General features: G+C 43.6%; 2 protein-coding genes across 2 annotated transcripts; both read right to left on the reverse strand.

Annotated features, from left to right (window-relative positions):
- Positions 1–13,419: 13,419 nt before the first annotated feature.
- Positions 13,420–19,417, reverse strand: rps24 (ribosomal protein S24). The gene is made up of 5 exons (XM_055928360.1): positions 19,333–19,417; positions 17,328–17,393; positions 16,896–17,105; positions 16,544–16,657; positions 13,420–13,509 (listed from the first exon to the last, which is right to left on the reverse strand). Exons 1-5 carry the CDS (start codon positions 19,333–19,335, stop codon positions 13,507–13,509), a joined length of 396 nt encoding a protein of 131 aa, XP_055784335.1. The 5' UTR covers positions 19,336–19,417; the 3' UTR covers positions 13,420–13,506.
- A 28,691-nt stretch (positions 19,418–48,108) lies between these two features.
- eif4ebp2 (eukaryotic translation initiation factor 4E binding protein 2) lies at positions 48,109–54,154 on the reverse strand. The gene is made up of 3 exons (XM_055928391.1): positions 53,825–54,154; positions 49,658–49,843; positions 48,109–49,476 (listed from the first exon to the last, which is right to left on the reverse strand). The coding sequence occupies exons 1-3, from the start codon at positions 53,961–53,963 to the stop codon at positions 49,445–49,447; spliced, it is 357 nt and encodes a 118-aa protein (XP_055784366.1). The 5' UTR covers positions 53,964–54,154; the 3' UTR covers positions 48,109–49,444.
- Between the last annotated feature and the right edge of the window lie 6,794 nt (positions 54,155–60,948).

Consider the following 60,948-nt stretch of genomic DNA (forward strand, 5'->3'; position numbering starts at 1 on the left):
GTGTTGTAGTATGTGGGTAGAGTCCAGTGAGTGTGCATAGAGCTGATGCAAGAGAGTCAGTGCAATTGAAAAGAGGGTCAGGGTGGCCATTTTATTAACTATTCCGCAGTCTTATGGCTTGGGGGTCGAAGCTGTTCAGGACCCTGGTTCAGGACTTGGCACTCTGGTACCACTTGCCATGAGGTAGCAGAGAGAACAGACTAGGACTTGGGTGGCTGGAGTTCAGGTGGGCCTTCATGCTTCCGAGAATGGCTTACCAAGAAAAACTTCCAAAAGGACTAATTTGAGGTAATCCATTGTATAGGATTCGAACAGGTGAGTGACCTGACCATTGCACTTAGCTCCTATTTCTAGCCTAGTGGCTCATTGAGACACAACAACATAACAAAATTATAACGATAATATGTTTCAAGGTAAATGGCAAATTATTGGACAAAATATAAAGATAAATAGTGTGTCTCGTTAATCAAAAAGGTCATGTCAAAATATACAAAGGTGATATTTTGGTGTCTGTGAATCCGGAGACACAGAGACCCCAAAAATCAAAGCAACAACATTATAGAAACAAGGACAGTGAAAATCATTGTTTAGCCCCTTTGGATCCACAGGGTCTGAGGAGAGGAGTCAACATTACACAGGTGAGGAGTCAACATTACACAGGTGAGGAGTCAACATTACACAGGTGAGGCGCCAACATTAAACAGGTGAGGAGTCAACATTACACAGGTGAGGCGTCAACATTACACAGGTGAGGCGTCAACATTACACAGGTGAGGCGCCAACATTACACAGGTGAGGCGCCAACATTACACAGGTGAGGCGCCAGCATTACACAGGTGAGGCGCCAGCATTACACAGGTGAGGCGCCAACATTACACAGGTGAGGCGCCAACATTACACAGGTGAGGCGCCAACATTACACAGGTGAGGCGCCAACATTACACAGGTGAGGCGCCAACATTACACAGGTGAGGCGCCAACATTACACAGGTGAGGCGCCAACATTACACAGGTGAGGCGCCAACATTACACAGGTGAGGCGCCAACATTACACAGGTGAGGCGTCAGCATTACACAGGTGAGGCGTCAGCATTACACAGGTGAGGCGTCAGCATTACACAGGTGAGGCGTCAGCATTACACAGGTGAGGCGTCAGCATTACACAGGTGAGGCGTCAGCATTACACAGGTGAGGCGTCAGCATTACACAGGTGAGGCGTCAACATTACACAGGTGAGGCGTCAACATTACACAGGTGAGGCGTCAACATTACACAGGTGAGGCGTCAACATTACACAGGTGAGGCGTCAGCATTACACAGGTGAGGCGCCAACATTACACAGGTGAGGCGTCAACCCAAACCTACTCTGTTAGCTCTGTGTGGGACTCATGGTTGGTTGCTCTGGCACCCCAATGGTGGAACAAACTCCCTCACGACGCCAGGACAGCGGAGTCAATCACCACCTTCCGGAGACACCTGAAACCCCACCTCTTCAAGGAATACCTAGGATAGGATAAAGCAATCCTTCTGTTCCACTGGATGTCATAAGGTGAATGCACCAATTTGTAAGTCGCTCTGGATAAGAGCGTCTGCTAAATGACTTAAATGTAAATTTAAATGTAAATGTCTGAGGAGTACTGCCAGAATGCCTCTTTGTTTTAGTTTATGTACGATATGACTTCCTCTTGGTGAAATGTGGATGTGTTCTATGGCTACAAAGTGCATGGAGGAATGTGAACCATGGATTGCTTTGATGCAGTGGTGCGTAATAGCATAGTCCGTGTTTTTATTTAAAATAGAAGTCTTGGCCTCCCGAGTGGCGGTGCGGTCTAAGGCACTGCATCACAGGGCTTGAGGCCTCACTACAGACCTGGGTTCAATCCCAGGCTGTGTCACAACCGGCTGTGACCGGGAGTCCCATAGGGCGGCGCACAATTGGCTCAGGGTCGTCTGGGTTAAGGGAGGGTTTGGCCGGGGTTGCTTTAGTTGGCTCATTGCTCCCTAGCGTCTCCTTGTGGCGGGCCGGGCACTTGCAGGCTGACGGCGGTCGTCAGTTGAACTGCGTTTCCTTTGACACATTGGTGCAGCTGGCAGACGGGTGTTAAGAGCGCGGTTTGGCGGGTCATGTTTTGGAGAATGCATGACTCAACCTTCCCCTCTCCCAAGCCTGTTTGGGAGTTGCAGCAATGAGACAAGATCGTAATTGGATATCATGAAATTGGGGAGAAAAAGGCAGTAAAATATATAAATCGCAGCCATAACGTTCTGCAATGCGAAATTTAAATGCTTGTTTAGTTTGACCAATATAAGCAGCCCTGCAGATGCAAGGGATTAAAGTGAGCAATAACAAATTAGTCTCTGCCTTTTTTTGTTGAGTGCTCCAACTCCTTTTTACCTCGAATTAGTCCTTTTGGAAGTTTTTCTTGGTAAGCCATTCTCTTGGGTGGCTGGAGTCTTTGACAATTTTACGGCCTTCCTCGAGTGGTATAAAGGTCCTGGATGGCAGGGAGCTCAGCCCCAGTGATGTACTGGGCTGTACGCATTACCCTCTGTAGAGCGTTATGGTCGGATGCCAAGCAGGTGCATAACCAAGTGGTGATGCAGCCAATCAAGAAGCTCTCAATGGTGCAGCTGTATAGCATTTTGAGGATCTGAGGGCCCATGCCAAATCTTTTCAGCCCCCTGAGGGTGAAGAGGTGTTGTCGTGCCTTCTTCACGACTGTGTTGGTGTGTCTGCACCATGATAGGTCCTTAGCATACCACCCTGCAACCCACTGCTGGCTTGCTTCTGAAGCCAAGTAGGGTTGGTTCTCTCGGTCCCTGGATGGGAGACAAGATGCTGCTGGAAGTGGTGTTGGAGGGCCAGTAGGAGGTCTAAAAAAATATCCCAACGCCCCAGGGCAGTGATTGGGAACATTGCCCTGTGTAGGGTGCTCTCTTTCAGATGGGATGTTAAATGGGTGTCCTGACTCTCTGTGGTCACTGAAGATCCCATGGCACTTATTGTAAGAGTAGGGGTGTTAACCCCAGTGTCCAGCCTAAATTCTCAATCTGTCCCTCATACTGTCACCTAATCATCCCCAGCTTACAATTGTCTTATTCATCCCCCTCCTCTCCCCTGTAACTATTCCCCAGGTTGTTATCGTAAATTAGAAGGTGCTCTTAGACAACTTACCTGGTAAATTAAGGGTAAAATAAAAGTGATGTGGACACTGAGGAAATTGAAGCTCTGGACCTGCTCCACTACAGCCCTGTGGAAGGGGGTGTGATCGGCCTTCTGTTTCCTGTAGTCCACAATTAGCTCCTTTGTCTTGAGAGGATGTTGGCCTGGCACCACACTGCCAGGTCTCTGACCTCCTCCCTATAGGCTGTCTGTGATCAGGCCTACCACCGACGTATCATCTGCAAACATAATGATGGTGTTGAAGTCGCGCGTGGGTGAACTGTTAGTACTGGTGTGGACTAAGCACGCATCTCTGAGGAGCCCCGTGTTGAGCGTCAGCACAGTGGATGTGTTGTTGCCTAACCTTACCACCTGGGGGCGGCCTTTCAGGAAGTCCAGGATCCAGTTGCAGAGGGAGATGTTTTGTCCCAGGGTCCTTAGCTTAGTGATGAGCTTGGAGGGCACTGTGGTGTTGAACACTGAGTTGTAGTCAATGAAGAGCATTCTCATGTAAGTTTTCCTTTTGTCCAAGTGGGAAAGGGCAGTGTGGAGTGCAATAGAGATTACGTCATCTGAGGATCAGTTGGGTCGGTATGCAAATTGGAGTGGGTCCAGGGAGTCTGGGATGATGGTGTTGATGTGAGCCATGACCAGCATTTCAAAGCATTTCATGGCTACAGATGTGAGTGCTACGGGGCGATAGTAATTTAGACAGGTTACCTTGGCGTTATTGGGCACAGGGACAATGGTGGTCTGCTTGAAACATGCAGGTATTACAGACTGGGTCTGGGAGAGGTTGAAAATATCAGTGAAGACCCTTGCCAGCTGGTTAGCACATGTTCTGAGTACACGTCCAGTTAATCAGTCTGGTCCTGCAGCCTTGTCAATGTTAACCTTTTTAAAAGGTCTTAGGGCATAGCAGGATTTTTTATTAGCGTCCAGATTAGTATTGCGCACCTTGAAACAAAAGCTCTACTCTTTTGCTCACTGCGGATGTTGCCTGTAATCCATGGCTTCTAGTTGGGATATGTCCATACGGTCATTGTGGGGATGACATCATCGATGCACTTATTAATTAAGCCGGGGGACTGATGTGTTAAACTCCTCAATACCATTGGATGAATCCCAGAACATTTTCCAGTCTGTGCTAGAAACAGTCCTGTAGCTTAGCATCCGCTTCATCGGACCACTTCTGTATTGAGCGCATCACTGGTACTTCCTGTTTGAGGTTTTGCTTGTAAGCAGGAATCAGGAGGATACAGTTATGCTCAGATTTACCAAACGGAGGGCGAGGGAGAGCTTTTTATGCGTCTCTGCGTATGGAGTAAATGCAGAAATTAGGTAAAACAGATTTCAGTTTTCCTACATTAAAATCACCAGCCACAAGGAGCGCTGCCTCTGGGTGAGCATTTTCTTGTTTGTTTATGGCCCTACACAGCTTGTTGAGTGAGGTTTTAGTGCCAGCATCGGTTTGTGGTCCCTACAGGTCGTTTTCCTCTCTCCCATTTTCAGAGAGGATAAACTGCAGCCCGATGGCACACGCACACGCACGGACACACATAAAACAGAGAGAGTGAGAAATAGAGAAAGAGAGAGAGAGAGAGAGAGAGAGAGAGAGAGAGAGAGAGAGAGAGAGAGAGAGAGAAAAGAGACACACACCACTCACATACATCCAGAACCACACACACACCGGCCCTGATGGAGGTTGTGAATGATATCTGGCCTGAGGTGTTGTGGGGATGATTAGGATTCACACCAAACTCAGCTTGCCCTCAATAGCAAATCACATCCCTAGTGCTCTGGGGCCACAGAAGAGGGGATCAGCTTACATATCAGCTCCTAGCAACTGCCAGCTGTACTGTACTGAAGAGTATGGCTGCATCTCAAATGGCACCTTTTTACCTATAAGTGCACAACTTTTGACCAAAAGCCTATAGCGCTCTGGTCAAAAGTAGTGTACTATGTAGAGAATAGTGTACATTTGCGATGCAGAGTATCTGTCTGCTTCTGGGACTGATACTACTGCTGGTGGGACTGATAGGCTGATGCAGGACTGCAGGATGAGCAGAGATAATCCGTTGACTGAGGGGAACTCAACAGCGGTAGGTTACCTTACTATAAAATACACCACTACTACACCATTAGAAATTACTGTTGTCATTTAGCTACAGCCCAAAATATGTGCACTGTTCTGACAAGAGTGACTTTACAATTAATTGTACAATCATTCATGAAATCATTTGTTGGGATCAAGCTTGGCCTGATAAATCCAAGTACATCCTGTGTCTAATAATCACACAATGGAAGGATAACAGCTCTATTTAGACACACACCAGCACCTAAGCCACATCCAAAAGAAGTACATTTGACAGATGCCTTTCTCCAACATTGTATAATGTCTCATGTAGTGAGAGAATGAAGACCTCTGGAAAACATTTTAATGAAACTCTCTCTCTTTATATTGCTTGTGTTCTGTTGGCCCCTGGAGGCCTTTGGCGCAGCTCCGCCATCTGGTGCTGGGGGCCCAGTGAGGCAGAAAAGAGGCCCAGATGACAGAGACCATATCCCAGCCCAGACTCCTGCATCAGCCCCCTCTCTACGTCCCTGCACCCCTCTTTCTCTACGTCCCTGCACCCCTCTTTCTCTCTACCTCCCTGTATGCCCCCCTCTCAACCTCCCTGTATGCCCCCCTCTCAACCGCCTCTCTCTCTCCTGCATCCCTCTCTACCTCCGTACATCCCTCTCTCTCTATCTTTTTACCAGGGGAGAAGTTAAAGAGCAGTCAGATAGAGGGAGAGAGGGAGGGAGGGACAGACAGCGTGAGACAGAGGGCTGTTTAATATGCAGCACCAGAGAGAGGGATGCAAGGAGAGAGATAGGGAGGGGGAGAGAGAGAGGGGTGCAGGGAGGCAGAGGGAGAGAGATGGAGGTAGAGATGAAGAGTGTGAGGTAGTGAGGAAGAGAATGTGCAGGGACGAAAAGAGACATGCAGGGAGGTAGAGAATGTGAGAAGCAAGGAGAGAAAGAGAGAGAGAGGGGCAGAGAGAGAGAACGAGAGAGAGAGAAAGGGAGGGGGGCAGAGAGAGAGATATGCTCCTGGGAAAGAGTGACAGAGAAAGGGCTGCTGCCTGACTGGATGGCTGCATAGATGAGCCTCATTTCCCAACGCCATCTGTTACCAGTCCCTGCGCGGCCACGCAGTCGTGGGTGAACAGGGAGTACAGGAGGGGACTAAGCACGCACCCCTGAGGGGCCCCTTCACTGGAACTTTCTGTTTGAGCTTTTGCTTGTAAGCAAGAATCAGGAGGATAGAGTTATGGTCAGATTTGCCAAATGGTGGGCGAGGGAGAGCTGTGTATGCGTTTCTGTGTGTGGAGTAAAGGTGATCTAGAGGGGTTTTTGCCTTTAGTTGCACACGTGACATGCCGGTAGAAATGAGGTAAGACGGATTTCAGTTTTCCTGCATTAAAATCACTGGCCACTATGAGTGCCGCCTCTAGATGAGCATTTGTTGTTTGCTTGTGGCCCTATACAGCTCGTTGAATGCGGTCTTAGTACAAGTATCGGTTTGTGGTGGTAAATAGACGGCTACAAAAAATATAGATGAAAACGCTCTTTGTAAATAGTATGATCCACAGCTTATCATGAGGTATTCTAACTCAGGCGAGCAGAACCTCAAGATTTCCTTAATATTAGCGATTGCGTACCAGCTGTTGTTAACAAAGATACACACACACCCTCCCTTGTGCTAAAACACACAAAATAGCACATTTAGTCAGGAGCCCGTAAAACGGCTGCTGTGCAACTGAGCGCCATTCTAAAGATACTGTTTATTATCTGTAACTTTATTCCTCGTTATATGTACATACAATACATCAAATCTAATTTCATTGGTCACATACACATATTTAGCAGATCTTATTGCGGGTGTAGCGAAATGCTTGTGTTCCTAGCTCCAACAGTGTAGTAGTATCTAACAAATCACAACAATACACAAATATAAAAGTAAAAGAATGTAATTAAGAAATATATAAATATTAGATTGAGCAGTGTCGGAGTGGCATTGACTAGAATACAGTAGAATAGAATACACCCTATAAGATGAGTAAAGCAGTTTGTAAACATTATTAAAGTGACTAGTGTTCCATTATTAAAGCTGCTAGTGATTCCATGTCTATCTATATAGGGCAGCAGCCTCTAAGGTGCAGGGTTGAGTAACCAGACGGTAGCCGGCTAGTGATTGATATTTAACAGTCTGAAAAGTATGTGGACACCTGCTCATCGAACATCTCATTCCAAAATCATGGGTATTAATATGGAGTTGGTCCCCCCTTTGCTACCATAACATCCTCCAGTCTTCAGGGAAGGATTTCCACTAGATGTTGGAACATTGCTGCGGGGACTTGCTTCCATTCAGCCACAAGAACATTAGTGAGGTCGAGCACTGATGTTGGCCGATTAGGCCTGCCTTGCAGTCGGCATTCCAATTCATCCCAAAGGTGTTCGATGTGGTTGAGGTCAGGGATCTGTACAGGCCATTCAAGTTCTTCCACACTGATCTCGACAAACCATTTCTGTATGGACCTCGCTTTGTGCATGCTGAAACAGGAAAGGGCCTTCCCCAAACTGTTGCCACAAAGTTGGAAGCACAGAATTGTCTAGAATGTCATTGTATGCTGTAGCGTTAAGATTTCCCTGTCACTGGAACTAAGGGGTCTAGCCCGAACAATGAAAAACAGCCCCAGACCATTATTCTTACTCCACCAAACTTTACAGTTGCCACTATTCATTCGGGCAGGTAGCGTTCTCCTGGCATCCGCCAAAACCAGATTTGTCCGTCGGACTGCCAGATGGTGAAGAGTGATTCATCACTCCAGAGAACGAGTTTCCACTGCTCCAGAGCCCTTGGCGGCGAGCTTTACACCACTCCAGTCGACACTTGGCATTGCACATGGTGATCCTAGGCTTGTGTGTGGCTGCATTTCACTGTTCGTCTACACCTGTTGTTTACGAAGCATGTGACGAATAAAATTAAATGTTTGAGCTGAAAGCTCCACTTATGTCGAACTTCCCACTGCCACACAGGCAGAACACAGCAGAGACACCGTGCATAACTAATGGGTCTACATGTGGTCATGTACTCTCCTTCTCTCTCTCCCTCTCTCTATTTGTTCTTCCACTCAGTCTCTTCTGTCTCTCTTCACCCCTTTCTCTCCCTCTTCTCTCTCTCTCTTTGTCTTTCTTTGCTTTCTCTCTCTCCATCGTACAGCAGCTCACAGTCTTCACCCACCCACTCAGTGTCAACCCGACGCTGTGATTTAAACAGTGGGCATAACCCAACACTTTAGCAGTACACAGCTGAGATAAATGAAGCTGCCAACCTGTTTGTAGGTCACCCAGTAAGACTAAAGTCTGTGTTGTACTGCCTTGTGGAAAAGCATGTACATACAGAGGTATTACAGAGTTTGATGTAACATTGTGGCTATATAGGAGCCTGTTGTTAATTAAATTAGTCTGATGAAGTAGTTTATTGTGTAAAGAGGATGTAAAGATATTTTACACGGTTACATGGTCTCTTGTGCTTTCTATGAGTTTGAATTGAGATCCAGGTTTCATATTCATAAAGCATCTTGAGGGATGATCTAGGATCAGGTCCCCCATGTGCATATAATCATATCAATTATGATCTAAAGGCAAAACTGGTCCTAGATCTGAACTCTTTCTCTGATACGCTGTATGAATACAGGCCCTGAATCACAGACTTTGTTTAATCTGGTTGGACAGCATTTATTGAAGATTAGCCCACATAGGGGAAGCCATGGTGACCTACTGGGAATTCTGGGAAGGAAATTCAGTGCTCAAAAAATGTGTCAATGACTGTGCCTCCAAGACACTGTTTCTTCTCTCCACACACAGACACACACACACACATTTCTTTTCTCCACACATCTCAGAGGACCAGACAGTAGGGGAGGACACTTTACTTGGAGAGTTGTCTGGATGGCCTACATTCGGAGTTTGTTAAGGCGAGAAAGTGTGTCAAATCCCTGGGTTCGAGACCAAAAATACAACCTTGTGGTTGAGTGCAGTCCCTAGGTGCAATGGTATTATTTTAAAGCCTAGCATGCAAGGATAGGTGTAGGACGATGCAAGTTGATCATGCTGTTGGAAATATACTATCCGCTTACAACCTTTAGATAACTTGAATAGATTCCATTAGATCAACATTTAGTTGAGGCACAACGTAAAACTTTTAATTAAGTCAATTGTAGTAACTCTCTTTAGGTGGGAAAATACATTTCATATTTCACTAAAGAACAATGAGCGAGAGCGAGAGCGAGAGAGAGCGCGAGAGAGCGCGAGAGAGCGCGAGAGAGCGCGAGAGAGCGAGAGAGAGAGAGAGAGAGAGAGAGAGAGAGAGAGAGAGAGAGAGAGAGAGAGAGAGAGGAGAGAGAGAGAGAGAGAGAGAGAGAGAGACACACCTCGGCCTAAACATCAGCGCCACATGTAACTTCCACAAAGCTGTGAAAGATCTGAGAGACAAGGCAGGAAGGGCCTATGCCATCAAACGGAACACCAAATAATGCATGCAGAGCAGAATTAGGTACCCGCTAATACCAAAATCCAGAAAAGAGCCGTTAAATCCTACAACCACCTAAAAGGAAGCAATTCCCAAACCTTCCATAACAAAGCCATCACCTACAAGCTGGTCCTGGGGCTCTGTTCACAACACAAACAGACACCACAGAGCCCCAGGACAGCAACACAATTAGTCCCAACCAAATCATGAGAAAACAAAAAGATAATTACTTGACACATTGGAAAGAATTAACAAAAAAACAGAGCAAACTAGAATGCTATTTGGCCCTAAACAGAGAGTACACAGTGGCAGAATACCTGACCACTGTGACTGACCCAAATTTAAGGAAAGCTTTGAGTATGTACTTCCTAACCTCCTGCCATATTAGAGACACATATTTCCCTCAGATTACACAGATCCACAAAGAATTTGAAAACAAACCCAATTTTAATAAACTCCCATATGCTGTTGCCATCACAGCAGCAAGATTTGTGACCTGTTGCTACAAGGAAAGTGAAGAACAAACACAATAACCCATATTTATGTTTATTTATTTTCCCTTTTGTACTTTAACTAGTTGCACATAATATGACAGTTGGGCCCCAACACTCTAACCACTAGGCTACCTGCCACCCCATTTCACTTGCTTTGGCAATGTAAACATATGTTTCCCATGCCAATAAAGCCCTTAAATTGACATTGAATTGAATTGAGAGCGAGCGAGAGAGACATTGATCCCCCCCCGGTACTATAATCATTTTATTTAGATTCTCCTTCTCTCTCTCCCAGGGTATTTCAATACAACTTACACCAAAAAGGTCACACTAAAACAAAGGAGATGTGTTCTGTTCCAAAGACTGGCTACGTCCCAAATTGTACCTTTTTCCCAATATAGTGCATTACTTTTGGCCAGAGCTCCAAGTCACTGACAAGGATGATAATCCACAGTAACACGTCGCTCAGACCAGACAAATGGCATATTTTCCAATTTACACAATACACTGAATGAAAACTAAGAGGGACAGACAGGGCGTCAAGTCAAATGACTGCAGTCAGACAGAGCGTTACCAATCAGCAGTTTACACGTCTCACCTCGCTTCTCCTCCTATGTCTGTCTGTTGTGCAGCCGCCACAGACCCAGGGTGCATCTCAAGTCTAGCACGGCTAGCATGGCTTCTTCCCCTCATCTCTTCTCCTTATGGCTTCCTCTCTACTCCATCTGGCTTCCTTTCCTCGTCTCCTCTCCCTCTGCATTTATCCATAAACAAAGGAATGGGGAAAGCAATATAGTGGAAGCCTAGTGGAAAGAAAAGGAGACAAGAGAAGGAGATTAAGGACAGGAGGCAACTTTAGACTATAGAGTGGTACCTCTCCCAAGTGTGTCAAACTGTGGGTGACTGTGCTGTTGCTCAATATATTATTGACTGAGGCTTCAGAAAATTGCTGCAGTGACACTGTGGATGTAGGTATTTCTTCGTACCACAACCCTGCCCCCATTCTGTCCTTTCTCTGCTATTCCTGAGGATTGCCATGCATATTGAATCAGGCCTGCAGCTGGGAGGGTGTGTTTGTGTGTGTCTTTTACAAAGTATCAACACTTGACAGATAGGGAAAGAGAGCTCTCGTGTGGCAACTTCTGTTACTACACCCTGTGCGTGTTATCAACGCCAACCGCTCTACGTTAGTGTTTCTCAACCCATTCCTAGCCTGGCTAGGGTTTGCACATTCATGTGCTAGCCAAGCACTATAATTCAACTCATCGAGGGCTGGGTAAGCACAAAAACGGGTATCCTGTTAGCATCCCACAGGAAGGGATTGCACACCTCTATTACAAACCACTAAACACAGGAGTTCTACTAGGTCTATGATCAAATCAATTTGCACTGCATCTTTTGACTCTTTCAAATACATTAAAATCCGCTTTACAAGTGCCTTTGTAACTGGGCCCACACTAGTCTTTGTAAGGTGGATGTTATAACGATAATTATTATGCGCTGCCATCGGTAGTAGGGGCATCTGCTTAGACAATAAACATTGGCTGTTTCCCAAATGTAATGCAATGCAAACCTCGGAGGTCCTGAGGGGATATGTGTCACTAACTGCACTGATTATGTGCATATTTGATTAGTGTTTACTGCTATGCTAATGATGAAAGTAAATTCAATGCCTCCAACGAGAAGTATGTTGGGTCATTCAGAGTCTCATAATGCTGTCTAGCTCCACTCAATGTGTGTGGTGCCAGAAGACGTCCAGGGTGCCCTCTCATGTTTAATTATCTGCAAATCATATTCTTCACATTTTTGTTGAAATTACGAAAATGTAAGTGGTTGGGTGCTGGTTAGAAAATGGTATCCTGTTGAAATAACCTGATTATCTGCGAGTCACTAACTGTTACTTTATGTACTGGTTGATGTATATCGTGTTTGCCAGTTAGGTAGCGAAGGTCTGGGCGCTCCTGTTTTCATAACTACCCAGTTATACCAAAGCTAGCATCGTTAAACTAGCCTGATATAAGATCATGTTGTTTCACGTCACTTGTCAAATTGATTTAAAAAAGTGCAGAGCGGATTAAATATAAAATGTACAGGTTGAATCTCTGTTTTGACGCAGTCTCTGCATCGTAGCAGCATCAGTTTGGCTTTGAACACCACAATAGGGTGTCGCCCAAGGTCACACAGAGGTTTTTCGCAGTCTGGAAGGGCATAACAATGGAGTTTGTCAACAGTGATGGAGGTCTAGGAGCTGGCAAGCTTCCCCCAGGAACGAATAGCAGTGCAATATTGTTTAGCTTGAGGTGGTGGGCCAACATCAGAGCGGAGATGTCTGCCAGGCCAGCCACACAGAAATCCTACCTGCAAGAGTTGAGTGCCATCAGCGTAGTTATGAGGCTGAGGTTGTGATAGAAGGACCAGGTGAGTTTGTGTACAGAGAACCAAAGGGGAGCTAGTAACCTTAGACAGCAGCAGTAAGGTCCCAGGTATAATGCCAACGAAAAGAGTGCATAGCCGGAGACGATTCCGCGTGAGTTGCAGTAGTCTGCATCGTAGCACCATTGGTTCGGCTCTGAACTCACACCACTTCATTTAAGTCTTATCGTTGTGAGAAAATGCTTTAGAAATATTCAGGTCATACGCACTTAATGTCTACAAAGAGAAAAACACAGGACCGGCGTATGAGACTATCATCACAGGCTATACACAACACACCTCAGTAATTCACCATTTAATGTATTCGGTAACGTTGGTATTCACACTGTTTTAATGGGAACACCATTCAACATTTAAAGGATAATATAGCCATAGTCAACAATACAGACGTCTGGCCAGGCCTTTAATGCAAGATTCGGTCAAATTAAGGGGATGTATTGATTGGTTCTCAAATGTTTTTCTTGGTGGATTTGAAAAACGAACAGTTGTGTAATGCAAGGGGCGGCGCGTGGCTGTTTGCGCGAGAAGACGTAAAAGCACAGCCACCTTCCTAATTGACGTATCATGCCACTGCATCAAAACAGCCTTTCCAGACTGAAGTCAGGGGAATTTAAGACTTTGGTATGCGCCAGACTACCAATATCCCCAAAACGACTTTGAACATAAACATATTCAAGCACACTGCAAATGTAATAGTGCATATGCTTTTCAATCCAGGACATGTAGAGGAAATTACAAAAACAGGACAGTTTGACTTTTTTCACCCTAAGTTTTTTTATTCGATGACAATATACAAGAACATCTTGAGCACGAGGAACATCCCTGATTCTCCAGGCTCACTGTAGGGAAACAGAGGAAGAGAAGTTAGTTCACCTGCAAAACAGAAATTCACCATCTCCACTTACAACTCTACTCAAGGGAGGGGGGCGCAACTCAACTAGAGGAAGAGGGGTAATTGGGCTGAGGGTCCTAAGGGTAATAGTTTTGAAATTGGGAACAGATGCATTTGCTAGAGATGGAGCTCAACCTACATGTATTTTTTATTATTATTTTTATTTATTTTTATAAATAGTAAATGCATCCAAATGAAAACTGCAATATTACAGTGTAACTGACATTTTTCAGCTCAGTGAAGAATTTATTGGGCAGTGGAGTATAAAATAATATTGAAGTATATATCAAAGTACAGTAGAAGTCAGAAGTTTACATATACATTTAAACTCAGTTTTTCACAATTCCTAACATTTAATCTGAGTAAAAATCCCATCTTGGGTCAGTTAGGATCACCACTAATTTAAGAATGTGAAATGGCAAAATAAATAGTAGAGAGAATTATTTATTTTCACTTGTATTTCTTTCATCACATTCCCAGTGGGTCAGAAGTTTACATACACTCAATTAGTATTTGGTAGCATTGCCTTTAAAATGGTTTAACTTGGGTCAAATGTTTTGTGTAGCCAACCAACAGGCTTCGCCGAATTAGTTTTGGCCCATTCCTCCTGAGAGCTGGTGTAACTGAGTCAGGTTTGTAGGCCTCCTTGCTCGCACACGCCTTTTCAGTTTTGCCCACACATTTTCTATATGATTGATGTCATGTCAGGGCTTTGTGATGGCCACTCCAATACCATGACTTTGTTGTCCTTAAGCTATTTTTCGTTTCCTCCAGCATCTTCACAAGAGAGATTGCATCTCCTTCGTCAGCTGCGTGGTCCCATTGTGTTTATACTTGCGTACTATTGTCTGTACAGATGAACGTGGTACCTTCAGGCGTTTGGAAATTGCTCCCAAGGATGAATCAGACTTGTGGAGGGCCACAATTTTTCCCCCTGAGGTCTTGGCTGATTTCTTTAGATTTTCACATGATGTCAAGCAGAGGCACTGAGTTTGAAGGTAGGCCTTGAAATACATCCACAGGTACACCTCCAATTGACTCAAATTATGTCAATTAGAAGCTTCTGATAGGCTTCTAAAGCCATGACATAATTTTCTGGAATTTTCCAAGCTGTTTAAAGGCACAGTCAACTTAGTGTATGTAAACTTCTGACCCACTGGAATTGTGATACAGTGAATTATAAGTGAAAAAATCTGTCTGTAAACAATTGTCGGAAAAATGACTTGTGTCATACACAGAGTAGATGTCCTAACCGACTTGCCAAAACTATAGTTTGTTAACAATAAATTTGTGGAGTGGTTGAAAAACGAGTTTTAATGACCCCAACCTAAGTGTATATAAACTTCTGACTTCAACTGTATATTGTATTAAATGAAACTAGGAACTTTAACATTTCAGAGAAATGTCATGAGTAGGCATGTGGTTGTTGTCCCACATCGAGACATTGGGCTATAAATTATTATCCTAGACATGCTTTAATAAACAACCACCAAAGGTCACCGCTCATAATGCATGTTAGCATAACTGTACTGAGCGTTTGATCAATACATAGTCATAATAAAATAGTTTAATAGGAGAATAAGAATGGATAATCGTTTAGAAGCAATTAAATTGTTTTGTTGTTGTTGATATGACGTTAGTTGATAATATAATATTTGTTTGAGAATAAGTACCACCAGCCAGGGTAAGTTTAGGAGTTTGGGGAAAAAGGGGGATGGAAGATGGGTTGAAGTAGTAAGGATGCGTGCTTGTAGATAAGGTTGTTGGAAGACTACAGGTGAGATCTCTACAGGTGAGGTACCAAGAGAAGATTCAATGTGCAATTCAACACAATATAGCACACCATGCCCTGTTTTCTTTATACCTGTAACCGACACCTCATTTCTGTAAAAATAAATCCATGGGAGGCAAAATAAAAGGCAAAAGGATGAAAAAAGTTCCATTAAACTTTTACTTAAAATAATTCACACTCCTATAGTAGATCTCTGAACGGCATAAGATTTGAGCCATAGATGAATTTCATTCAGTTGGGGCCCAATTCCACCCAGGAAAAGAATACAAAGTCAAAACTGAATGCTGAGCACCAGATGCGGACATGTCAATAAATGCACACAAATGCAGCTTCTAGATACGTCCCTCAATACATTCCTGCAGGATCCCTGGGGGTGCACATCTGTGTTTTAGCCCAGCACTGAGACTTGATTAGTTGAATTATGCGTGTTAGTGCTGGGCTAAAACAAAAATGTGTACTGCATTGGGGCCCTCAAGGAATGAATTGAGAAATTGCTCTAGTTCCTAGTCTTTCAGAGATCCACTAGGCAACATACTGTTGAGTCTTAAGACCACACTATACGGTTCAACCTGGGATCTAAACCACTATTAGTGCTCAGTTCACACTCGCCAACATTAGTGTCATGAGTTAGAATGAGCAGCTAAGTATCAACTGGTAGGTACCTGAACTGAAACCCAATGTGGATGTTGGATAAATCCACATGTAAAAAGGCACCATAGCTTTTTTGGTTATATAATGGGAAGATTGGGATGAAGTCTAACAGGAGTTAGCTAGGAACATCAATCCTAAGTAGTAGTATCTGCACACAGCAGTTAGTCTACTGATGAAAACAACATTTACCTTCTACAGTCCCGAAGAACAGTAGATAAGAGAAGATGAAAATGTATATTAAAACAGTAAGAACGTATAAATAAAGACAGCACTAACAGACTTGGGAAGAAGGAAATACGAAATAAGTGAAACTTGGGGTGCGTTTCAATAGTCTCAAGAAGTTCCCTCTTCCCTCTATCTGCACTGATGTGAATTTCGCTTGGGTGAATGCAGCCATCCAGTATTATGCATTCACCAGCTCTGCTGATTTACAGTGCAGATGAAGGAGAATAAAAGGAGCTACTGTAAAAATGTAACTATTGAAATACACCCACCCTCGAACAAGAGGAATGTACCATAGGGAGAATGGCCACATTACCTTTTTGCCAGCAGCGCCCACACTGGCTTTCTTGGTGCCTCGTACTTTCTTCATTCTGTTCTTGCGTTCCTTGCGCTGTTTTCTGGAGGACTTCTTCTTCTCATAGAGACCGTGCTGTGAGAACAGAGAAAACCAAACAGCACTGCTTTCATTGTGTTATCTTTCCATTATTCAGCATCAATGTGGGTATCACTGGCAGACAGTAATTGATAATGATGGGACTCATAGAAACTATGTACAGACGTGGTGTCATACAAATAGAGAATATTGCCTAAAAACAGCTATATCCATTCAATTGGTGCTTTCCACAAGCAAAGCCCCACTTGTTTCCATTTTCCCAGCATCTACTTACCCTGGCCAGTCTGTGCTTGGGCTCGTTTTTCTTAGCGTAGTCGAGAGAGTCGTAGACCATGGCGAAGCCCGTCGTCTTGCCGCCACCAAACTGGGTCCTGAAGCCGAAGACGAACACAACGTCAGGGGTGGTCTTGTACATTTTGGCCAGCTTCTCCCGGATCTCAGTCTTGGGGACTGTGGCTTTGCCCGGATGGAGGACATCGACAACCTGGAAGCGGAGACAATGGACAAAAGTTTAAGACCACGCAGCACTAGAAAACTAGCACACTGGTGATCTTGATGCGTCCTAACTTTTAACAGATCATTTAATTAACAGCCCATCAGGGCAGATCATGACGGTCTTTTGATCTACTGATAGAGGTCAGCTGAACACTCAGTATGAAGAGATTTTTTGTTGGTATACAGTGGTAGGAAAAACATTTAGGCTTACCATTTGCTTCCTCTGAAGCAGCCGGTTTGTCATGAACTTCCGGGTTCTGACTGTCACTGTGTCGTTCTGAAAGTAGATGGGGAACAGAGTTTAGGGACCATACACACATCTAGATACTATACACACACGTAGCAAGACAAGTAGTATACATCAACACAAGTATTTAAACAAGACGTTGGCTTTTTAAGGTAGCAAGTTAGTTAGCAGGCCATAAAGAAAAGTTACTTGTTGCATTACAATTACACATCAGATCACAAATCAACTGTTACTCTAACAGTGAAATGCTTAATTACGGGCCCTTCACAACAATGCAGAGAAAGAAGAGGGAAAAAATTGAAACGCAATAAAAAGGTAAAACAATTAGTAACAATAACGTGGCTATATACACACGATAACAGCACCGAGTTGATGTGTAAGGGTACGAGGCAGTTGAGGTAGATATATACATATAACTAGGAATTAAGTGCCTAGGCAACAGGATAAACAGAGCATGTGATGAGTCAAAAAAGTTACTGCAAAAAGGATCAATGCAGATAGTTAAATAGTTTACCAAATAGTTACCCGAACTAACTATTTAGCAGTCTTATGGCTTAAGGTTAGAAGCTGTTCAGGGTCCTGTTAGTTTCAGACTTGGTGCATCGGCACCTTTTGCCATGCGATAACAGAGAACAGTCTATTACTTGAGTGGCTGGAGTGACAATTTTTAGGGCCTTGCTCTGACACAGCCTGGTATAGAGGTCCTGGATGAGTTTGGCGCCAGTGATGTACTGGGCTGTACACTACTCTCTGTAGCGCCTTGTAGTAGGATGCCAAGCAGTTGCTATACCAAGCGCTGATGCAGCCAGTCAAGATGCTCTCAATAGCGCAGCTGTATAACTTTGAGGATCTGAGGGCCCATGCCAATTCCTTTCAGCCTCCTGAGCGGGAAAAGGCTCTGTCGTGCCCTCTTTACAACTGTCTTGGTATGTGGACCACGATAGATCCTTAATGATGTGGACAGAGGGAACTTAAAGCTCTCGACCCGCTACACTACAGCCCAGTCGATATGAATGGGGGTGTGCATGGCCCTCCATTTCCTGTAGTCTACGATCAGCTCGTGTCAAGCTGATATTGAGGGGGCAGGTTGTTCTCCTGGCAGTATCTGACTATCCCTATAGGCTGTCTCATCATTGATCAGGCCTACCACCGTCATGTCATCAAACGTATCATGCCATGCAACAAGAGGTAGCTAGCGAACTACATTACTTGGATTTAACTACCTACACAAGTAACATTTAGTAGCTAGTTAGATACACGAGTGACAGGTCCAATATATACTTTTGAGGAGACAGTCCTAAACCAAGTCATACCGGCAGGTTACTGAATCAATAACTAACATCCTGGCTATCTACTGTAGCCAACCAAGGCAAGTTAACTAGCTAACGTAGCTTCCATCTACTCAAATCATGTCAACGAACCACTTCAAACACCGGAGCACTTCTGGACAGATTGACTACAAGGTACACGACAGAAACTATGCATTTGTGGTAACTTAGCGTTAGTTATCTTGTCGGAACTAGCTAGGTAGTTTTCAGAATCCTAATACCACTTTACAAGTGACATACTGTGCCAGAGGCTCACTAGCCACAGCAGTCGAAGACACCTTGCTAGCACATACTTTAGCATGTAGCTAGCCACATTGCCTATGCTGGCCAAATAATACAAGACTGGACAAAACCACAATGTAGCCGCCAACACGTAGTAGTGGAAAATAAGAAGCCATGTGCTACAAAACCTTTACTGAATGGTTTGTACAACTGAACAGGTCCAACAGCCGAGCGCTCGGCTAGGCCACCGAAATTCATCAGTTCATAAAAGACTAAAAACTACTTTACCATTTCAATATTCTAATATTCCTACAGGGATGGCTTATAAATGTATTTGGACTTCGTGATTTTAACAACGATGAGAGGATGGTGACGATAAACAAAGGATTTAATTCTAGATTTTATGCCACAAGACTCACCATCTTGACATCAGCCTCTCAGGGACGAGGAAAAGGAGGAAGGACCCGATGCCGGCCAACCAAACGCCTGAATGGAAGCCGTGCGACCTGAATACTTGCCTGAATAAAAGTAAATTCAAATTATTTGAGAGACCACATATGGAAATAGAACGTGTCGTTTTTGTATTTTTTATGTATTATTTTGTTCAAGTGTATATGACTTTAGCGCAACGTCACTCAATCAAATAAATGCCCATGTAATTTTGGCAAAACACATGAATGTATGCAATACAGTATGAATAACATGTTTGTTCATTACAAATGTATTAACTGATGACATTTTATTCATCTAGCAGGTACACAATCCTGCCCTGATGCCCTTTTTCCAAAAGTAGCCCACCACAGTATTATACAGTATATGTTTATGTATAATTTTGTTTATTATTGAACGACGTAAGTATTTTTATTCACATGGTTCATGGAAATGGACGGTAGTAGACAAAACATAGAGCGCAATTTTTGAATTTGTATTTGTATTTTTAGGGATCCCCATAAGCTGTTGCCAAAGTAGCAGCTATGCTTCCTGGAGTCCAAACACATTAATTAAGGCACTTACATATAAAACAAAATCTAAAACAGTACATTTTTACACCACTACATATCTACAATACAAAATGTATAATACCACCATACAACAATATACGTGTGTGCGGAGTGTGTATGCTAGCGCTTGTGTGCGCCTCTTCACAGTTCCTTCTGTTCCATAAGGTGTAATTCCAACCGGTACCGCTAGATGTCAATAAAGTAGCGTCAATGACAGCCTGGTCAAAGATTTATTTAACCTTTATTTAACTAGGCAAGTCAGTTAAGAACACATTCCTATTTACAATGACGGCCTATCCCAGCCAATCCCTTCCCTAACCCGTACGACGCTGGGGCAATTGTGCGCCACCCTATGGGACTCCCGATCACGAGCGGTTGTGATACAGCCCGGGATCAAACCAAATCAAATTGTATTAGTCACATGCGTCGAATACAACAGGTGTATTACAGTGAAATGCTTACTTACGAGCCCCTAACCAACAATGCAGTTAAAAATAATCACACGAATATGAATAATAATTAAAAAGTAACAAGTAATTAAAGAGCAGCAGTAAAATAACAATAGTGCGACTATATACAGGGGGGTACTGGTACAGAGTCAATGTGCGTTGGAACTAGTTAGTCGTGGTAATTGAGGTAATATGTACATGCAGGTAGAGTTGTTAAAGTGACTATGCATTGATGATAACAACAGACTAGCAGGGTTGTAAGGGGGGGGGGGGGGGGCAATGCATATAGTCTGGATAGCCATTTGGTTAGATGTTCAGGAGTCTTATGGCTTGGGGGTATGAACTGTTGAGAAGCCTTTTTGTCCTAGACTTGGCACTCCGGTACCGCTTGCCATGCGGTAGTAGAGAGAACAGTCTATGACTAGGGTGGCTGGAGTCTTTGACAATTTTAGGGCCTTCCTTTGACACCGCCTGGTGTAGAGGTCCTGGATGGCAGGCAGCTTAGCCCCAGTGATGAACTGGGCCGTGCGCACTACCCTCTGTAGTGATTTGCGGACAGAGAACGAGCAATTGCCGTACCAGGCAGTGATGCAACCAGTCAGGATGCTCTCGATGTTTCAGTGGTAGAACCTTTTGAAGATCTCAGGACCCGTGCCAAATCTTTTTAGTTTCCTGAGGGGGAATAGGCTTTGTCGTGCCCTCTTCATGATTGTCTTGGTGTGTTTGGACCATTCTAGTTTGTTGTTGATGTGGACACCAAAGAACTTGAAGCTCTCAACCTGCTCCACTACAGCCCCGTCGATGAGAATGGGGGCGTGCTCGGTCCTCCTTTTCCTGTAGTCCACAATCATCTCCTTAGTCTTGGTTACGTTGAGGGATAGGTTGTTATTCTGGCACCACCCGGCCAGGTCTCTCTCCTCCCTATAGCCTGTCTTGTCGTTGTCGGTGATCAGGCCTACCACTGTTGTGTCGTCTGTAAACTTAATGATGGTGTTGGAGTCGTGCCTGGCCATGCAGTCGTGGGTGAACAGGGAGTACAGGAGGGGACTGAGCTCCAGTGTTGAAGATCAGGTGGCAGATGTGTTGCTACCTACCCTCACCACCTGGGGGCGGCAGGTCAGTAAGTCCAGGATCCAGTTGCAGAGGGAGGTGTTTAGTCCCAGGTTCCTTAGCTTAGTGATGAGCTTTGAGGGTACTATGGTGTTGAACGCTGAGCTGTAGTCAATGAATAGCATTCTCACATAAGTGTTCCTTTTGTCCAAGTGGGAAAGGGCAGTGTGGAGTGCAATAGAGATTGCATCATCTGTGGATCTGTTTGGGCAGTATGCGAATTGAAGTGGGTCTAGGGTTTTTGGAATAATGGTGTTGATGTGAGCAATTACCAACCTTTCAAAGCACTTCATGGCTACGGACGTGAGTGCTACGGGTCTCTAGTCATTTAGGCAGGTTGCCTTTGTGTTCTTCAGCACAGGGACTATGGTGGTCTGCTTGAAACATGTTGGTATTACAAACTCAATCAGGGACACGTTGAAAATGTCATTGAAGACACCTGCCAGTTGGTCAGCACATGCCTGGAGCTCACGTCCTGGTAATCCGTCTGGCCCTGCAGCCTTGTGTATGTTGACCTGTTTAAAGGTCTTACTCACGTCGGCTACGGAGAGCGTGATCACACAGTCGTCCGGAACAGCTGATGCTCTCATGCATGCCTCAGTGTTGCTTGCCTCGAAGCGAGCATAGAAGTGATTTAGCTTGTCTGGTAGGCTCGTGTCACTGGGCAGCTCGCGGCTGTACTTCCCTTTGTAGTCTGTAATAGTTTGCAAGCCCTGCCACATAAGATGTGCGTCAGAGCCGGTGTAGTATGATTCAATCTTAGCCCTGTGTTGACACTTTGTCTGTTTGATGGTTTGTCGCAGTGCATAGCAGGATGTCTTACAATCTTCCCAGTTAGAGTCCTGCTCGTTGAAAGCGGCAGCTCTACCGTTTAGCTCAGTGCGAATTTTGCCTGTAATCCATGGCTTCTGGTTGGGGTATGTACGTACAGTCACTGTGGGGACGACGTCCTCGATGCACTTATTGATGAAGCCAGTGACTGATGTGGTTTATTCCTCAATGCCATCGGAAGAATCCCAGAACATGTTCCAGTCTGTAATAGCAAAACAGCAAATCAGGCCTACCACTGTTGTATTGTCAGCAAACATGAGGATTGAGTTGAAGACGTGCGTAGCCACACAGTCAGACATGTAGATTCCATGAAAACAAAAATCTGACATTGATTGATTTATCATGACGAGTCCGTGCTTGTCTCAAAGCAGCGCGATAACACTGTCCCAATCATAACGTAGCTGAAATTATGGTTGACCACACACAGCTATTTCTTTAAAGTATTTAAAACGGTTGGATGACCATGGGAGTTTCAGTAAGCAACAATATGATAAATGTCTTCAATGGTATTAGCCTACTTTTTTCCAATATTTTCGTCATTCAGTGATATTCATTTCCACAGTAATTATTGATTTAAGTTGTGGTTAAGAAAACATGCATGAATAGTGGTAGGCTTTGTGAAGTCATGTGCGAAGCGACATGCCTCACAATGTTAAGAACTGCCACGAGGATGGTAACATCCTAGTAACTGGTGCTGCCTATCAACCATCATTATGAAGCATAAATCTTGTGAAGGTGTTGCTTACGCCAGACTTAGCTACGACAAGTCTTATTTTCTGGTTGGTACAACAGGTATAAATTCTGATCCCAAAGTCGGACGTAGCTATGCTCGACCTAGCATTAAAGATAAACTTTTTACCCCTAACTGGTGCAACCAGAAGAAATCAGAGAGACACACATGTACTTCCAGTTCCTTAATATGTTGGATCTATATGTAATAGCAATTAACACTTAGGAGTGACAGACAGAGTGACAGACAGACACAAAAACAGACAGACAGAGACAGTGACAGCAGAGAATATATGCAGAGAGAGACAAAAAACAGGGAGGCAACGAAGTGCCCGGTTATAGTGGTGAGTTGAAAGGAGAAGGACTATGCTTCACCGGTCAATGATACAGTAAAAGTTGAGGAACACTGTACTATAGTGTACTGCCTATGTTACATGTCAGTAGCATTACTGCCTGTGTGTGTAACTAGCATGGGGTACGGGTGCGCATGAGGTGATGTGGGCTTGTATGGCTAAAATTAGTGACGTATTCCACTTATTTCATCTGCTGTATATAGGCTTATTTTTTCATATTTATTTAGGCAGGTTGGAGTACTTATTTGAGACTTATTGAAGCGATAGGCCGAAGTCAAGATAATATCCCTGCTGTGTCCCATGCATCACCGGAGACGTATGCGTAAATACGTGAGTATAGCCTCTTCCTCTCTCAGTGTGGAGACACTCCAGTTGTGCTACTAGCTCTCCTTGACCACTCCGCTGTATCGGGCGCTGGCATGTTGCATCATCACTCAAGCATCATTAGGCTATAGGACGTTGATAGGAGAACATTTAACCACGTCATATAACCTAGAACTGCAATGAAATATTGATGATGATCATCATCATCATGGGATAGAGAGGAGTGGCTATTTAGGGTTCAAGGACGGTGTTATATCCCATCCTGTCTCAGAGCATTTCCTATTATTCTGTATGTAAATCCGAGACACATGTTACGTTTCATATGGTATGTATTCATTTGTGGATGTCCATCATTCATTCGATATGATATGTTCCGAATTACAATTCGTAAAATACAGTACCAGTCAAAACATTTGTCTATGAAGGCCTAATTCACACAGTCTCCTTTGAACAGTTGATGTTGAGATGTGTCTGCTACTTGAACTCTGAGGCTGGTAACTCCAATGAACTTATCCTCTGCAGCAGAGGTAACTCTGGGTCTTCTTTTCCTGTGGCGGTTCTCAGGAGAGCCACTTTCATCATAGCGCTTGATGGTTTTTGCAACTGCACTTGAAGATCCTTTAAAAGTTCTTGAAATTTTCAGCATTGACTGACCTTCATGTCTTAAAGTAATGATGGGCTGTTCTTGCCATAATATGGACATGGTCTTTTACCAAATAGGTATATCTTCTGTATACCACCACTACCTTTTCACAACACAACTGAAAGGAAAGAAAGTTAAAACAGAAGAAGATAAAAGTAAAGTTGGCATCTGACAACTTAATCGCATAGCCTTTACTAACCCCTTAAAACGTTTCAACGTCCAAAAGAAAGAAAACGGATTTCAAGTGTAAAGAATATAAATGGACACTTCTCAGCTAGCACATTGGTTCCTTGGAAGTTGTGGGAATGTAAGTGTTTGATTTACCATTGGTTCTGAGAATTAAGTTTCCTGACCAGCAAAACTGAATGTTTTTTAAACATTCTGAGAAAGGAAGTGAACATTTCACCTGTTCTAGGAACATTGATGGGCTTGTATGGCTAAAATTTTTGGAGTTATTATATAAAACCGATCAGAATGCTGGTTGCAATGCTGGTTGCTTGGCTCTATTTTACCTCGCAGTAGTTGCGAAGGAAGGAGGATGTGGGCAGTTCTAGTTCTATTTCACCGGCATAAACACGTTTACAGTCCTCATATATTTTTAGGCAAGTTAGTTATGAACAAATTCTTATTTACAATGACGGACTACCGGGGAACAGTGGGTTAACTGCCTTGTTCAGGGGCAGAACAACAGGTTTTACCTTGTCAGCTCGTGGATTCCAGCCAGCAACCTTTCAGTTACTGGCCCAACGCTCTAACCACTAGGGTACCTGCTGCCCCTATCTACCTATGGGGAAGGATGGCCAGCCACACAGAAGGGTGACTTTTACTAAGGAGGAGAAGGAGGCTGTGTTGACCGAGATGCCTACTAGCCATTTCGGAATGAAGCGCATAATTGCCAAAATCAAACTATGCTTCTTCTGATGGGGAAGTGGACAGCTGGGCAAGTGAAATAACCTTTTATTTATCAATCACATTATATTACATCAGAAATGATTAGGATTTCAATGAACGTCATATCAGAGAGCACAAAATGTTTCAATATGTCACTTTTTGCTTAAAGGTCAGTACCCTGTCTAGCCTGACAGAAGTTTGAGAGGGCGAAGACTGTGGCAACAGAGTTGAAGCCCATCAAAGTTGTTTCACCATGGCACATGATCGGTAAGTGTGCCAATTCAAATTTTCCCCTGATAAGTTGTTTTGTAATGGTTGCTTTATTTGACCACAGCAGAGTTCAATATTATAGAATGTGTGTGTGTGTGTGTGTGTGTGTGTGTGTGTGTGTGTGTGTGTGTGTGTGTGTGTGTGTGTGTGTGTGTGTGTGTGTGTGTGTGTGTGTCAGTATCCTTACAAATATGAAAATGTGCAGACTGTATGACACAAATAAGGGTAAGAATAAAGTCATCTTCTCTCTAACACTTTAAATATTATGGGCGGACCTAATCGGACTCGTCACGAAATCCAGGAATGGCAACAGCTGGTGTCTGATGGCACCCGATCACTTTACCAAGTGGGTGGAGGCAATACCCATTAAGGTCAGTAAAGGAAGAGTATGTGCTTAACTCTAAATTCCCTTCTTTAACTCTTAAAAAGGGTGCTTGGAACCAAAAATGTATTTGTTTTGTATGATACCTATCAAGGACGAGACTGGCAAGGCCACCTCCAAGGCGATGGTGGACATCTTCAACACCCACGGTTCTCCTGAGGTCATCTTGAGTGACCGAGGTCATGAATGCTGGAACAAGGTACGGATGTTATAGGTTATATTCTGTCACCAATGGTTTGTTTATTTATTTTTTACAATTTGTTTTTCCATGGTACATAATCCGACATATTTCAATATCTTACATTGTCAATAGATATCACTTTCCTAACCTCTCCTTCAGGTTTGGTGAATGGACCAACCAGACCCTCAAGATTGCCATGGGCAAGTCCCTTGATTGGTACAAGGAAGGGTTGGTGTTACCATCTTCAAAATGAGTTGACCAAGGCGTAGCGTGCATTGAGTTCCACATCTTTTTAATACAAAGTGAAACTGGAAACAAAACAACAAAACGTACAAAGAACGTGAAGTAGTAGTGCCCAAACACACTAGCACAAACAATCAATATCCCACAAACCACAGGATGGAGAAATGGCTACCTAAATATGATCCCCAATCAGAGGCAACGATAAACAGCTGCCTCTAATTGGGAACCATATTCGCACCAACATAGAAATAGACATACTAGACCACCTCCGAGTCACGCCCTGACCTACTACACCATAGAGAACCAAGGGCTCTCTATGGTCAGGGTGTGACAGTTGGAGAACAACCTGAAGGTAATTAGCTTTGCACAAAAAGCAGCATCCAGGCCTCCACCCAGTATGGACGGGAGCCGCAGCTGTTGACTGAGGTAAACAATGCAATTCTATATATAATTATTGGATCTATTCTTTAAAATGTGTGATTGACTTAGTGTTGTTGTTTGTCTATTGCTATTTTTGTATAACGTACTTTCAGATCACTAAAACCCCACCTGATGTGGTGGAAGTTGTCGAACCAGATCAGAACGCCTTCGAGGACCACCTTCAGGCACGGGCTGAGAAGGATGTGGAAGTTTTGACCAGGTAAAAATGATTGTCCACTGTCAATTTATTTTCTGACCCACCAAGAGATATGTAAGAAGTGTATTTGTAATATGAAATATAATTGCATTTATTCCTGTTATCAATCAAGGTGAAACTGACCATGGACAATGCGCAGGAGGAACAGAATGAGAGCTACTGTAGCAGAATCAAGAAGGAGACCAAGTGCTATGACATCCGGGCGAATTACTTGGTTTGGAAGAAGGACGAAAGGAATGTGAGACCTGGGAAACCTCGCTGCTCTTTCGCTCTTAGCTGGGGTCACCATCTGTTAAAGTGAATATAAAAAATGATTTGCACACAAAATAACCTGAAGCCAGTATTAGTTTCCCTAACACTGATATTTTTGTCTTTGTCTTCCTAGGCTTACCTCGTTGGTGAAAGCCAACAATCTTCTACAGTTGGAGCAGTTGGACGGTCGACCACTGGAAGCACTGACACCCTACACTTCAGTGAAGCCCAATAGACAAAGTATGTTAAGCTTTGGTTGACATTTGAGAATGCAAGAAATGGTAGTTATGCTGAGCTTATAAAAAATGTACCTCTTCAATTTACCTCTCCAAATGACTTTAGGACCATCGACTGTCCAAGCCCCCCAGGAGGTATCCCATCCACCAGAACCAGGGAGTTCAGATCAGTCTGATTCTATGTACCCTGAGTCGAAGGGGGACCAGTTTGAGGTAGGCTATACCTTCCAAAAGTGTTAAAATGTACATATCTCCCATTTATAACACTGTACTAATCCATCAAATTTTCTCACAGTAAAGTGCAACCTGTGCATTTGCTTGTTTACGTCTCTGTCTCCTACCCTGCTCCTTTTAACTATGCTCCTGTTCTCCAGGATCTAGGGGTTCTGCCCAACACCCAGACGTGGATCCACCTGATGTCTTCCATTACCAACAACCCTCCAACCTTTCATTACATCATCTACAGCTATTGTTGTCATGTTATTATTATCTGCTAAGAAAGTTGTTTTGCTCTATCATACTGGGCACATAATATGTGAGATACACAGATGAACTAAAAACACTAGCACTGCAAACACTCAGAACAAAGAGAGCAGCAGTGCCTGGACTTTGCAGTCTCCCTCTTCAAGTCCGCCTTCTGAGACTCGCTGCCTGTTGAGAACAAGTGACAGGCAGAACCTCCCACCCACACAGCAACCACCTCCTCCATATTCCACACAGCAGAATTCAGTATTTTAGTCTACGATTGCCATGCGAGTGTACAAAAGAAATCTGTGAAAATAAATTAATGACACAACTGTACCAAAAACTATCAAACTTTATGTATTAAAATCTTAAATATTGCCAGGTTGGTTTTCACAGCTGTTTCACAAGGTGTTCATTATAATAAGTTGTAAGTTGTACTTTGATGGTATTTATTTGTTCCACATTATTCATGGTCACCTAATAATCCCCAGTTTACAATTGGCTCATTCATCCCCCTCCTCTCCCCTGTAACTATTCCCCAGGTCGTTGCTGCAAATGAGAACGTGTTCTCAGTCAACTTACCTGGTAAAATAACGGTAAAATAAAAATAAAATAAAAAAATTCATTGTTGTATCCTAGGACCTACAATAGATACATATATATTCAACCACAAGGGTGTACTGATGAGCTATGCGAGATAGGGAAAAAATCATAATAGAGGACTACTGAAAGTATATTATTTCAGTGTAGACAAGGGAAGGGCAGGTTAAAATAAAAACATGACAGCCAGACAAGCCAGTGTATGAATCTAACGGATGTGCATATGAATGGAGTGGAAATTAACTGACTTTGTGATCTGTAAGGTAAGTACCTTTAATGTGTCAAGCAGATTACACATTTCTTTGCCATTTCCAAAATGTAGCAACATTTAAGACATGGATTTCATGTTGTAATGTTAACAAGGTACCCAAAAGTAGTTTGAATTGATGTTTTCATTTTATTAGTTAAACAAAACTTGTTTAAACAGCAAAATTGTGGCGTAAATCAGCCTTGTTTGCATAGCGATGATGAAAATAACATAATTTAGGCTGTAATCATCTCCAAAATTCGAATAATCAGGTCATCACACCGTTGATATAGCTACGGACGCTAATAGTTTATCGAATTCCATTGTGACGCAGAGGGGGACACTATTTGGCCGGGAGACATTATTTAGCATGACAGGTCGATTGTTGTTGGTGGTATTATTCCTTTTGTATTGTAGACATGTAGTGATGTAATAATGTTAAATGTTTTATCTTTTTGTGTTATGTGTAATGTAAGTGCCTTAATGTGTTTGGGCCCCAGGCAGAGTAGCTGCCATGGCAGCAGCCAATGGGGATCCTTAATAAATAAAAATACAAATCAGATGGTAAGAGTCAGGAAAGATCCAATAGCTATAGCGAGAAAAATCCAAAATAGATAGATTCCAGATATCAGTCAGCTAGCCTACTTCACAGAGAAAATGTCGAAGTGGGGGGGACATCATTTTAAAATGTATTTGTATTTTATTAATTTCTTATCCAGTCGGATAAACACTCCAAACAGCCTTCCCGACTGCTCGGAGGCGTCAGCATGGCCCTAAAGCACGCCATTACCTCGTTTTGTATCACATTCCAATGATACAACTGGAGGGGGGGGACAAAAATGCAATTTCAGAATGTGGGGGCAGAATGTAATCTTACCTATCTACAGGTTATGGAAATGTTTCTCTTTCAGTATTTGTAAAACACTTTAGTAAATACTACAGTAATATCCCCCAAAACAATACAATAAATACTACAGTAGGGAACAATCTGCAAAATACTAGAGTAAACATTACTACAGTTTGCAAAAATACTACAGTAAATACTACAGTGTATTACAGACAGCAAAAACACAACGTAAATACTACAGTATACTACAGACCGCAACAACACTATAGTAATTAATATGGTATATTCCCCCAAAAATACTACATAATTTATACTGTAGTAAATTGTAAATACTACAGTAAAATACAGTAAATACTACAGTAAAGTCTGCAAAAACACTACAGTGAATACCTTATTATTCCTACCATAGTATACCATATATATTTACAAGCATTTTGCTATACCCGCAATAACATCTGCTAAGTATGTGTATGACCAATACATTTGATTGATTTGAGTATCGTATTTTTTCGTGTGAGCACTAAGCTCTCCCAGTTTGAGTCTGATCAAAACTCTCACTCTCATTCTCACTCTCACTCACGGTCTCCTCTCTTCACAGTGTTGTCAATTGTGGAACTTAATGTACCTCTTTTTATAGAAAGCTCCATAAACGACTTCCAAGGAATATTTTAGATCAGGTGAGATACGGATTGTGTGTGTGTGTTTTTTGTGCAGTGTCTGGAATGGAGATGGAAGCTTACAAACCCTCATCCAATCCTAACCCTTTCCCTCTCATTATGGATTCCCTGTCTAGCTTAAATGTATACTGTTCATTCAAATATATAGGAATTAAACAAATGTAGCAGTAAAAATACTTTTAAAGTTGTCCAACATTCATACTTACTGTTGAAGTCGGAAGTTTACATACACTTAGGTTGGAGTCATTAAAACTCATTTTTCAACCACACCACAAATTTCTTGTTAACAAACTATAGTTTTGGCAAGTCGGTTAGTACATCTATTTTTCCAACAATTGTTTACAGACAGATTATTTCACTTATAATTCACTGTACACAATTCCAATAGGTCAGAAGTTTACATTCACTAAATTGACTGTGCCTTTAAACAGATTGGAAAATTCCAGAAAATGTCAAGGCTTTAGAAGCTTCTGACATCATTTGGGTCAATTGGAGGTGTACCTGTGGATGTATTTCAAGGCCTACCTTCAAACTCAGTGCCTCTTTGCTTGACATCGTGGGAAAATCGAAAGAAATCAGCCAAGACCTCAGAAAAAAAATTGTAGACCTCCACAAGTCTGGTTCATCCTTGGGAGCAATTTCCAAACGCCTGAAGGTACCACGTTCATCTGTACAAACAATAGTACAGAAGTATAAACACCATGGGACCACGCAGCCGTCATACCGCTCAGGAAGGAGACGCATTCTGTCTCCAAGAGATTAATGTACTTTGGTGCGAAAAGTGCAAATCAATCCCAGAATAACAGCAAAGGATCTTGTGTAGAGGCTGGAGGAAACAGGTACAAAAGTATCTATATCCACAGATACTAAAACAAGTCCTATATCGACATAACCTGAAAGGCCGCTCAGCAAGGAAGAAGCCACTGCTCCAAAACCGCCATAAAAATGCCGTACTATGGTTTGCAACTCCACATGGGGACAAAGATCACACTTTTTGGAGAAATGTCCTCTGGTCTGATGAAACAAAAATAGAACTGTTTGGCCGTAATGACCATCATTATGTTTGGAGGAAAAAGGGGGAGGCTTGCAAGCCGAAGAACATCATCCCAACCGTGAAGCACGGGGTGGCAGCATCATGTTGTGGGGGTGCTTTGCTGCAGGAGGGACTGGTGTACTTCACAAAACAGATGGCATCATGAGGGAGAAAAATTATGAGGATATATTGAAGCAACATCTCAAGATATTAGTCTAAAACTTGGTCACATATGGGTCTTCCAAATGGACAATGACCCCAAGCATACTTCCAAAGTTGTGGCAAAATGGCTTAAGGACAACAAAGTCAAGGTATTGGAGTGGCCATCACAAAGCCCTGACCTCAATCCTATAGAAAATTTGTGGGCAGAACTGAAAAAGCATGTGCGAGCATGGAGGCCTACAAACCTGACTCAGTTACACCAGCTCTGTCAGGAGGAATGGGCCAAAATTCACCCAACTTTTTGTGGGAAGCTTGTGGAAGGCTACCCGAAACGTTTGACCCAAGTTTTAAACAATTTGAAGGCAATGCTACCAAATACTAATTGAGTGTATGTAAACTTCTGACCCACTGGGAATGTGATGAAAGAAATTAAAGCATAAAAGTAAATCGTTCTCTCTACTATTATTCTGACATTTCACATTCTTAAAATAAAGTGGTGATCCTAACTGACCTAAGATAGGGAATTTTTACTATAATTAAATGTCAGGAATTGTGAAAAACTGAGTTTAAATGTATTTTGCTAAGGTGTACGTAAACTTCCGACTTCAACTGTACATGGGACAGCAGCATTGGCTGTGTGAGTGTGTTTGTGTGTGTGCATTTGTGAGTATGGGCGTATGTGTGTGTGTGAGTGTTTATATGTGAGAACAGGAGTCTGCATGTGTTTAAGGTAGGTGTGTGTGTGTGTGAGAGAGAGAGCTTGTGTGTGTGTTTTGTGTAAGTGAGTCTATCTTTGTCTGTTAGTACAGGAGATGGTGCAATGACTGTCTGATGGCCAGGAGATAAAAGCTGTTTTTCAGTCTTTTGGTCCTGGCCTTGATGCACCTGTACTGTCTGTCTGCTAAATGGTAGCAGAGTGAACAGACCGTGACTCGGATGGCGAGGTCCTTGATGATCTTCGTGGCCTTCCTTTGACACTGAGTGGTGTAAATGTCCTGGAGGGCAGGCAGTGTGTCCTCAGTGATGCGTTGGGCTGACCCTCTGGAGAGCCATTCGGTTGAGGGTGTTTGCAGAATCAGTAAGTGGCGCTTTTTAAATGCAATCCATCTATCATTGTAGTGTGCTATCACAGACATAAACACAGTCTCTGGATTTGAATCAGGTATTGTACATGGATACTGCTGGAGCCTTGTGTGGAGACTCTTAGACTTGAGAGGCAGTCATAATGGTTGGGAAGTTTCATCCCAAATGGCACCCTATTCCCTACATAGTGCAATATTTTTGACCTATCGGCCCTGGTCAAAAGTAGTGCACTGTATAGGGAATAGGGTGCCATTTGAAACACAGCTGTATGAACTGTCACTCAGAGAGAAAAGCTCCTTTATTTCAGAGCTCCTTTGTTCATTTAGTTAATTTAGTCTGGGCCCGAACACTATGCATAAAGTATAAAGCATGAATATATTCCTTCTGCTTTAATTGACCTGCACAATAATATAGACAATATAGATGTGTCTGCAATTCATCATTAGCAGACATCAAAGACGACAGTGAAATGTCTCTCTACATTACTTTGTTATGTACTTTGCTGTCTTCAAACCTAGACTAATCAATCATATTTGAAAATATGAAATGTGATATCACTCCTTCTGCACATGAAAGCTATGGAAAGTTTGGGGTTTTAATCAAAAGTTGTCTTGGTCTAGTTGACACTTTGTTGTACACATTAAATAGGATCGTCTGTCATTTTAATTGCTTTTCTCTGTCTTCGTAGAATGCACTTATTATCTCCATTTTGAGAGCTAGTTTTCAAACTTTACTGATCTAGAATTCTGATAGTGTTTTGATGTTTGGACAAACCCCAGGGAACCCCAATTTCACTGCATTGATTTTGTCCCCAGTCCTTTCCTATGTGGGCAGATTCCCAGGCATTGCAAGATTCAGTTGTTGTGCCAATAATTTCCACTGCGCTTCACAAAACTAGACAACAGTTTAATTTGAAGCTAGAAAACAGTTTCATCAAAATAGAATGAATTTCCAATTACCCAACACAGTCATATAACGAGTTGTTTGGCGGCTTTAGAACACTTTTCGTACCCTCTACGGGAGACCACCTGTGTGTGTGTTTGTGTGCCAATGCACTAGTATTCTCAGGCCTTGTCTTAGGAGCCAGGGCAGACCTACTCCTCCGATTATGCCTGTTATAAACAAGGTTTCAGCAGGAAGAAAATAACAATCTGTTTCTTTCTGTAAGATTGGGTGTAATCATAGTCTCATTCCAAATCACCAGATGTGTCTAGTACTGCCTGGTCTCTTAGGGAAGTGAACAACAATAATATTTTTTTTTGTTTAACTTGGAAATGTATGTATAGGAGCCTCAGCGGACTAAAGTAGGCTATGTTTATGTTTTAAAACGTCCTCATCCATCCCAATAGCTCAACCTCTAAAACCAACACACCAACAGTCTCCTACAGTCTTACCACCTTCCCGGCTACCTATAGCCTACACTTTCACTAATGATAAATTAAGCACTCACCAGCTATCTAGCTGTGACTGTGAAAACTATTTCAGATCATGAAACAGACATAGCATTCTAACTATGTCCTTTCATTTTTCAGAACTGATTTATTCATTGGATATATGGTGGAATGTATTTGAAAACGTAATCTGCATGTTCATATTCAGTCTACATCTCTCTGTTAATAAATGTGTAATATTGATTTTATATTTTCTGGATGAGATCAAAGCACAGTGGACCTATGGAGCGGTCGAGGCTGGAAACGTGTAAGTGTTGACTCAAATCTCATTTCACCAGATTAGGTTCTTGGTTCGGTCAAATACCTTGTATAAATGTTTTGGTCTTTTAATGATCAAATTGTATTCTAAGCCCCTTTTCCCTGTGAGTTTTTCTCCTGGATGTAGCTTTATTGTACTTGACTGTACAAAGGGAAGCACAGCCAAGAGCTGCCCAGTGACACGAGCCTACCAGACGAGCTAAACTACTACTATTCTCGTTTCGAGGCAAATAACACTGAACCATGCATGAGAGCACCAGCTGTTCCGGGCGACTGCAGCCGATGTGAGTAAGACCTTCAAACAGGTCAACATTCACACAGCCGCAGGTCCAGACGGATTACCAGGACGTGTACTGCGAGCATGCGCTGACCAACTGGCAAGTGTCTTCACTGACATTTTCCCTGTCCGAGTCTGTAATACCAACATGTTTTAAGCAGACCATCATAGTCCCTGTGCCCAAGAACACTAAGGTAACCTGCCTATATGACTACCGACCCGTAGCACTCAGGTCTGTAGCCATTAAGTGCTTTGAAAGGCTGGTCATGGCTCACATCAACACAATTATCCCAGAAACCCTAGACCCACTCCAATTTGCATACCACCCTAACAGTTCCACAGATGATGCAATCTCTATTGCACTCCACACTGCCCTTTCCCACCTGGACAAAAGGAACACCTATATGAGAATGCTATTCGTTGACTACAGCTCAGCGTTCAACACCATAGTACCCTCAAAGCTCATCAATAAGCTAAGGACCCTGGGACTAACCTGCTGACCACACCGCTCGTGTCGCATGCGCGAGCGTTGCAAAATAAATGTACACATACAGTGGGGCAAAAAAGTATTTAGTCAACCACCAATTGTGCAAGTTCTCCCACTTAAAAAGATGAGAGAGGCCTGTAATTTTCATCATAGGTACACTTCAACTATGACAGACAAAATTAGAAAAGAAAATCCAGAAAATCACATTGTAGGATTTTTAATTAATTAATTTGCAAATTATGGTGGAAAATAAGTATTTGGTCAATAACAAAAGTTTATCTCAATACTTTGTTATATACCCTTTGTTGGCAATGACAGAGGTCAAACGTTTTCTGTAAGTCTTCACAAGGTTTTCACACACTTTCTGGTATTTTGGCCCATTCCTCCATGCAGATCTCCTCTAGAGCAGTGATGTTTTGGGGCTATTGCTGGGCAACACGGACTTTCAACTCCCTCCAAAGATTTTCTATGGGGTTGAGATCTGGAGACTGGCTAGGCCACTCCAGGACCTTGAAATGCTTCTTACGAAGCCACTCCTTTGTTGCCCGGGCGGTGTGTTTGGGATCATTGTCATGCTGAAAGACCCGGCCACGTTTTATCTTCAATGCCCTTGCTGATGGAAGGAGGTTTTCATTCAAAATCTCACGATACATGGCCCCATTCATTCTTTCCTTTACACGGATCAGTCGTCCATGTCCCTTTGCAGAAAAACAGCCCCAAAGCATGATGTTTCCACCCCCATGCTTCACAGTAGGTATGGTGTTCTTTGGATGCAACTCAGCATTCTTTGTCCTCCAAACACGACGAGTTGAGTTTTTACCAAAAAGTTATATTTTGGTTTCATCTGACCATATGACATTCTCCCAATCTTCTTCTGGATCATCCAAATGCTCTCTAGCAAACTTCAGACGGGCCTGGACATGTACTGGCTTAAGCAGGGGGACACGTCTGGCACTGCAGGATTTGAGTCCCTGGCGGCGTAGTGTGTTACTGATGGTGGGCTTTGTTACTTTGGTCCCAGCTCTCTGCAGGTCATTCACTAGGTCCCTCCGTGTGGTTCTGGGATTTTTGCTCACCGTTCTTGTGATCATTTTGACCCCACGGGGTGAGATCTTGCGTGGAGCCCCAGATCGAGGGAGATTATCAGTGGTCTTGTATGTCTTCCATTTCCTAATAATTGCTCCCACAGTTGATTTCTTCAAACCAAGCTGCTTACCTATTGCAGATTCAGTCTTCCCAGCCTGGTGCAGGTCTACAATTTTGTTTCTGGTGTCCTTTGACAGCTCTTTGGTCTTGGCCATAGTGGAGTTTGGAGTGTGACTGTTTGAGGTTGTGGAAAGGTGTCTTTTATACTGATAACAAGTTCAAACAGGTGCCATTAATACAGGCAATGAGTGGAGGACAGAGGAGCCTCTTAAAGAAGAAGTTACAGGTCTGTGAGAGCCAGAAATCTTGCTTGTTTGTTATTGACCAAATACTTATTTTCCACCATAATTGTCACGCCCTGGCCTTAGTATTCTTTGTTTTCTTTATGTTTTTTGGTTAGGTCAGGGTGTGACATGGGGAATGTATGTGTTTTTGTAGTGTCTAGTGTAGTTGTCTGGTTATGTCTATGGCTGCCTAGATTGGTTCTCAATTAGAGGCAGCTGTGGTTCATTGTCTCTGATTGAGAGCCATATTTAAGGCAGTCATAGGCATTGGGGTTTTGTGGGTAATTGTCTGTGTCTATGTTCTATGTTGCATGTGTGCACTTAGTTCATTTATATAGCTTCACGTTCGTCTATTTGTTGTTTTGTTTCGTTTTTCTTCTTAATAATAAAGAGAAGATGTATTTTTCACACGCTGCGCCTTGGTCCACTCTCTCACCCTTAGACAGCCGTGACAGAATTACCCACCTAAATCGGACCAAGCGGCGTGTCAAGCGGCAACAGGACCCACCTACACAGGATTTCTGGACATGGGAGGACGAATTGGATGGTAAGGGACCTTGGGCTCAACCAGGAGAATATCGCCGCCCCAAAGCTGAGCTGGAGGCAGCGAAAGCCGAGAGGAGGCGATATGAGGAGGCAGCACAGAGGCAAGGCTGGAAGCCCGTGAGTACTACCCAAACATTTCTTGGGGGGGGGTTAAAGGGAGTGTGGCGAAGTCAGGTAGGAGACCTGCGCATACTCCCTGTACTTACCGTGGAGAGCGAGAGTACGGGCAGACACCGTGTTACGCAGTAGAGCGCATGGTGTCTCCTGTACGCGTGCATAGCCCGGTTCGGTACATTCCAGCTCCACGTATCGGCCGGGCTAGATTGAGCGTTGAGCCGGATGTCATGAAGCCGGCTCAACGCATCTGGCCACCAGTGCGTCTCCTCGGGCCGGCTTACATGGCACCAGCCTTACGCATGGTGTCCCCGGTTCGCCTACATAGCCCGGTGCGGGTTATTCCACCTCCCCGCACTGGTCAGGCGACGGGGAGCATACAACCAGGTAAGGTTGGGCAGGCTCAGTGCTCAAGGGAGCCAGTACGCCTGCACGGTCCGGTATTTCCGGCGCCACCTCCCCGCCCCAGCCCAGTACCACAAGTGCCTACACCACACACCAGGCTTCCAGTGTGTCTCCAGAGCCCTGTTCCTCCTCCATGCACTCGCCCTATGGTGCGTGTCTCCAGCCCGGTACCACCAGTTCCAGCACCACGCACCAAGCCTCCTGTGTGTCCCCAGAGTCCTGTGCGTCCTGTTGTTGTTCCCCGCACTAGCCTGAAGGTGCGTGTCCTTAACCCGGTACCTCCAGTTCCGGCACCACGCACCAGGCCTACAGTGCATCTCAGCCGGCCAGAGTCTGCCGTCTGCCCAGCGGCGCCTGAACTGCCCGTCTGCCCAGCGGCACCTGAACTGCCCGTCTGCCCAGCGGCGCCTGAACTGCCCGTCTGCCCAACGGCGCCTGAACTGCCCGTCTGCCCAATGGCGCTTGAGCTGCCCGTCTCCCCAACGCCGTCTGAACTGTCCGTCTGCCAAGCGCCGCATGAACTGCCCGTCTGGACTGAGCCTTCAAAGCCGCCCGTCTGCCATGAGCCTGCAAAGCCGCCTGTCTGCCATGAGCCTTCAGAGCCGTCCGCCAGACAGGAGCCGCCAGAGCCTTCCGTCAGACAGGATCAGCCAGAGCCTTCCGCCAGACAGGATCAGCCAGAGCCTTCCGCCAGACAGGATCAGCCAGAGCCTTCCGCCAGACAGGATCAGCCAGAGCATTCCGCCAGACAGGATCAGCCAGAGCCTTCCGCCAAACAGGATCAGCCAGAGCCTTCCGCCAGACAGGATCAGCCAGAGCCTTCAGCCAGCCATGACCAGCCAGAGCCGTCAGCCAGCCATGACCAGCCAGAGCCGTCAGCCAGCCATGACCAGCCAGAGCCGTCAGCCAGCCATGACCAGCCAGAGCCGTCAGCCAGCCATGACCAGCCAGAGCCGTCAGCCAGCCATGACCAGCCAGAGCCGTCAGCCAGCCATGACCAACCAGAGCCGTCAGCCAGTCCGGAGCTGCCGTCAGCCAGTCCGGAGCTGCCGTCCCTCAGTCCGGAGCTGCCGTCCCTCAGTCCGGAGCTGCCGTCCCTCAGTCCGGAGCTGCCGTCCCTCAGTCCGGAGCTGCCGTCCCTCAGGGGTGCGTGCTCAATCCAATCCTGTACTCCCTGTTCACTAGGGACTGCACGGCCAGGCACGACTCCAACACCATCCTTAATTTGCCAATGACATAATGATCACCGACAACGACGAGACCGCCTATAGGGAGGAGGTCAGAGACCTGGCCGTATGGTGTCAGGACAACAACTTCTTCCTCAATGTGATCAAGAATAAGGAGATGATTGTGGACTACAGGAAAAGGAGGACTAAGCAGGCCCCCATTCTCATCGACGGGGCTGTAGCGGAGCAGGTTGAGAGCTTCCAGTTCCTTGGTGTCCACATCACCAACAAACTAACATGGTCCAAGCACACCAAGACAGTCGTGAAGAGGGCACGACAAAACCTATTCCGCCTCAGTAGACTGAAAAGATTTGGCATGGGTCCTCAGATCCTCAAAAGATTATACAGCTGCAGCATCGAGAGCATCCTGACTGGTTGCATCACTGCCTGGTATGGCAACTGCTTGACCCCCGACTGCAAGGCACAACAGAGGGTAGTGCGTACGGCCCAGTACATCACTGTACAGGACCTATATACCAGGCCGCAAGGCCCTAAAAGTTGTCAAAGACTCCAGCCACCCTGGTCATAGACTGTTCTCTCTGCTACCGCACGGCAAGCAGTACTGGAGCACCAAGTCTAGGTCCAAAAGGCTTCTAAACAGCTTCTACCCCCAAGCCATAAGACTCCTGAACATCTAATCAAATGGCTACCTAGACTATTTTCATTGCCCACCTCCCCACCCCGTCTTTCATGCTGCTTTTACTCTCTGTTATTATCTTGGGCTCCCGTTTGACGCAGTGGGCTAACGAGAGGCGCAGTGGTCTAAGACAGTGCATCTCAGTACAAGAGGTGTCACTGCAGTACTTGGTTCAAATCCAGGCTGCATCACACCCGGTTGTGATTGGGAGTCCATAGGGACACAATTGGCCCAGCGTTGTCCGGGTTTGGCCGGGGTAGGCCGTCATTGTAAATAAGAATTTGTTGTTAACTGACTTGCCTAGTTAAATCAAGGTTAAATAAAAAATCTATGCATTAATAACTCTATATACATGTACATATTAACTCAATTACCTCGACTAACCGGTGTCCCTGCACATTGACTCTGTACCGATACCCCCTTTATATAGTCTCACTCTTCTTATTTTGCTGCTGCTCTTTAATTCTTTGTTCCTTTTATTTTTTATTGTTATTCATATTTTTTAAACTGGATTGTTGGTTAGGGGCCTATAAGTAAGCATTTGGATGTTGTCACGCTCTGACCTTAGTTATCTTTGTTTTCTTTATTATTTTGGTTAGGGCAGGGTGTGACGAGGGTGGTATGTGTGTTTTTGTCTTGTCTAGGGTTTTGGGTATGTCTAGGTGTGTGTGTGTAGTCTAGGCATTATGTAGGTCTATGGTGGCCTGGATTGGTTCCCAATCAGAGGCAGCTGTTTATCGTTGTCTCTGATTGGGGATCCTATTTAGGTTGCCATTTTCCAGTTTGGTTTGTGGGGGATTGTCTATGAGATGTATGTCTGCCATCATTATACTTAGCTTCACGTTCGTTTTGTATTAGTTTGTTAAGTGGTCTTCGTTTCATTAAAGAAGATGTATTCACATCACGCTGCGCTTTGGTCTCCTCACTATGACGTTCGTGACAGATGTCCCCCTGGAGCTAGTTTAGGGGTCTTCCACTGGTAAGCACCTTTTTTAAGGGCACAACAGCAGGAGATGGTATAGGCTACCTGGTATCTGAAACCATCAGTTTTCTGGTTGCCGGCAGTACATCGGCCTGTGGAAAAACTACTTAAAAACTGACACTAGCAAAGCCAGTGCTTGACACAGATGCTGACATCTATGCTTCTGAGTACTGATGTACTTTGTTGTATACTAATCCTGTCTCCATACAGTCGTTATCCCGTTTCAGGTAAGACCCAAATGCAGACTGTGTTGAAGTAACAATGTTTATTACAGCAACAGCGGTAGGCAAACGACAGGTCAAGGCAGGCAGGAGTCGATAATCCAGGGTAGTGGGGCAAAGGTACAGGACGGCAGGCAGGGTCAGGTCAGGCAGAGGTTGGTAATCCAGAGTAGGGGCAAAGGTACAGGACGGCAGGCAGGGTCAGGTCAGGCAGAGGTTGGTAATCCAGAGTAGGGGCAAAGGTACAGGACGGCAGGCAGGGTCAGGTCAGGCAGAGGTTGGTAATCCAGAGTAGGGGCAAAGGTACAGGACGGCGGGCAGGGTCAGGTCAGGCAGAGGTTGGTAATCCAGAGTAGGGGCAAAGGTGCAGGCAGAGTGGTCAGGCAGGCGGGCTCAGAGTCAGGACAGGCAAGGGTCAAAACAAGGAGTGTGAGAAAAAGAGACTAGAAAAAGCAGGAGCTGAGACAAAACGCTGGTTGAATTGGCAACAGACAAACAGAGAACACCGGTATAAGTACCCAGGGGAAAATGGGGAAGATGGGTGACACCTGGAGGGGGGTGGAGACAAGCACAAGGACAGGTGAAACAGATCAGGGCGTGACAGTCTTCTGTAAAGCCTTATTCTCCCCATGTCTTTTCAACGGGATTAACTGATGATGAATCAGAAAAGGATAGTTTCTGAATTACTCAATGACTTTCAGGTTTTACGTAGACACACCCATACCCACGTGCTGATCATCATGTTGTTATTGTCAGAATGTAGAACAAGAAGAACACCTCAGTATAAAGATACAATTAAAACATTTGTAACTTCCTGTCATCAAACATCATTTAAAATGACCTCAGTCTTCTCAGGTAAGGCTGACCTGAACTAGCCTACAGTAATTAGGAAATTCAACACCACAATTTTGAGGCTCTCTTCTAAAACAAGACTTCCTTTCATGACTTCCTGTCTTCAAACATTCAATCAAAATGGCCTCCGTCCTTTTGTATAAGAATAAGACAGATCTGAGCTACATTAAGGTAATTAAGCAATAAGGCTCAAGAGGCCATGCTATTTCATGATATAGTCATAGGTAAATGGTGTTTAACCCGACACGAGGCATAGGGCCAGTCAAACTATTTACCTGTGACCAGGGGCACAACTTTCACTGGGGAAGGGGGAGACATACAAAACGAGGCAATGGTTTGCTTCAGGACCATGTGGACTTCTCCGAGCAGTCGGGAAGGCTGTTTGGAGTATTTATCCTGCTGGATAAAAAATATATGTAAAAAATAATGTCCCCCCCACTTCCTGCCTGTGACTGAATTCAAAATATAGCACAGACTCGCGTGCCTTATTGCTTTTATAAAATGGTTACTAACAAATTAAAATAACAATGAATAACTTATTTTTTTTTATTTTTTTTTATTTTTATTTTTTTAAAATTTTATCCCCTTTTCTCCCCAATTTTCGTGGTATCCAATCGCTAGTAATTACTATCTTGTCTCATCGCTACAACTCCCGTACGGGCTCGGGAGAGACGAAGGTCGAAAGTCATGCGTCCTCCGAAGCACAACCCAACCAAGCCGCACTGCTTCTTTAACACAGCGAGCCTCCAACCCGGAAGCCAGCCGCACCAATGTGTCGGAGGAAACACCGTGCACCTGGCCCCCTTGGTTAGCGCGCACTGCGCCCAGCCCACCACAGGAGTCGCTGGAGCGCGATGAGACAAGGAAATCCCTACCGGCCAAACCCTCCCTAACCCGGACGACGCTAGCCCAATTGTGCGTCGCCCCACGGACCTCCCGGTCGCGGCCGGCTGCGACAGAGCCTGGGGGCGAACCCAGAGACTCTGGTGGCGCAGTTAGCACTGCGATGCAGTGCCCTATACCACTGCGCCACCCGGGAGGCCCCTGAATAACTTATTTTAACACAACTCAAAAACAACGAGAAGCTTTTGGGTAAAATAACAGCTGAAAATTAAGGAAGATAATGGTTCAGACATGATTATACTGATACCGTCGACCATATTTATAGATTGCTTTTTATAAATAATGTTTTGCTGTTACATTTAACCTCCTTAGGAGGTGAAGTCAGAGGACAGCATGCGGGAGAAGTCGGAGATCAAGAATGTACGCGTTTCCCACTAGTAATTACAAGTTGGAAGGGTGTTCAAGTGGATTTTTCCCAGTAGTATGTGGTTAATACCACCTTCCCACTTGGTTATGAACGCAGCATCAGGGGTGGTTTATTTAAGCAATAAGACCCAAGGGGGTGTGGTATATGGCCAATATACAATGGCTAAGGGCTGTTCTTAGGCACGATACAGTCCTTAGTCATGGTATATTGGCCATATACCACAAACCTCCGAGGTACCTTATTGCTAATATAAACTGGTTACCAGCATAATTAGAGCAGTAAAAATACATGTTTTGTCATACCTGTGGTATACAATCTGATGTACCACGGATGTCAGCCAATTAGCATTCAGGGCTTGAACCACCCAATTTATAATTAAGCAATAAGACACAGCCCTTAGACGTGGTATATTGGCCATATACAACCAACACCCGAGGTGCCTTATTGATATTATAAACTACCAATGTAATTAGAAGAGTAATTTTTTTTTTTTGTGTCCGCCAATCAACATTCAGGGCTTGCACCACCTGGTTCATAATTAAGCAATAAGTCCCGGGGTGTGGGGTCAATAGGGTTAGGGCTGTTCTTATGCACAGCGCAACGCAAAGTGCCTGGATACAGCCCTTAGCCGTGGTATATTGGCCATATACCACAAACCCCCAAGGTGCCTTATTACTATTATAAACTGGTTACAAACGTAATTAGAAGAGTAAAACATTTTTGGGGGTCATACCCGTGGTATACGGTCTGATATACCACGGCTGTCAGACAATCAGCATTCAGGGCTCTAACCACCCAGTTTATAATGCCCATTATAAACTGTGTGGTTCGAGCCCTGAATGCTGATTGACAAAATATGTATTTTTACTGCTCTAACTACGTTGGTAACCCGCTTATAATATCGGCTAAGGGCTGTATCCAGGCACTACGCGTTGCGTAATGTCTAAGAACAGCCCTTAGCTGTGGTATATTGGCCATACACCACACCCCCTTGGGCCTTGTTACTTAAATATACAACACCTCAGGCCTTATTGCTTAATCGTAACGTGTGTCAATAGACTGTGGGATCCAATCCATATTTCTTCACTAATCATTTGGACAAATCATGATTTCGCAGGTGTTCAAAACATTCAAATTCCAATAGGGGAGGGGATATTTCGCCCATAGACTTGAATTGACAGCCACATAAAACACACACACACACACACACACACACACACACACACACACACACACACACACACACACACACACACACACACACACACACACACACACACACACACACACACACACACACACACACACACACACACACAGCCACATAAAACACACATTCACACACACACACACACACACACACACACACACACACACACACACACACACACACACACACACACACACACACACACACACACACACACACACACACACACACACACACACACACACACACACACACACACACACACACACACACACAGCCACATAAAACACACACTCACACATCGCTTGGATATATACTATATAAACAAAAGTATGTGGACACGGCTTCAAATTAGTGGATTCAGCTATTTCAGCCACACCCTTTGCTGACAGGTGTATAAAATCGAGCACACAGCCATGTAATCTCCATAGGGAAACATTGTCAGTAGAATGGCCCATACTGAAAAGCTCAGTGACTTTCAAGATGGCACTGTCATAGGATGCCACCTTTCCAACAAATGTATGCCATGCTGAAGCTGCCCTGGTCAACTGTAAGTGCTGTTATTGTGAAGAGGAAACATCTAGGAGCAACAATGGTTCAGCTGCGAAGTGGTAGACGCCACACAATACTACAAACTGAACGGGACCGCCGACTGCTGAAGCACACAGTGCGTAAAAAATGTTTGTCCTCGGTTGCAACACTCACTACCGAGTTCCAAACTGTCTCTGGAAGCAACGTCAGCACAAGAACTGTTCGTCGGGAGCTTCATGAAATGGATTTCCATGGCCGAGCAGCCGCACACAAGCCTAAGATCACCATGTGCAATGCCAAGCGTCAGCTGGAGTGGTGTAAAGCTCGCAGCCATTGGACTCTGGAGCAGTGAAAACGCGTTCTCTGGAGTGATGAATCACGCATCAACATTTGGCAGTCCAACAGACAAATCTGGGTTTGGCGGATGCCAGGAGAATGCTAGCCAGACTGCGAGCCAGGCCTAATTGGTGGAGGAGGAATAATGGTCTGGGCTGTTTTTCATGGTTTGGGCTACGCCCCTTAGTTCCAGTGATGGTAAATCTTAACACTACAGCATACAATGATAATCTAGATGATTCCAACTTTGTGGCAACAGTTTGGGGAAGGCCCTTTCCTGTTTCAGCATGACAATGCAACCGTGCACAAAGCGAGGTATATACAGTATTGATTTGTTGAGATCGGTGTGGAAGAACTTGACTGGCCTGCACAGAGACCTAACTTAACCCCATCAAACACCTTTGGGATGAATTGGAAAGCCGAATGCAAGCCAGGCCTAATCGCACAACATCTGTGCCCGACTTCACTAATGCTCTTGTGGCTGAATGGAAGCAAGTCCCCGCAGCAATGTTTCAACATCTAGTGGACAGCCTTTTCCAGAAGAGGGGAGGCTGTTATAGCAGCAAAGGGGGGACCAACTCCATATTAATGGCCATTATTTTGGACTGAGATGTTCGACGAGCATGTGTCCACATACACTACATGACCAAAAGTATTTGCTGTACTTGAAACACTTGACATTGCATACCACCTAGTGGTCAAAACAATATCCTGCACCAGGGCTATTCAATAATTGACTCTAGGGCTGAGGAACTACAACCCATATAGCCTTATGGTGTCATATTTGCAGAGGACTTGTATTACTATTAAAATGTCCGTTATTTAATTATTGGGTGTTTTCAAGACAACTGGGAACTAAAAAAATGAGGTTAAATCATGACGCCAGTGATCTTCAAGCAGGAAAGTCAGAGCTCTAGAAAGAGGCCAGAGTTGCAGACTATTCCCGAGTTGGATGACCGTTCAAAATTATTTTTCTTAGTCGGAGCAACATTTTTTTCAAGTTCCCAGTTGTCTTCAACACACTGAAGTCGGAGATTTCCGAGTTCCCAGTCGTTTCGAACGCGACAAACCCAAGCATGTCTGTTTTTCCAAAGGACGATTCGGACGTGATTCAACTGCCCCCTGTAATTCATTTTTTACCGCTATGTTCTTTGAAGCTCTTTTCCCAGAAAAAGGATCTAAAGTGAAAATTATCTCTGTGACTGATTAAAAAAGAAAGACTCTTCAATGTACAGTGGGGAGAACAAGTATTTGATACACTGCCGATTTTGCAGGTTTTCCTACTTACAAAGCATGTAGAGGTCTGTAATTTTTTATCATATGTACACTTCAACTGTGAGAGACGGAATCTAAAACAAAAATCCAGAAAATCACATTGTATGATTTTTAAGTAATTCATTTGCATTTTTTGATACATCAGAAAAGCAGAACTTAATATTTGGTACAGAAACCTTTGTTTGCAATTACAGAGATCATACGTTTCCTGTAGTTCTTGACCAGGTTTGCACACACTGCAGCAGGGATTTTGGCCCACTCCTCCATACAGACCTTCTCCAGATCCTTCAGGTTTCGGGGCTGTCGCTGGGCAATACGGACTTTCAGCTCCCTCCAAAGATGTTCTATTGGGTTCAGGTCTGGAGACTGGCTAGGCCACTCCAGGACCTTGAGATGCTTCTTACGGAGCCACTCCTTAGTTGCCCTGGCTGTGTGGTTCGGGTCGTTGTCATGCTGGAAGAGCCAGCCACGACCCATCTTCAATGCTCTTACTGAGGGAAGGAGGTTGTTGGCCAAGATCTCGCGATACATGGCCCCATCCATCCTCCCCTCAATACGGTGCAGTCGTCCTGTCCCCTTTGCAGAAAAGCATCCCCAAAGAATGATGTTTCCACCTCCATGCTTCACGGTTGGGATTGTGTTCTTGGGGTTGTACTCATCCTTCTTCCTCCAAACACGGCGAGTGAAGTTTAGACCAAAAAGCTCTATTTTTGTCTCATCAGAACACATGACCTTCTCCCATTCCTCCTCTGGATCATCCAGATGGTCATTGGCAAACTTCAGACTCAAATCAAATCAAGTTTATTTTATATAGCCCTTCGTACATCAGCTAATATCTCGAAGTGCTGTACAGAAACCCAGCCTAAAACCCCAAACAGCAAGCAATGCAGGTGTAGAAGCACGGCGGCTAGGAAAAACTCCCTAGAAAGGCCAAACCCTAGGAAGAAACCTAGAGGAACCAGGCTATGAGGGGTGGCCAGTCCTCTTCTGGCTGTGCCGGGTGGAGATTATAACAGAACAGACGGGCAGACGGGCCTGGACATGCGCTGGCTTGAGCAGGGGGACCTTGCGTGCGCTGCAGGATTTTAATCCATGACGGCGTAGTGTGTTACTAATGGTTTTCTTTGAGACTGTGGTTCCAGCTCTCTTCAGGTCATTGACCAGGTCCTGCCGTGTAGTTCTGGGCTGATCCCTCACCTTCCTCATGATCATTGATGTCCCACGAGGTGAGATCTTGCATGGAGCCCCAGACCGAGGGGGATTGACCGTCATTTTGAACTTCTTCCATTTTCTAATAATTGCGCCAACAGTTGTTGCCTTCTCACCAAGCTGCTTGCCTATTGTCCTGTAGCCCATCCCAGCCTTGTGCAGGTCTACAATTTTAGCCCTGATGTCCTTACACAGCTCTCTGGTCTTGGCCATTGTGGAGAGGTTGGAGTCTGTTTGATTGAGTGTGTGGACAGGTGTCTTTTATACAGGTAACGAGTGGAGAACAGGAGGGCTTCTTAAAGAAAAACTAACAGGTCTGTGAGAGACGGAATTCTTACTGGTTGGTAGGTGATCAAATATTTATTTCATGCAATAAAATGCAAATTGTTTACTTAAATCATACAATGTGATTTTCTGGATTTTTGTTGTAGATTCCGTCTCTCACAGTTGAAGTGTACATATGATAAAAATTACAGACCTCTACATGTTTTGTAAGTAGGAAAACCTGCAAAATCGGCAGTGTATCAAATACTTGTTCTCCCCACTGTATACAGTGTACCCAAGCGTGACATTGAACACACCTGGGAAAATAGCTTGCAGTATGTGGAGTCTTTTCTTTTTATTGAACATACTGTGTACACTCTAATCTCCAACACCTGCTCAAAGCAACTGGATGTATGTATATTCCTCTCTATGTGTATATCTGTCTTTTGGAGGGGTTGGGACTGGGAAAAAGCAGAAGACAAATGTGTTGGACATTCGTGTACTTTTGTTATCAATGTGATCACAACCATGTGAAACCATGTGTACAGACAAAACAGGGAGAACAGCATAATCCTCATCATAAGGAACTTTATTGATCTTGCTGTAACAGTGTCCACTGGCATTGAAATTTCTAAAAAAAATGCTTTTAATTCAAATTAGAACAGCAGTTAGGTTTGTAGTTTCAAATCTCTTTTGCGACAAAATACAAACCATTCATGTAGCTAATTCAAATGTATTTAGTAATTATCGGATTGTTTAACATTTAGAATAGCCTGAAATAATGTATAAATTCATTTTCTCCTTTCATTTTGCAAATCTATCAAACCATCACCACAAACGGAAAGCCAGTTTTCCTAATGGTAAATCTTTATAAAATCCTTTACCAGAAAGACCCAAAACGCAACAAAGTCAGGCTTGTATTGGTGATGGATAGATATTCAAGGCTTGGAATGATGATGAAATTCTCAGCTAATTAGAATTTAAATCAGTCACATCATCCCTTATGAGTTTAATTGCTGGTAACTAACGGACTACAAAACAGGCAGGCAAGAGCATATCCATTTTTGTTTTTTTTATGAACATTTTACCCAAACAATGACAAAGGTTCTGAAAAGGATAAGTAATATCAATCCCTTTGACAGAGGATTCTAAGGCCAGTACTTTGCTCTACAAAGTAGTACAAGTAGTAGATGTTGTACAGTTTCTTAGGCCCCATTATAAAATGTCTAAAGCAGTAAAGACGGCTTTGATTACAGTGTACTCTGGTATTAAGGACACATACAGAATGGTCAGTTTAGATTACTGCCTTGACTTGGGCGTCTAGATTTTGTTAATGGTTAAGAATATCTCTGGTTACCTTTAGACTCTTTCCCTTGTTGTGTGGCTGAAGTACATACAATACATTTACGGCAGTTGGTAACCCTGAGACCTATTCAAATAGACCTGCAGAGTCTTCCGCTAGGTCTCAGGGTTAGCCATAGCCTGGTAGCCCAGTCAGTTTGTATTGTAGCCAACTCCTCTTTGTGTTGTTTCATTGTCATGCCAAACTATGGCTTGACAACGATAGAAGAGTTGGCAACAACACATGCAGGCTACATTCCAATATCCACACTACCATACCACTTAGGATGCATGTCAAATACATTGCTTCATTCTAAGTGGTATGCTAGCATGGACATTGAAACAGAGCCACAGTATGGGGCCAAGTTGGCCGTACAGTTAACGTATTACATGGTATAGTTTATCTGCGTGGTTTACATACATCACACCCAGTGACGGCAAGACAGAGAGCTAAAGAAGATGGCTGCTGTGAGAGCTCACAACATTGGTTTCTACAAGCCAAGCCACTGGCGCACAGCACAGGAACCAGGTTTGTTTCTTCTTCTGTTGTTCCTCAGGTGAGGTCAGATGTCCATCTCAAACTGAGCATCCTCACCTTTAAAACACAAGAACACAAATACAATGTCATCTGTACTCTAAAGCAGGGGGTGTAATACCTTTGTTATTACTAATTTGACTCAGGGGTTCCATGATAAAACATGGTTGACATGGACTACAGAGAGAGAGCATGTTGTATGGCATGACAACAGTAGTCAGAGGATATGGCACCCACTGACCGGTGGCTGTCTTGCCATGACTGTTGTGGGGTTTGATGTGGTTGCTGGCCTCGTTCCTTCTGTTCTCGGTCAGGACGTTGAGGCTGGTCACCCCGGGGATGATGGGCAGATGGGCCGGGGGGGTCTGGGCGATGGGGGAGTTACGCCGGTCCAATAGGAACTTACGGTCGTAGATGATCCTGGTCCCTATGATAAAGGAGAGTGATTATTTAATAACATCTTTGACATATTAGTTACAACCATCGAATGTATAGAAATAAACCTGTTTAGTTCGTTACATATTTTTAAACAAAAGATGGCGTGTCATGTACAACATGGCCTAGGCACCTACATCAGATGCTGGGATAATTGTTTACAGTATCGTCAAACAAAAAGCTGTAAACAAAAAGCAGAGGCCTTAGCTTTCTATAAACATTATTTCAATAAAAGTGAAATATTTATTTAAATGCAAAAGCACTGTCTGGGACAATGAAATTCAGATACTTCCTCAAACCAGCCACGCATGTATGAATATATGAATACATTGTAACTACCTACAGTGCCTTCAGGAAGTATTCACACCCCTTCACTTTTTCCACATTTTGTTGTGTTACTACGGAAGTCCAGAGAGATCATATGAATTAAAAAAAATATATACCCTCGTTATGTTGAGATCCCAACTTATTTATCTCATGATCACGACATCACAAAAGTTGTTTTTGTCAGGATCACAAGATTAACTCTATAAATAGAAATAGACGCATTGATGATTGACAGTATGGCTGAGGCAGAGCCCATGGTGGATCAGCGTATGTTTTTATTGATTACTACACTAAGGGATGGTACATTTAATCCTAACATCATGCTTTCATTTGTGTTTGGCACTCATTATCTGTTTATAAGTTAGAATGTTAACAAGCTAAATGTCTCTTATCTTGAGCCAAGAGCTCATGGGGCATCTGAGCCTTCGTGGGGCAATTAAGCCCTGAACGATGCCTAACAAGCAGCCCTGTCTCCCAGGCTGTATGCCACCTCCAAGACCACAGTCAACCGCATGGAAGCAACAATGTAGCTAACTTGGCTAGTCTTGTGAGCAAGCTAGCTAGTTAGCCTTGTTGCTAGCGTGTTATATATGCTGGTTGTTAGCTTTCATAACATATGTTTATAATTGTACGGGACACTTTATGTTTATTATATAATATTTAAAATGTACAGAGTGGGTGAGCTCCATTTCTGACAGGATGATAAGATTCAATAGCAGCCTCAGAGGCTGATAAATCAGGATTCTACCTTGTAGGCAGTTTCATAGGTAAAGCTCCTTGCAGGCAGATTAGCAGTCAGGATGCATTATCTATATGATCAAGACTGGGTGCTCTCTATTCCTGACAGGCTGATCAGATTCATTAGAAGCCTCAGAGGCTGATAAGGCAGGATGCTACCTAGTTGGCTGTCTGCAAGGAGCCTTACACATGAAACAGTCTACAAGTATCCTGACATCAGCTGCTGAGGCTGCTATTGAATCTGATCAGCCTGCCAGGAATAGAGCTCACCCCCTGGATCAGATAAGCATATGGCTATAAAGCACTTTCACAGCTAATCTACCTGCAATAAGACTTGCCTATAAAAACAGCCTATAAGGCAGCTTCCTGACTTATCAGCCCTGGAGGCTGAAATTTAATCAGATAAGCCTGTCAGGCATGGAGCTCACCCAATGTAAATATTACCCACAAACATGAAGCATCCCTTATAATTATACACATCAATTATGCAAGCTAACAACCAGAATAGATAACAAGCTAGCTAACAAGACTATCTAGCTAGCTCACAAAACTAGCCAGGTTAGCTCTGTAGTTCCTTGCATGCGATTGACTGTGGTCTTGGGGGCGGCACGGAGCTTAGGAGACAGTGCTGCTTGTCAGGTATCATTCAGGGCTCAAATGCCCCACATTGCACTCAACAAAGCCATACGGCTCCTTGATGAAGTTGTTATTTTGCATCTGAACTAATGAATGGATGATGCATGGTACTTTTGATTATCTTGTGATCTCGACAAAACAACTTTTGTTATGTAGTGATAAGATAAATACGTTGTGATCGACATAACGAGGGAACAATTTTTTTAAATTAATTTGTCCTCTCTGGCCTTCCGCGTGTTACAGTCTGAATTTAAAATGGATTAAAATGAGATTTTGTGTCACTGGCTTACATACAATACCCCATAATGTCAAAGTGGGAATATGTTGTAAGATTTTTTACTAATTAATAAACAATGAAATGTCGTGAGTCAATAAGTACTCTTTGTTATTGCAAGCCTAAATAAGTTCAGGAGTAAACATGTGCTTAAGTCCCATAATAAGTTGCATGGAGTCACTATGTGGGCAATAATAGTATTTAACATGATTTTTGAATGACTACCTAATTTCTGTACCCCACACATTACATTTTCTGTAAGGTAAAAAAAAATGTTTTTGTGAACTAACGATCGCACTTGACTCTTTTCCCCTTTACTAGCGCTGACTTTGCTGATAGCTTCTTTATTGAGGAACATTTGACTTATTATCACTGTGATTCTCCCACCTAGCTGTCTTAAGATGAATGCACTGTAAGTCGCTCTGGATAACAGCATCTGCTAAATGACTCAAATGTAAGAAGGTCCCGAGTCAAGCATTTCAACCACAAAGACCAGGGAGGTTTTCCAATGCCTAGCAAAAGGCACCTATTGGTAGATAGGTGAATTTTTTTGTTGTTGTTGAAAACATTGACTATCCCTTTGAGCATGATGCAGTTATTAATTCCACTTTGGATAGTGTATCAATACATGCAGTCACGACAAAGATATAGGCGTCCTTCCTAACTCAGTTGCCGGAGAGGAAGGAACAAGCTCAGGGATTTCACCATGATGCCAGTGGTGACTTTTAAACCGTTAGAGTTTAATGGTTGTGATAGGAGAAAACTGAGGATGGATCAACAACATTGTAGTTACTCCACAATAATAACCTAAATGACAGAGTGAAAAGAAGGAAGCCTGTACAGAAAAAAAAATATTCCAAAACATGCATCCTGTTTGTAATAAGGCACTAAAGTAAAACTGCAAAAAAGGTGGCAAATAAATTAACTTTGTCTTGAATACAAAGCGTTGTTTGGGGAAAATCCAATACGTCACTGAGTACCACTTCATATTTTCCAGCATGGTGGTGGCTGCATCATGTTATGGGTGTGAATGTCATCGACAAGGACTAGGGAGTTTTTTTATGATAAAAGTGATAGAGTATGATAGAGTTTTTTATGATAAAAAGAAATAGAGCTAAGCACAGGCAAAATCCTAGAGGAAAACCTGTTTCAGTGTGCTTTCCAACAAACACTGGGAGACAAATTCACCTTTCAGCAAGACAATAGCTAATAATTCACCTTTTCACAAGGCCAAATATACACTGGAGTTGCTTACCAAGACGACATTGTATGTTCCTGAGTGGCCTAGTTAAGGTATGGACTTAAATCGGCTTAAAAATCCATGGCAAGACATAAAAATGGCTGTCTAGCGATGATCATCAACTAACTTGACAGAGCTTGAAGAATTTGCAAATATTGTACAATCCGGTTGTGTAAAGCTCTTAGAGACTTACCCCGAAAGACTCACAGCTATAATCGGTGCCTAAGGTGATTCTAACATGTATTGACTCAGGGGGTTGAAATCTTATGTAATGAAGATATATTAGTGTTATATTTTATTATAAAAAAATATATATATATACTGTATATATATTCTTTTTTATGTTCGAAATTGAATTCCACTTTATCATTAGAGTATTTTGTGTGGATCGTTGACGATAAAATGGATTTCAATGTAATCTTTATCTCACCTTGTAACATTTTTTTTTGAAAAAGGCAAGGTGGTTGAATACTTTCTGAAGGCATTGTAATAAATAACATATTGCACTGTTACAAATGTAGCCAACATGACTCAGAATCATTGCGTTGAACACCAACCAATCACATTGCCAAAGGTGACGGCAGGGTCTGAGCAAACCTTTGTTTTTGTTTTGAACGCTTGGAGGATGCCTTGACATGCAATCGGTCTAGCTACTGTAGGCCACAATGCACGACAGTGCATAGCGAAATGGCGACAGTTGCTGAAACACACATCATATCAGTAATAAGATACAATTTATAGGTTCGGGTTGATTTTACCTCCCGGAGTTGTTGAAAATAAAGTGCCTCCAGGGGTGGTGCAATAATCATGAGGTAGCTGTGTTCTATCGTTGATCAACACCGTCCTGGTTGGAATGGCCCTGCTTTCGCTAAGCTGACGACTGGTAGACGACGACATTTCACCCCCGGTTTAGTGACTGGTCAGACGGTGTTGCAATCTGTAGGTGGTTGATGCCTAACCTGACGGACGGTGGAACCCAGGACCTTTTCCCTTTCTATCTTATCTCTTCCCAAGGCTTTCTTGTCGCTCCTCTCTTCCTCCCAGCCGTCAGTACATCCCCACTCCCTCCGCCAGGCAGGAAAAACAACACAAGCAGACCGGATATGATGTCAATGAACGAGAGCCACCACACGTGTTTAGAAAGAAAAATATTATACAAATATATATATATATTTGATGTAGGTTGAGGCCATATAGACCATGGTTCGCCATGGTTTGGGTTTATATTTTTGTTCAGCGTAGTTGATGATTCCTGCCATAGACTGTAAAAAATAATTGTTGAGGCCAGGTGCATCTTCTTCTCTGGTTCAGGGCAATGTTGCTTTACCGTTTCCATGTATCACGCAATCTACATGTAACAAACTGAATTCTGATTTATGGCAGAAGAAGAACGCATAGTTTTAGTGGATTCATATGTTATCAAGATAGAAGATATCATGATATCTCCCATATTGAAGAAAATGTACAGTAGAATGGGTTGGAGACCTGACTTATTTTCAGCTGGTTTGCAAAAAACCTATGGTTACATGCACACAATAATGCTATTATTGTGGATAGCAGGGGTACAACTTTCACTGGGGACAGGAGGGTCATGTACCCCCCCCCCCCCCACACATTCTAAAATTGCATTTTTGTCCTGGTCGGGTAGGCTGTTTGGAGTGTTTATCCGACTGGATAAAAAATAAACAACAATAATTATGTCCCCCCCCACTTCTAAAACCAAAGTTACACCCTTGGTGGATAGTCCGATTAATATAATAGTTTGATTAAAATGTTTACATGCTTTCCCGAATAATTCGGTTTCCATGGACACATCTGAAATCAGGCTACCTGGTGGCACTTCGATGAATGCTGTCACGCCCTGGCCATAGAGAGGTTTTTATTCTCTATTTTGGTTAGGCCAGGGTGTGACTAGGGTGGGCATTCTAGTTTCTTTATTTCTATGTTTTCTTTTTCTTTGTGTTTGGCCGGGTGTGGTTCTCAATCAGAGGCAGCTGTCTATTGTTGTCTCTGAGAACCATACTTAGGTAGCTCTTTTTTCCACCTGTGTTTGTGAAAAGTTGACTTTTGTTTAGGGCACATAGCCTGTAGCTTCACGGTTAGGTTTTGTAGTGTTTGTTGTTTTGTTCGGTGTCATTTTTATCAATAAAGAGAAAATGTACGCTCACCACGCTGCACCTTGGTCCTCTCCTTTCAACAGCCGTGACAAATGCAGAAAATAATCAACTCAAATGAACGTTCTACCACAGCGACCATGTTATTTTTGGGAAGCATATTTTATGGAACGCATGTCCTAATAGATCAGAAAACCAGGCAGGTGTTTTATGCTTACTTCAATTTAGATTTTACGCCGATTAAGATACAGAGTATGGTGTTTACATTACTATTGAAAAAAATGCTTACTTTCAAAATCAATTTGTCTAATTATTACTGTGCATGTAAACATACTCATTGATAAACTCTTATAAAATGAACTGCAGTATCAGTACATACACACTAATAATTCAATATAGATATTTTTTTAAATAATGTTTTGTTACATTTAACTGCCGGAAATGCTGTTATCGAGTTCTCCACCTGCTGTAGTGGAGCGGGTCAAGAGCTTTAAGTTCCTCGGGGTCCACATCACTAAGAAATGAACATGGTCCACACACACCAACACAGTCGTAAAGAGGGCAAGACAACACCTCTCCCCCCTCAGGAGGCTGAAAAGATTTGGCATGGGCCCTCAGATCCTCAAAGTTCTAAAGCTGGACCATTAGAGAGCATCTTGACTGGCTGCATCACCGCTTGGTTTGGCAACTGCTTAGCATCCGACCGCAAGGCGCTACAGAGTGTAGAGCGTACGGGCCAGTACATCACTGGGGCCGAGCTCCTTGCCATCCAGGACCTCTATACCAGGCGGTGTCAGAGGAAGGCCCTAAATGTTGAACGACTCCAGCCACCCAAGTCAGAGACTGTTCTCTCTGGTATCACACAGCAAGCAGTACCGATGCACCAAGTCTGGAACCAATAGGACCCGACCCTGAACTTCTACCCCCAAGCCATAAGAATACTAAATAGTTAACCAAATAGCTACACGGACTATCTGCATTGACCCTCTTTGCATTAGCTATTTTTACTCATCACATACGCTGCTGCTACTGTTTAGTATCTATCCTGTTGCCTAATCACTTTACCCCTACCTATATGTTCATATTTACCTCAATTACCTCATACCCTGCACATCGACTCGGTACAGGTACCCCGTGTATATAGCCAAGCTATCATCAAAGACCATACAATATGAAGATAGGCAGAAACTGCTTCTCCAATAGAAATCCCCAATCACGCTTGTAGGCGATGTAATGGTGAAATTGGCAAGCTAAGCTCATGTGCAGAAACACTTCATCAGGTCTAATGGTTGCCTCGCGTTGATCTGCGCATATGCAGGCCGTCAAATCAAAGGTACTCCTTCCATAAAGTTGTTTTTGAAGAAAATTCAAACATGTCAGTTTGTCATTTTCATGAAGTTGGAGTTATACCATGTTAAATTACTGAAGAGAAAATGAACAACTAAGGAAGAATTTTTCACTTCTCTCATTGACTTCTTAAACACCAAATCAGTATAGGGACAAAGTGGAGTCACAATTCAAAGGCTCAGACACGAGAAGTATGTGGCAGGGTCTACAGGCAATCACGGACTACAAAAAGAAAATCAGCCATGTCACGGTCTTGCTGCCAGCTCCCTCCTTCTCCGTGGCCGATGTGAGTAAGATATTTAAACGAGTTAACCCTCGCAACGCAAGGCTGCCGGCCCAGACGGCATCCCTAGCCACATCCTCAGAGCATGTGCAGACCAGCTGGCTGGTGTGTTTACGGACATATTACGGAAATATTCAATCTCCCCCTATCCCAGTCTGCTGTCCCAACATGGTTTAAGATGGCCACCATTCTTCCTGTAGCCAAGAATGCAAAGGTAACTGAATTAACTGTTATGGCTGCAAGGGGCAGTATTGAGTAGCCTGATAAAATGTGTCCATTTCAAACGGCGTCGTACTCAATTCTTGCTCGTACAATATGCATATTATTATTACTATTGGATAGAAAAGACTCTCTAGTTTCTAAAACCGTTTGAATTATTTCTCTGAGTGAAACAGAACTCATTCTGCAGCACTTTTCCTGACCCGGAAGTTCAAAGTCTGAAATCGATGCTCTGTTCAACTTCATGCCTATACATGGGCAATGAACGTAAGAGTCTATGTACACTTCATACACCTTCCTCTGGGTGTCAAGAAGGCTGTGAGAGAAGAAATGAGGTGATTATCTTGATCTGGGATGGAATAAATCCTCTTGGAATGACGTGTACCCAATTTCCGGTACTCTGAAGAACGCAATTTGGACAGTGGGATTGCCTTTTGTTTTGCTGACGTTATAGGCGAATATTATTTCCGGCTTTGATTTTATTTGATACATGTCACCATATCATCGTAACGTATGTTTTTTCAATATAGTTTCATCAGATTATAGAATTTTTTTCGGGAGTTTTGCCGTGTTCCGTTCTCTTCCGTTTGTTTACATGCAGAAATCCGTGCAACCCGGCTAGCGCGCTTGCTAAATGGAGAGAGAAAGTTGCCATTCTGAATCCAAACAACGACTCATCTGGACAAAGGACACCTTGTTCAACATTCTGATGAAAGATCAGCAAAAGTAAGACCCAATTTATGAGGTTATTTCATATATCTGTCGTAGTCGCCGGCGCCCAAGTGTTTCTATTGTGCTAAGCTAAGCTAATATAACGCTACATTTTGTTTTCGCTGTAAAACACTTAATAAATCGGAAATATTGTCTGGCATCACAAGATGCCTGTCTTTCATTTACTGTACACTATGTATTTTTCAGAAATGTTTTGTGACGAGTAATTAGGTATTTGACGTTGGTGTCTGTAAATATTATGTCTGCTTTCGGTGCAATTTCTGAATGTAGCTGCAATGTAAACTATGATTTATACCTGAAATATGCACATTTTTCGAAAAAAACATTTGCTATACAATAAATATGTTATCAGACTGTCATCTGATGAGGTTGTTTCTTGGTTAGTGGCTATTTTTATCTTTATTTGGACGAATTTGTGATAGCTACTGATGTGGTAAAAAACTGATGGAGTAATAAAAGTGGAGTCTTTTGCTAACGTGGTTAGCTAATAGATTTACATATTTTGTCTTCCCTGTAAAACATTTTAAAAATCGGACATGTTGGCTGGATTCACGAGATGTGTACCTTTCAGATGCTGTATTGGACTTGTTAATGTGTGAAAGTTAAATATTTAAAAAAAAACGCAGGGCTCTAGAGGGTGGTGCGGTCTGCACAACGCTTCACCAGGGTTGTCACAGGAAGGCCAAAAAGATAATCAAGGACAACAACCACCCGAGCCACTGCCTGTTCACCCCGCTATCATCCAGAAGGTGAGGTCAGTACAGGTGCATCAAAGCTGGGACCGAGAGACTGAAAAATAGCTTCTATCTCAAGGCCATCAGACTGTTAAACAGCCGCCACTAACACAGAGAGGCTGCCTACATACAGACTTGAAATAAATTGGCTACTTTAATAAATAGATCACTAATCACTTTAATAATGCCACTTTAATAATGTTTATATATCTTGCATTACTCATCCAATATGTATATACTGTATTTTTATACCATCTTTTGCATTTTGCCTATTCCGCTCGGTCATCGCTCATCCATATTTTTAAATGTATATATTCTTATTCCATCCATTTACTTAGATTTGTGTGTATTAGGTAGTTGTTGTGGAATTGTTAGATTACTTGTTAGATATTGCTGCACTGTCGGAACTAGAAGCACAAGCATTTCACTACACTCGCAATAACATCTGCTAACCATGTATCAAGGCGCCGGAGAAGATGGCTGACATTGTTTTTATTTGTATTTTTTTTAAATTATTCTGTACATAATGTTGCTGCTACCGTCTCTTATGACAGAAAATAACTTCTGGACATCAGAACAGCAAATAGTCCCCACAAACTGGCAGAAGCTTTTTTTCCTTTAACAAGCCCGACGTGAAGGACATACTGCTTCCCGGGAACAGGCTCGAATCCCCGTTATTTGCACGAAGAGAAGACGGAGAAAAAGAGGACGGAGGTCGGGCTGCCTTCTGAGAATTCGTAGGCGATCAAAGAACCCTCCACTGCCTTCTGTTCTACTAGCTAACTTGCAATTATTGGAAAATAAAATCGACGATCTATACGAGGAAGATTAAACTACCAATGGGACATTAAAAACTGTAATATCTTATGCTTCACGGAGTTGTGGTTGAACAACGACATTATCAACATACAGCTGGCTGGTTATACGCTGTATCAGCAGGATAGAACAGTGGCATCTGGTAAGACAAGGGGTGGCAGACTATGTATATTTGTAAAAAACAGCTTGTGCACAAAATCTAAGGAAGTCTCAAGGTTTTGCTTACCTGAGGTAGAGTATCTCATGATAAGCTGTAGACCACACTATCTACCTAGAGAGTTTTCATCTGTATTTTTCATAGCTGTCTACATACCACAACAGACCGATGCTGGCACTAAGACCGCACTCATTCCGCCATAAGCAAACAGGTGTCACGTTCCTAACCTTATTTCCTTTGTTCAGTCTTGTTTAGTTGGTCAGGACGTGAGCTGGGTGGGCATTCTATGTTATGTGTTTCCAGTGACTCGGTCTATAAAAAAGTGGTCAGATGAAGCAGATGCAAAACTACAGGACTGTTTTGCTAGCACAGACTGGAATATTTTCTGGGATTCTTCCAATGGCATTGAGTACACCACAAGTCACTGGCTTCATCAATAAGTGCATCGAGGACATCGTCCCCACAGTGATTGTACGTACATACCCCAACCAGAAGCCATGGATTACATTCGCACTGAGCTAAAAGGTAGAGCTGCCGCTTTCAAAGAGGCGGACTCTAACCCGGAAGCTTGTAAGAAATCTCGCTATACCCTTCGACAAAGCATCAAACAGGCAAAGTATCAATACAGGACTAAGATCGACTCGTACTACACCGGCTCTGACGCTCGTCAGATGTGGCAAGTCTTGCAAACTCTTAGACTACAAAGGGAAGCACAGCTGCGAGCTGCCCAGTGACACGAGCCAACCAGACGAGCTAAATTACTTCTATGCTTGCTTCGAGGAAAGTAACACTGAAACATGCATAAGAGCATCAGCTGTTCTGGACGATCGTGCGATCACGCGCTCCGTAGATGTGAGAAGACCTTTAAACAGGTCAACATTCACAGGGCCAGACGGATTACCGGGATGCGCTGACCAACTGGTAAGTGTCTTCATTTTCAACCTCTCCCTGTCTGAGTCTGTAATACCAACATGTTTCAAGCAGACCACCACAGTCCTTGTACCCAAAAACACTAAGGTAACCTGCCTAAATGACTACTGACCCGTAGCACTCACGTCTGCAGCCATGCTTTGAAAGGCTGATCATGGCTCACATCAACAGCATTATCCCAAAAACCCTAGACCCACTCCAATTTGCATACCACCCTAACAGATCCACAGATGATGCAATCTCTATTGCACTCCACACTGCTCTTTCCCACCTGGACAAAAGGAACACCTATGTGAGAATGCTATTCATTGACTACAGTTCAGCGTTCAACACCATAGTGCCCTCAAAGCTCATCAATAAGCTAAGCACCCTGGGCCTAAAGACCTCCCTCTGCAACTGGATCCTGGACTTCCTGACGGGCTGCCCCTAGGTGGTAAGGTTAGGTAATAACACATCTGTCATGCCGATCCTCAACACAGGGGCCCCTCAGGGGTGCATGCTCAGTCCCCTCCTGGACTCCCTGTTCACCCATAACTGCACGGCCAGTCAC

Source organism: Salvelinus fontinalis, chromosome 1 (genome assembly GCF_029448725.1).
Source record: "Salvelinus fontinalis isolate EN_2023a chromosome 1, ASM2944872v1, whole genome shotgun sequence".
In the NCBI taxonomy this organism is placed as follows: domain Eukaryota; kingdom Metazoa; phylum Chordata; class Actinopteri; order Salmoniformes; family Salmonidae; genus Salvelinus; species Salvelinus fontinalis.

Excerpts from the sequence above, each read along its gene's own strand:
- rps24 (XM_055928360.1), bottom strand. Across the intron at positions 17,106-17,327 it reads TGCTTCAGAGGAAGCAAATG|GTTGTCGATGTCCTCCATCC; the intron begins GTAAGCCTAAAT and ends CTCCGCTTCCAG. Across the intron at positions 16,658-16,895 it reads CCAAGCACAGACTGGCCAGG|CACGGTCTCTATGAGAAGAA; the intron begins GTAAGTAGATGC and ends CTGTTCTCACAG.
- eif4ebp2 (XM_055928391.1), bottom strand. The coding sequence starts at position 53,963 with ATGTCGTCGTCTACCAGTCGTCAGCTTAGCGAAAGCAGGGCCATTCCA. Across the intron at positions 49,844-53,824 it reads ATTTTCAACAACTCCGGGAG|GGACCAGGATCATCTACGAC; the intron begins GTAAAATCAACC and ends CCTTTATCATAG. Across the intron at positions 49,477-49,657 it reads TCATGGCAAGACAGCCACCG|GTGAGGATGCTCAGTTTGAG; the intron begins GTCAGTGGGTGC and ends TGTGTTTTAAAG.